Raw genomic sequence first — 72089 nt, 5'->3', positions numbered from 1 at the left:
GGAAACACCTCAAAGCTTTGTTCTCCTCATGGTAAGTCTTTTCACATTTTCATTAAAGCAAGCATCGCCAGATAACACTGATAGCAAACAAGAAGCATACAGTGAGAAGCAACATGTAGATGTTGACACTGATATCCATGAATGTGAAGAGACATTGAGATCCTCACCTGCTGTTAAACCAATAAATCTGGATGATTATAGTTTATCAAAGACAGACTTTACACTTAAATTTCATGGTATGAAGAAAGCTGACACCTTTTTTGGGAGCTATAGCTATAGTAAGAAGCATACAGCTATAAGTAACAGCACTAGAAATAATTCGCAGGCAACATCATACAACTCAACAATGCAGAAAGGAACATATTCACCTCATTCTGCAGGTGCTGTCCAGTCGCTGCTTACAACATAAAGCATGAGAGCATCAGCAGCAATACTTTATCTGAGGTCCCTGTTCTTAGAACTACAAAAATAGATATGGAGGATTTGATTTCAAGATTGAATCAAGAAATAGCAGTTAAAGATTATCTTACAAAAAAGGTATAAGTGTGAATATGATTTTTTAATTTAAAAATGTATATATATTTATGGAACTTTGATGTTTATATAATAGGTGAATGATTTGGAGGAGGAGCTTGAAACTACAAAAGTGACAAGTAATGAAAATCTTCATCAAGCAATTTTAATGGAAAGAGAAAGAGTTACTCAAATGCAGTGGGATATGGAAGAACTTAGAAGGAAATCACTAGAAATGGAGTTTAAATTGAAGTCTCAATCTCAACAGGTTTTATTATTATTATTATTATTCCATTTTGTTTTTTTATTAAACTAAGTTTACAACAATTATTAACAAGTTAAAGATTTTTCAGGATGAAAACGTGGAAATAGAAGAAAAAGACGAGTTACTTAAGGAATTGGAAGATACCAAAAGTAAACTTGACCAATTGTCAAAGAAACATCAAGAATTAGAAATTAAATCAAAAGCAAATGTGAAAATTCTTGTGAAAGAGGTTAAATCACTTAGGAGCTCACAAGCTGAATTGAAACAACAACTTAATCAATCAGTTATCGAGAAATCAGAGGCAGAGGTAATTTTTATTTTTGGAATAGAAGAGTAAAATGGCGATTTTAATTTTTTTGAAATTTGTGGTTAACAGAAACTAGTGCAACAAGAAAAGGAAAGAATGGAAGTTGGTAGAATGAAGTTGCTTCATGAAGTTGCTCCCGTAACTTTCACTTTTTTTCTTCTTCCGATCTGCCTCGTCATCTCCTGAATCATAAATAAATAATTAAAAATGCAAATTTTTAAAATAAAAATATAAAACATAACGAAGTTATTAGCTGATACCATCCATGAGCATTCTGCATAACTCAGCAGCTTCATCTTCATTTTCCACATCAGCTTGAGCTTGTGAAGGCATGCGTCTCATTTTAAGGCCTTTAACACGAGCCACCAAATTATTAGAATCATAATTATTATTATCCTCTTCATCTTCATCACATTCTTCAGCATCTAGAAGGTTCTCAAGATCCCCTGCAAATGAACCCCTCTGGTGATTGATTACATAAATATAAACACAAACTGTTAATATATCGCTATTATGGGTAATAAAAAAGTAAAGTAAAGAGTAAAATTTCACCTGAAAATCACAAAATAGCTTTTCCTTTGAGAGATAAAACAATCTCCTCAGCATCTACATGAAGCTTGCTCTCTTTCCCTCCCAAGCGTTTCAATAAAATTTTCATTGACCCTTTTGTAAGCAGCTTTCCTTGTTCTTTAAGTGCCACCAAATTTTCATGAGGATACCATAAAGCTTTTAGCCTATGAAAATAGGCTATATCTTTACTGCAAATACAGTAAAAGAAAAATGAGTTTACAACAGAGTAAAAGAAAAATGACACTGGAGATTTTGTGGTTACTTGCTAAGTTTGGCTTTCATTGTCAGTAGCTTGAGAGCAGGTATGGAATGCAAGAATTTAACACCATGTGATGTGTGTTTCTTAGAATGTGATTTCAACTGTTGGGAAGATTTCCTGTTGGAATAAAATTTGACATTAGCTATATTAAATCTCCCCCGTCCATAACCATGTAATAGCTCCAATGAATCTGGTGCTGGCTCAGCAGACCGAGTTGTGATCATGGCTCCAACATGAAGCTAAAGACCATCTCCATGTTTGTTATCCAATATTTCAAAAAGCATTTGTTCATCTTGAAGATCAAGAAGTAATTTCGGCTTTGTAACAGATTGATTTGGGTCCCACACTATTCGATCCATCCAAGATCCATCAAGAACATCTTTATTGCGTAAAGTGAGTTTGTTGAATCGTTTAATGATGTCACTTTCAACTGTTGTATCTTTATTAGCATCATCTGTTTCCAATCGTGATTCTAATCTCAAAAGTTGGGGATGGTATATGGTTTCTTCAGATGAACTGTATGATTTTGGAGATTTTCTTCAACCTCTGTCCATTGGAGACATGAGAATGAAAGAAGGAAAGAAATTACAGTGATTTTGAAAGAAATTTGAATTCAAGAAAAAACCCTTTTTTATTTTATTTTTTAATAGACAAAAAAGCATATAGACAGAATTCTCATTTGCAAGTTCTGGATTGCTTGCAAGATCTCTCACATGCGACAAATTCAGGGTTAATACAAGCGGACTAATTGAGACAAAAAGTTGGACCCAAAATAGTATACATGTGCATGTGTGTGGTGCTGTGTGCGACTGTGAACAACTATCATAACGAGATTAAGAAGCAGAAAAGTAGGGGAGATAGATGTCTCACATGAGCAATAAAAAAAAACGAGAACAAGGGAGATGGAACGGAGCGTACCTGAGATGCTTAGAGAGTAGAATTGGGGATCAAGGAACGAGGAGGAAATCATGATTAATATCCGTATCGCTTTTCCAGTTAGGGTTTTACAGAGGAGAATACGAGAAGAATCAAAATCGAAATCAGAGGTATGAATAAAGAAGAAATAAGACCCTGGATCTTTTCTTTGACATTCTCGATGGTGTCGTTGCTCTCATCAAAATTAAAGAGGGCTAAATACAAAGTTGGAGATAGAGATCATATGAACTCCAAACTGACAACGGAGGGTGTTAAATATATAACAAAAAATAGAGGATGGCGGTGGGAGACACTCGGAAGGGTCGAAGAATCAGCAGATGGCGGAAGGTGAACGGAGGTTTGAGAATCGAGAGAGAAGAAAGAACGAAAGAAAGAAAGGGGGTTTTAGGCGGGGATGAGCTATGGTTTTCAGCCGGTGGAAACCAAGCGGGCTTTTTAATTTTTGGATTTCATTTCCCCCTCGGATAAAGCGTGCGTTTCATTAAAAAATTATAAAACGACATGGTTAGACGACACACATTTTATTTAAGGTGCCCTCCGTGTTTTTTTATTTTTTTTAATAGACACTAATTTAAGGGCACGCAAAAATGCGTGTCTTATATGCTTCATATTTTGGAAAACTAACATCAATTTTTAAGGCACTCACAGATGTGTGTCTTCTATCAGCGCGTGTCATTGATTGCGCGTCGGAAAATGTTGTTTTTCTAGTAGTGCTCCCTACAACGGTTGGACTCAAACAAGAGTTGTGAAATAAGGCTAAACCTAACCTTATGAAATTATTTAGTCCTCGTAATATGTAACTTAGCGTATTCATTTAATATTTAGTTAAAGATAGCTAGAACTCCTAAAAGCACAAAGCGAGCAACATCTGAGCATTGAGTAAACAAAACCAAGCATATCTTGATCAGGCCATCATATTACTGACTAATCAGTACTAGCATGCAGTTTAATAAGCTCATACAGTAGGCATACAAGGCATCCTTCCTATATCCTTAGCCGTAATCTAGCATGCAGTACTAATAATCATATCATATCATAACAAACATGTATCGGTAATTTGGGAGAACTTACTTGAGCTCGGCGGATTGCATGCACCACACCCTTTTCTCTTTTCAAAATCTATTTTATAAAAGTGGTTTTATTTTGAAATTTTTTATACCAAGTCCCCAGTTTGAGTTCAGACACACCCGAGAGTGTGCCCGAATCCCTCAAACCAAGTCTCTGATACCAATTTGAAACATCCTAAAAATCATGACCAAAAATTTCATTTTTAATTATTAAATAAACCATAGTTATTAAAATTATTCCATGCAAAAACATAAGTCATAGTAGCAAATCAAAATATCATATCAAAATATCAGAGTGAACATCCCATGCTAAACATCATGGTGTGTGCAATGCAGTCATCCCGAGCTCTTCCCTTTGCTACCGGAAGTACCTAAAACCAAAATTCGAAACTGTAAGCACGAAGCTTAGTGAATTTCCCCCAAAATACCACATAACATACACATAATCATGCTACTAGGAGATACGGACCATGCCCACACTCAAGGAGATACGGGCCCCGCCCACACTCAACTAACTAGGAGATACGAGCCTCGCCCACACTCCAAGAATTATAAGATATGGGCCTCGCCCACACTCAACTATCTATGAGATACGAGCCTCGCCCACACTCAAGTAATAATGAGATACATGCCTCACAAACACTCAGCTAATAATGAGATACGGGCCTTGCCGACACTCAACTAATAATGAGATACGAGCCTCACCCACACTCAGCTAACTAAGCACACATACAAGTATCACACAGATAACAAGTATAATCAAAATCTACCAATCCATTTCATATTCATACTCAAGCAATGCTAAGATACGGGCCCTGCCCATACTTAGCTACTAATCAACACGCATAACATATACAGGCCAACATTGGTGCCTTCGACTCATTCAATCCAAGGGGAAACCCACCTTAAATGTCGAATGATAGCTGAAACGTCTCTTCCCGGAATTAGCTCTACTCACTCCCTAAACCAAAACAACCCCTTAAATACCATTCCATACTCATAACCCTTAAGGGTCGACTCTGGTCAAGTCAAAGTCAAAGTCAACGCTCCGAGTTGACTTAACTCGTCGAGTTCCCATGAATCATAGAATCGTGAAATCGCGATCCAACTCGTCGAGTTTTCCTCCAACTCGCCTAGTTCCTCTTTCTTAATAGAAACGAGACTTTCCCAATATAACTCGTCGAGTTTCCTTGTGGACTCATTGAGTTCCTTCAACAGAATCGAGAACATTCCAAACCAACTCGTCGAGTTCCTTTATGGACTCGTCGAGTTCATCTGTCTATCAACCCTTCTTAATGCATTAAGCCCTTATTCATCAGATCTACACCCTAAACTCCATATCCAAACTGGAAATACTCCAAAAAGGGTAAACTTTCCAACTTTACCCATTAAGGTCCTCTCCTAACACATAAAACTCAAACCCCAAGTCAAAATGGATTAGATCCAACTCCAAAAGCCATCAAAACTTCAAGATAGACCATGAGTTCATAGATCTGGACTTAAGGGACAAAATGATCACATAAAGTTTTAATCTTTATCCACATGCATGGCCATAAAAGCTTCAAAAGACCAAAATGATGGTCTAAAGGTTGCATGGGGCTTCCATGGCCATAAAGTTGGCACCTTTTTGCCATGAAACCCCTTAAGACCCTAGATCTGAAGTATTCCCCACTTGGGACGTCCAAATCCAAAGAATCATGTCATTTTGACCAAAACTAGCAAAATAACCCCAAAAAGGAGATCTGAGCAACTACAAGGAAAGGTTTAAGCTTTATACCAGCACAATGTCGTGGATGAGGCAATGATTCTGGTTCTATAAGCTCCTTCTTGTGTCTATAAGCTCTTCCTTGTTCCAATAGCTTCAAATACACACCAAAACACTCAAAAATAGCTCACAAACACTCAAATGGCTTGAGGGTTTTCGAGATTTAGGGTTTAGGACTTGGAGGCGGGAAATGAGTCCAACATGAAAGGTTTAAGACATTTAAATAGGGTGCAAACCTCGGAAATTAGGGTTTCATATCCGCTAGCCTACTCATCGAGTTGAGGCTTCCTAACTCGTCAAGTAGATTACTTAAATTACTCGGACCTTATGATCTCTACTCGACGATTTTAGGGCTCCCAATCCATCGAGTTGCTCTATTATATGGAGTAACTTCAAATAAAATACATACCAGGAACCAGGCGTTACACACCAAGATCAAAATTAAGTAAAGGAGGCTACGGTTTTTGAATGGGGATATGGAGGCTGAAGGAGATGACCTCAAATGGGAGTTAAGGTGCTTAAATACAGGAGAAACCCTAACAGTATATGGGCTTGGGCTGCTATAGCTGCCACGCCGTGGTAGCCTTCAAAAACACGTGTTTCATTACATTTCATGCTACGTCATGGGCATCCATGCCCTACGTCGTGGATGAGGGGTTTCTCCAAAAACCTTATTTTGATTCCTTAAGTCTCATCCAACCTTCTTCGGGAAATGGGTTTTACAACTCTCCCCGACTTAAATTGGATTTCTCCCTCGAAATTAGTTCTTGAAGTTTCCTTTCAAGTACCCTCTAAACCCCTTGTGTGTCATTCAAATCCGACTCCTTTGACATGAGTTGAGATCATTTTGTCACACCCCAAAACCGGAACGACGGAAACGCTCTGGGGTGGATGACGTCATGTCAAGTATCACAACACATGCATTATAGTAATCAAAGTACAACAAAACATTGCATTAATAGTAATAGTTATACATTGTTTTCATTACATTACATCAAAGTAATACAGGCAAATGTAATAAGAACAGCATGGTACTAAGCTATCTTCATCAACAGCTCTGGGGATGTACCCGTCTAATGCTAACCTGATAATACAAGTTATTTGAAAAGCGAGTATCAACATTTTTACAAATGCTGGTGAGTTCATAAGTAATTAGTGACATTTTATTCAAATAACTTTATAATGTAGTAGTTTAAGAGTTCACAGTGAATTAGAGTTCTTTCCAGAAAATCCAATATTTTCTTTAATAAAAGCAGCCTTCTACCAAGACTGGACGGAGTTATGTGGTAAAAAGTAGTTTTCCCTTAATCGTTATCATTATCAAAATACTAAATTTGATTATTAAAGGAAGCAAGAGAAGTCAGGGAAATAACATATGCCTCAGCAGTGAGGACCGCTGACTAAGGCAAAGGAATCATAGACTCCAGGAGAGTATCGAACGAACGACACGCCTGGTTCCATCTAACAAATGGAGACACAGACCCCAAAATGTACCAAATGAAAGGTACAGCTGGTAAGGTCTAAAACAGTGAATATAGATCGCAGACAGTATCAAATGGAAGATACATCTTGCAAGGTCAAAACAGAGAATACAGACCGCGGACATTATCAAATGAAAGATACATCTTGCAAAGTCAAAACAGTGAATACAAACCGCCGACAGTATCAAATGAAAGATACATCTTGCAAGGTCAAAACAGTGTGACTCTGAAAATGAGTTACCAGCATACAGTGTAAATTGTCAGTGAAATACCGTTACCTTAAGGCAATGAATTATAAGGCAACATGGGATACTCGTAACCATACTAACCGACACTAGAGTACCTGACGCCCAACAAGCATCTATAAATTATGACATTTGTCACCCCTTGGCTTGGTGGGCCGTGGACTGTAGCTAGCAGTCAGGGTGCGGGGGTGTCAATCCTGTATAGATCTATACACACAATGTCCGCTCTCCCTACAGGAGACTCTGGTTACCAACTAGATGAAGGAGAAGGCTGTGTCCCGAAGATGCATCCCAAATAGTGGGTAGTGTGTTTTCCCATATAAGTGTTGAACTAGAGGTAGAGACTCATAACTGAACTGACTAGAGTAAACCTATATGTCTATGCTCCTATACATAACATACAACAAATTAATCAAACAACCTTCGGACGGCCATCCGATCCCACCAGACCACATCTCAACGAAGAAAAGGAAATAGGGCGGACAAACCTTCCTAAGTCCTTCAATCATTATTTATATGCACCTATACAAGTACATAAATACATCTAACTACGATTGAGTGTGTAACAAGTGGAAACGCATCGTGATGTATAACTGGGTCGCCGTGTGTAAACGTACAGTGTGGAATAACCGAATCGTGATGTATAACGTACAGTGTGAGCGAATAGTGTGGAATAACTAAATCATACAGTGTGAGCGAATAGTGTGGAATAATCGAATCGTGAAGTTTAAGTGTATCACGAAGTGGAATCGACAACCGATGAAGTAGAAGCGTCTAACACGTATAAGTGACTACAAGTATAAGCGAAATAGAGGCGATAACAGGCATAAGCGTATCAGGAAGTGAAAGCGTTATCAAGTAGGAGTTTACAATAAGTGAAAGCAAAGCAGCGGTAACTAACAAGTATAAGTATACGACGTGAAAGAGAAATTTGACGAAAACCTTGGAAAACCTTTATACTTAGGAAAATCGCATTTTGGTATTCTTTGGTAAAATAAGTTTGAAAACCTGTAGAAATCTTTGGAACCTTTATAAACAAGTTTGAAATGACTTTAGATACAACAGTACAAGTAAGAGTTTTGAAATAATTGAAAACCTTTTTGAAAACCATTATAGTATCCTACTCAGTAAAATAGTGTACAGTGTGGTAAAATCTCGTGCATGCGGGTTATCAATCACATGTGATTGATATGATAACTAGCATGTTTAACTTGTATTCCCCCCCCCCCTATAAAACATGTAAAAACATTAAAAGGTTCATTCAGGGGTATGAACTCACCTGGTGTAAGTAGGTCCGACGGAGGTGCCGGTTGGGTGTGCGGTGTCACGTAAAGACTCGAACACACTCAATGACCTATTTAACATATGATAACATATTTTCACATACAATTAGTATATGTAATACCAATTAAACAAGTATACGCACTATAAGGAGCGGAAAACACTTTAGTTAAGTGTTTGGGGTGTCCCGGGTAACATTTAATGGCTCAAATGGCTTAGGAATGGAGTTTACTCTCCGAGAGTAAACTCCCAAAGCTTAGTTTATGGCCCAGGGACATCTCACCATGAGTTTACGGCCGTAAACTCATGGTGAGGGGTTCTAGTGTGTTTTAAGGCTTCTAACTTGTTAGTGGAATTTTTCTAAGTCCAAATCAAACAGGCATGAGTGAGTTTAAGGTCTTTAAGGGCTTCATTAGGTAGTTTACGGCCCATGAACCATCCCTAAGGGAGTTCATGGCCGTGAACTCTCATTCTTTGAGTTTATTGAAGTTTCAAGCCCCTAATATCCTTCTAGTAATTTATAATGAAGTGTGAGGCCATTTGGGGGAATTAAAACTATCATTTGGGCATCTTTGGGGGTGTTTACGGCCTTGGTACATGCCTGGGTCGTAAACTCGTTTTACCCCTTTATTTCATTGTGTTTAATTGATCTAAACCCGAAATAGCAAGCCCCTAATTCATGTATTAAGCGTAAGGATGGTTTGGGAGTGTGTTTGGGGCATTTTGACAAGGTTTAGAGGTGTTTACGGCCTAAGCATGTGCTTGGGACGTAAACTCTCTTTTATACCCTAAAATCCTATGTTTTGATGATTAAACACTCCTAGACAAATTCCTTAATTGGTTCCTAGGCTCAATGGGACAAGTTCGGGTCATTTTGGCCACATTTAAGGGGTTTACGGCCCTAGAGTTTTCCTGGGCCGTAAAGTCCTCTTTGACAGCTTATATGGTCAAATTTTGGGGATATAGTCACAAGTCATAATGTTTAGAACAAGCTAGGGTAAGTGGACTTACGATTTGGAAGCGTTTGGTTGCGGATTTGGGTCAAAAACGAGTCTAGAGAGAGAGGGTGGAAAAGGCTCAAATGGAGTTTACTCCCCCTTATATATGGGTGGGAGTTGGAGCTCAGTGATATTCTACCAGATACTGTCATTTAATGGGGCTTTTGGTCGCACCCGATTTAGTGCTCGTAATAATAAAAACTAACTTTTCCAACTAAATGGAAATGTGTATTATGAGTTTTTATTTCTCTTTTCACGACTTGACGACATAAATAAATAAAATATTTATTAATTGGTGACCTCTAATTAATGGAACTTTTATACAATGGAATATTCCGTTAACGGTAACGGGGTAATGTAACAGAATAACTTTGGGTTGTCACATCATCCCCCCGTCAGAGGGAACTTCGTCCCGAAATTCAGGTCTAGGCAAGGTAATTGGTATGAATGACCGAGTAGAGGCAGGAGGGTACTTCCTATTCGGTTTGTCCTTGCACTCCCAAGTGAACTCTGGCCTATGTTTGTCGTTCCAACAAACCTTCACCTAAGGAACGCGGATTCCGTCTCGTGTAGTTAGTGGGTTTCGGTTGGTGTATCTTCGAGATTAGGGTTTTCAATGGTTTCTATCAAGATGAGTGGGGTACAAAGAGTGACGTTGGGTAATCGCATATCAAGTCTAAGATGTGGATCGATCGGGTGTGAAACTTGTGGGATATCTTGAAAGTAGTAGTGGTCTGACGAGGGTTGGACCAAATTTCTATAAGGTTTCTCGGATGGTCCTAAGCTCTGAGAAGGGTAGAGCTTTTCAGTACTTAGAACATAATGTAGTTCTATGGCAAGATCATCACTGGCGTGATCGCCATTCCAAAGTTCCTAACGTTCTCACTCGTACTGGGTGTGTAGTCCTTTAGGTTGGTTCTTAGGAAGCTCGAGTGGTCTTTGGTTTCGTCTTTCCTGTCAACTTGCTGCTAGAGACTTTCTAGATCGTCGAGTGGGTTGCATGACTATGGTTATCTGTTCTCTATAGAGTGTCTATCTCAAGCTGGTGCAAAATGAACCTGCACTAAAGAATCTTGAGATACGGAAACCCTTAAGGTCAGGGAGATAAGGTTTCACTAGCTGAGTGTTGGACTACCTCAGGAGGTGGTTCTACTATCTCTGCATGAGATGGCATTCGTGGAACACCTGATAGTCCAATGAATCTCTAAGGCTTCGGTTTATTCTAGTGCGGAAAGCGCATACTCCTGCATAACCCCTCGACTAACACCAAGGCTGTTGTCAAGTCTATAATCTCCTCGGGATCTGGGTCATGAGGCTTAACGCCACTACTATCGCACTTTGATCAAGTATTCTTGGCTGTGAAGGTTATCTTGTGGTTCTTGGTATCCTAGTGTTCACTTCGGAGAATATAATCTATCGTCCGCAAGGCGACGATGACTTCCTCCATGCGAGAGGGCGGAGGATCCTAGGCACCACTTGTCTGTAACAGGGTGGACGAAGTGCCTGAGTAGTGCGAGCATCTACTGCAACTACTCTTCCGAAGGTTCTGAGTCTTCTTGGTCTAGGTCCAATCTAGTGAGTATAGGTTCCCATCACTCGGAACTTTAATTTTTTTTTCATCCACTCTTCTTAGAGTTTACTTTATCGCAGCTCTCGAATTTCCAGGATATTCGTCGCGATGCTTAATTCGGGGGATCAAGCGTGAATGGATGGTCGTAGTCAATGTCCTTGACTCTTACGACTCAGGTTTCTTTATCAACCGAGGGTGTTAGCTACTAGGTTGGCTCAAGCGGAATGACAACAACTTCAGATTTGTGATCATTATAGTAGCTCAATCCGTAGGGTTCTCTTGACTCTAGCTCCCGTTCCATGGGATAGGATGAAGGGTCTTTCTAGGGAATCTACTAGGTATGCTTCGGGTGGTTATCGTCTTCTGGAATGCATGCAGTGCCTTTCGCTTCGGTTCTCATCTGTCTAAGGAGGGTTGGTTAACAGCGCGCGGTACCCCTCTCCTGGATACTTCGGAAGGTTTGAGATATGAGGGACGACTGACAGATCGCATTAGGTTTGATTAATTGTTTTATGTTTAGGTTCATAAGAACCTTTTATTTTCCGAAAGGGCTACGGAGAAAGTTCTTTTTACACAGCACTAGGGATGAACACATGGTTGAACGAAGTCAAACCATGATTGATAGAGTCGTCGAAGTTGGCACACTCTGACATGATATAAAGTGAGGGTCGATAGAGTCATGCGCCGAACAGGCACACAAGTTCTAGGCGTCTCTGATTTCGTCTTGTGTATCACTGCCGCGGATATTTAGACCGATAGAGTCGACGCGGAACTATAGAGAGTCCTAAGTGTTTCCGAATAAAGTACCTTTCTATGAATGGATTCTTACGAGGCATTTCTATAATCGCCTAACATATACTAATCATGTATAATTAAGGTGGGGAGGACTGTTGACTGAGTGACTCCACCCTAAATTCACAACCAAACGAGGAACAGAAAATGAGGCGGCATTCACTCACTCTAGGTCTATCCATCTTGATTATACATGGCCGTAACGTATATGTTTTGCCATTATAGTTTTACCTGATGAATTTTTATATTTTATAACAGTGCTGCGACTTTCGCCTTAATGGGGAAGAAAATTACATTTGAATTATCCTTTTATTGTTTTCAGTTTAGTTATCCGAGATCAAGAGACGTACCAAAATCTACTAGGTTCCTTGATGCTTCTCCCCAAGCATTAGAGTTAGACTCCTCCTGTGTCTTTGTCCTTCCCTTCGGTTGGGCAGTCCTTCTTGAAGTGTCCCATTTCACCACATAGGTGGCAAACTGTACGGGTCGCCATATTGGTGGTTGATGTAATGAACTCAACCGGGGTCCTGCAGATGCGGGCAATATGCCCCAACATGTGGCACCTAGCACAATAGAGTTCCCGGCATATACCATGATGATGGTAGCTACACTTGATGCAGTGGGGAAGGCTTCCTAGGTATGGTCTTTTTGAAGTAGGGATGGAAGGGTTGGTAGGGAATTTGACTATCTCAGCTCGTTGCCCTTCGGAAGGTCCTTGAGCCGAGGTACTTCCCTCCTCAACCTTGATCTTTCTCTTCCGTGGATTTGAGTGAGGTTCTTGGGTGGCTGGGTATGCAGAGGTTGGTTGTTGCTATCCACTACTAGGATTGGAAATCCCGATAGGGCCCTTGCTAACGTTGGCGTTGTTAGCATTCAGGTGAGCCATGACAGCTGTTACGGCTACCGAGACTGCAGCTTGAAACGTAGCTTCATCGAATAGGAGAGTAGGTTTCTTGCCTGTGGACTGATTACGCTTCTTCGGAGGCATGGTTTTCCTACACGGAAAGGAACGCATGAAAATGAGAGACGATGGCTAAACCCTGGACATATCTGTCCTAACTATATTAGGCATAAATTTATCCCGTGCCTCGGGTACTGGTTGTCTGAGTGTCGACCTACATCCCTATGATGTAGTCCTGGTAATCAAGGTAAGAGTGTGAGTATCGGAAAAAGACCATAAGATGGGAGTCGTTCCTACTAAATTACCCTTACACTGGGAAAGGTTTCATTCTCCGTCCTGGAAAGATTTGAGAACAGTTCGGAACGAACACCGCGGAAAGAGAGGCTCATGAAGACTTATGGCTAAACAACCTCTACAGAGGTGTGGGGATCCGCTCTAATCGTGTGACTGGCAACGAGAAACGACGATTTACCTAACACGTAGCGTGAGTAGTGTAACCACTAACTCACTAAATTGTATTATTTTAAGGGTTTATTAGTGTGACGAACACGAGGAGAAGACAACTCTCGGGTTCCATGCACTGGCTCCCTCTGTGTCTGCCTCGTATCTTTGACTGAAGTCGGCGTTGGTTTCCTTCGGGTAGTTATCTAGGGTTCTCTCCTCGTATGGACATATTGAATTTCTACTCCGCCTTCTTTCTGACTCTGACTATGGGTGTCATCACTTCATGATGGATGACTGGAATCTCGGAAGTTTAGGCGAATTTCTTCACCGGTGTCCCTAAAAGATATAGGCACTTGGTGAATTTAATAGTCTCGACCTAGTTCATTCGTTTCCGAGCTGGAAATCTTCTCAATGAACTTCTTCGGGGTCGGAATCAACTCTTCTGCCGAGTACTGAAGTGGGTAGGGTTTTCTACAGGGTTCGTGCGAGAATGGAAATGTCTAAAGAATTCTAAGAGATTATTAACATTTCGCTGAGTGATCCATACCGAGTCCTGCTACGATTACATAGGGTATACAAATCATATATAGCTTAGATCCGATAGGCCTTCGAATATGTGATACTACTCTAGAACCACATCCCAATGAGGAAAAGGAAATAGGGTGAAACCACACATTTTTAGCCTATGGGATCCTTATTATATATAACCTTGTAAGTATACTCTCTGTAGTTGTAGGTATATCAATAAGGATCTTTTAGTTCTTCACACAAGGTTATCTATGTATCCTAAAATACCCCTATGGTAATTAATTTCTTGTTTGTTTTCTTATCTTCTGAATATGATTATGGGATTTATGCGAGTCTTTTAGTGTTCCAAAATACTCCTATAGTATTTTTTAAATTTATGTTTGGCTCTAGCATTCCTAGTTGGTACGTTTCAGACCTGTTGCAACACCACTATCACTCCCAAGCACACATTCATCGCATCTCGAATAAATGTAGTTGATCAGGTTACATTTATTCCAGCGTACGATTACATAACTGCCCAGGTTTGACTGTAGTGCTCAACATCCGAAGACTTTTATTATTGTTCTTCTTGTGATACTGATGTTAATGTGTTTAGATTATGGATGTTATTATACTTTGGTAAAATATGGTTATATTTTAAAGTATAATTCTTGGTCAGAGTGTTTTATCCCTTTTGTATTTATAGGCTGTATATCTTTTATGAATTGATATACTTAGCTCACTATAAACAATGCTCGGATACCAATCTGTCACACCCCAAAACCGGAACGGCGGAAACGTTCTGGGGTGGATGACGTCATGTCAAGTATCACAACACATGCATCATAGTAATCAAAGTACAACAAAACATTGCATTAATAGTAATAGTTATACATTGTTTTCATTACATTACATCAAAGTAATACAGGCAAATGTAATAAGAACAACATGGTACTAAGCTATCTTCATCAACAGCTCCGGGGATGTACCCGTCTAATGCTAACCTAATAATACAAGTTATTTGAAAAGCGAGTATCAACATTTTTACAAATGCTGGTGAGTTCATAAGTAATTAGTGACATTTTATTCAAATAACTTTATAATGTAGTAGTTTAAGAGTTCACAGTGTATTAGAGTTCTTTCCAGAAAATCCTATATTTTCTTTAATAAAAGCAGCCTTCTACCAAGACTGGACGGAGTTATGTGGTAAAAAGTAGTTTTCCATTAATCGCTATCATTATCAAAATACTAAATTTGATTATTAAAGGAAGCAAGAGAAGTCAGGAAAATAACATATGCCTCAACAGTGAGGACTGCTGACTAAGGCAAAGGAATCATAGACTCCAGGAGAGTATCGAATGAACGACACGCCTGGTTCCGTCTAACAAATGGAGACATAGACCCCAGAAGGTACTAAATGAAAGGTACAGCTGGTAGGGTCTAAAACAGTGAATACAGACCGCAGACAGTATCAAATGAAAGATACATCTTGCAAGGTCAAAACAGAGAATACAGACCGCGGACATTATCAAATGAAAGATACATCTTGCAAAGTCAAAACAGTGAATACAAACCGCCGACAGTATCAAATGAAAGATACATCTTGCAAGGTCAAAACAGTGTGACTCTGAAAATGAGTTACCAGCATACAGTGTTAATTGTCGGTGAAATACCGTTACCTTAAGGTCATGAATTATAAGGCAACCTGGGATACTCGTAACCATACTAACCGACACTAGAGTACCTGACACCCTACAAGCATTTATAAATTATGACATTTGTCACCCCTTGGCTTGGTGGGCCGTGGACTGTAGCTAGCAGTCAGGGTGCGGGGGTGTCAATCCCGTATAGATCTATACATACAATGTCCGCTCTCCCTACAGGAGACTCTGGTTACCAACCAGACAAGGGAGAAGGCCGTGTCCCGAAGATGCATCCCAAATAGTCGGTAGTGTGTTTTCCCATATAAGTGTTGAACTAGAGGTAGAGACTCATAACTGAACTGACTAGAGTAAACCTATATGTCTATGCTCGTATACATAACATACAACAAATGAATCAAACGACCTTCGGGCGGCCATCCGATCCCACCAGACCACATCTTAACGAAGAAAAGGAAATAGGGCTGACAAACCTTCCTAAGTCCTTCAATCATTATTTATATGCACCTATACAAGTACAGACATACATCTAACTATGATTTAGTATGTAACAAGTGGAAACGCATCGTGATGTATAACTGGGTCGCCGTGTGTAAACGTACAGTGTGGAATAACCGATTCGTGATGTATAACGTACAGTGTGAGCGAATAGTGTGGAATAACTAAATCATACAGTGTGAGCAAATAGTGTGGAATAATCGAATCGTGAAGTATAAGTGTATCACGAAGTGGAATCGACAACTGATGAAGTAGAAGCGTCTAACAAGTATAAGTGACTACAAGTATAAGCGAAATAGAGGCGATAACAGGTATAAGCGTATCAGTAAGTGAAAGCGTTATCAAGTAGGAGTTTACAATAATTGAAAGCAAAGCAGCGGTAACTAACAAGTATAAGTATACGACGTGAAAGAGAAATTTGACGAAAACCTTGGAAAACCTTTATACTTAGGGAAATCGCATTTTGGTATTCTTTGGTAAAATAAGTTTGAAAACCTGTAGAAATATTTGGAACCTTTATAAACAAGTTTGAAATGATTTTAGATACAACAGTACAAGTAAGAGTTTTGAAACAATTGAAAACCTTTTTGAAAACCATTATAGTATCCTACTCGGTAAAACGGTGTACAGTGTGGTAAAATCTCATGCATGCGGGTTATCAATCACATGTGATTGATATGATAATTGGCATGTTTAACTTGTATTCCCCCTATAAAACATGTAAGAACATTAAAAGGTCATTCAGGGGTATGAACTCACCTGGTGTAAGTAGGTCCGACGGAGGTACCGGTTGGGTGTTCGGTGTCACGTAAAGACTCGAACACACTCAATGACCTATTTAACATATGATAACATATGTTCACATACAATTAGTATATGTAATACTAATTAAACAACTATACGCACTCTAAGAAGCGGAAAACACTTTAGTTAAGTGTTTGGGGTGTCCCGGGTAACATTTAAGGGCTCAAATGGCTTAGGAATGCAGTTTACTCTCCGAGAGTAAACTCCCAAAGCTTAGTTTACGGCACAGGGACATCTCACCATGAATTTATGGCCGTAAACTCATGGTGAGGGGTTCTAGTGTGTTTTAAGGCTTCTAACTTGTTAGTGGAATTTTTATAAGTCCAAATCAAAAAGGCATGAGTGAGTTTAAGGTCTTTAAGGGCTTCATTAGGGATTTTACGGCCCATGAACCATCCCTAAGGGAGTTCATGGCCGTGAACTCTCATTCTTTGAGTTTATTGAAGTTTCAAGTCCCTAATATCCTTCTAGTAATTTATAATGAAGTGTGAGGCCATTTGGGAGAATTAAAACTATCATTTGGTCATGTTTGGGGGTGTTTACGGCCTTGTTACATGCCTGGGCCGTAAACTCATTTTACCTCTTCATTTCATTGTGTTTAATTGATCTAAACCCGAAATAGCAAGCCCCTAATTCATGTATTAAGCCTAAGGGTGGTTTGAGAGTGTGTTTGGGGCATTTTGACAAGGTTTAGAGGTGTTTACGGCCTAAGCATGTGCTTGGGCCGTAAACTCTCTTTTATGCCCTAAAATCCTATGTTTTGATGATTAAACACTCCTAGACAAATTCCTTAATTGGTTCCTAGGCTCAATGGGACAAGTTCGGGTCATTTTGGCCACATTTAAGGGGTTTACGGCCTTAGAGTGTTCCTGGGCCGTAAACTCCTCTTTGAAAGCTTATATGGTTGAGTTTTGGGGTATAATCACAAGTCATAATGTTTAGAACAAGCTAGGGTAAGTGGACTTACGATTTGGAAGCGTTTAGTTGCGGATTCGGGTCAAAAACGAGTCTAGAGAGAGAGTATAGAGAGAGAGGGTGGAAAAGGCTCAAATGGAGTTTACTCACCCTTATATATGGGTGGGAGTTGGAGCTCAGTGATATTCTACCAGATACTGTCGTTTATTGGGGCTTTTGGTCGCACCCGATTTAGTGGTCATAATAATAAAAACTAACTTTTCCAACTAAATGGAAATGTGTATTATGAGTTTTTATTTCTCTTTTCACGACTTGACGACATAAATAAATGAAATATTTATTTAATTGGTGACCTCTAATTAACAGAACTTTTATACAGTGGAATATTCCATTAACGGTAACGGGGTAATGTAACGGAATAACTTTGGGTTGCACACATTTGGATACCGAAAACTGTAAACATCGACAAGACAGGTTCCATGCCCAAGCTATTGAGCTAATTGGAGCAGAGACTCAAGCAGTCTAATTCATAACTACCACAACATCCTTTGATCTCCTGACACCTCTACAGACTTAAAGAGAAACAAGCAACCTTACGGAAAACCATTCCACACATGAAGAATTCCATTTTTAGCCCATGACTTGCAGATCCCAAAATCATACACAACCTCCAAGCAACTGAGCTACCCATTTGTCACCCATGCTAAACCAAAACTCAAAGGCCCAACCCGACCAATTTCTCCTGGCCTTACACTGCTTATCTAAAATCCAAAATAGGAACTACATTCTACACCATAGATAGCTTACTCACACATCGACACATCAGTGAGAAATCCTTGCAAAACCCAACATACAAGGCTAAACCATCCTTTCTATCAATTATGTTGACCGAAATCCACATATTTGATTGGTCCTAGATCTTCTCATCCAAAGGTCGTTATACTAATATCGCATATAAATGCACCAACACAACAAAAACCAAGTGGTCACATACTAATCTAAACCATATTCCTACTCGTTCTAACATCTTTGCTAAACTATCCACTGACAACATTCAGTCTTACCCGCGACCCACTAACTAACAAAAACACTCAGGCTTACCCCCAATCCACTACCAAAAACAGCACTCGTGCATACCCCGATCTACTAACCAACAATAGCACTCGACCTTACTCCCGATCCACTAACTGGAAATAGCACTCGGGCTTACCCCCGATCTACTAACCAACAACAACACTCGGGCTTACACCCAATCCACTAAACAACAACAACACTCGGTCTTACCCCCAATTCACTATCCATCAATAGCACTCGGTCTTCCCCCCCCCCCCCCCCCGATCCATTAACCGAAAAGAACACTCAGGCTTACCCCCGATCCAGTATCCATCAATAGCACTCGGGCTTATCCCCCGATCTACTCACCAATAACAACACTCGCAACCTAACATGACACACATTGATCCTAACAAGACTTAACTGACCCTACTATGCCTCTAAGACATGACTCAGACTTCCAATCCCCAATGAAACAAGAACAGACAAGAAAGCCCTCATCACATCCCTCAACCTGGGCTCCTAACACCATAGAGTTTAAATCACAAGGATGACCTACAAATTTATATCACAACTAAAACTAATATGACTCAAAGGGAAATCCAACAGCCAATGATGAACTTGATGCAAAATCAGAAGATTCTGCAGTTGCACGGAAGTCTTGAACTTGGAGAAATCTGACTGAGAACTGAACCTTGGCATAAGGTCTTCCTGTTGCAAGGTTCCACTCTCCCCTACTTGAAATATGTTAAAATCTGAAAACTTCAGAATCCTTTGATACCCAGACCAACTTGAACTCTACTACTTGATCCCAACCACTGATATCCAGATACATAGGAGAATCTGAATCTACACAACATTCACAAATTCCAACATGAATGCAACCGAATACAATGATAATTAATCCATTCATAATAAGAATTCAATTAAAAACTGAGCTAAATAAGATAATTCCATTCAATTAATCATCCAAGATTACAACTGAGCTTCGAAACATAAACAAAAATTACAGATGAACACCAACACTACGACAATAGACTAAATATAAGAACTGATAACTTAAACCTCGTTCTCTAGCGATCCGTCCATCCCATGATGACCGTCGGGAAGCTACAAAGCTAGGGGTGTAGGGTTAAGCACCTCACCAAAAACGAGAAATATACAACGAGCTCTGATGTAACCCTCCTGGCTGCAATAGAAGCAAAATCGCATACTCTTCCTGCAATCTCTACCAAAATGGCACTCTTCGCCACACCTGCAACATATAAAAGATCGACACCTCCCTTCATGAAACTTCTTACACTTGCCACACTCGGAACTGCCCCCCTCAGTTGATCCTGAACTTGGGTTAGCGGGTTGAACCGCTTGTCCGTTGGCTGATACTGTCCTAAAGTTACTCTCTCCTCCTTCCACTAGACCTCCAACTCAATCTCTCTCCTCCAGACACTTGAGTGTAACTCGGCCAAGTTCTGACACGGCTGGGGTGATACAAACTCTTGAATCTCCATCTTGAGCATACTCAAGTATTGCGACATTTACACCTGCTCTTAAGCAGCATACTCTGGGTTGAAAAATGCTCTCTCCATAAACTACCTGGTGATCTTTGTCACCAACTCTGTTGTCTGTTTGAGCGATAGGTACTCATGTTCCAGTTGCTCTCTTTCCATAAGAGGAACATATACTCATCGTAAAACATATCTAAAAACTGCTCCCAAGTCACCACAACTCTCTCTGCCTGTGAAAAGTCCTACATCACAAACTCCCACCAATCCTTCGCACCCCAACGAAGAAGATTAAGCGTAAACTTCACCTTCTGGTTCTCAGGACACAAACATGTGAAGAAGCATCCCTCCACATCATAAATCCATCTCAAACCGATAATCGGGTCCATGTCGCCTCTAAACTCCAAAGGATTCGTATAACTGAACTCTTGGTACTGCATCGCCCCACCTGTTTGAGATTCTGCAATGGCGATTCTTGGGTTTTCTACACATCAAGTACACTTTAAACTAGGTAGCGGAAAAATCAAAACATCGATATACCTAAGCGTAAGTGCAACCTATGGATCTATGATTTCATGCTAATTACATCTACCCTAGAAAACATAAAAGAAAAAAGGAAAACATACATCTTATGTATTCCTTGATCTCCATGCTTGAGATCTTGATCCTACACGAAGTTGCTTGGATGAGAGGACCCACACAAAAATCCTTCTAATGGTATCACACCCAATGACACCAAAGAGTGGAATAAAAAGAACTATGAGAAGGGTCAATTTCACAAACCCTAAGAGGGTAATAAATCTTCTCTAAGAGGGGGAGGAAAAAGAGTTGGCAAAACTTCAAGCCAATGTGCAAGGAGGAATGAAATCCCTAAGGCCCTATTTATAGCCTTGGATGCCTCCCTATGTTTTGTACTCATTCCCATGTGGAATGGGAGCACAACCACGAAATTCCACTCCTTTCCCATGTGGGATGGAGTGGTTTTCATCCAACCCTACTCCCATAAGGATTCTGGAACATTCCTGATTAACCAACTATTGATTAATGAATATGCAACCCTTTAATTAATTAAATTGTTATTTAATTCCCAAAATATATTTCTAGTTAGTTTCCAATTCCTTATTAACCATAATAATTAATGAACCAATTTCTCCTTAATTTATTCTACTCAATTTGGGTTTTGAGGTCAACCCAAAAGGACCCTGCTATTATTAGAAATATTATAGTAGTTAATGACCTTGAGCACTCTTCCAACAGTGTCTCACTTGGACAAGTCATCAACTATACGAGGACCAATACTTCTATAATAATCATTAGAGAGTTAGACATCCAATACAACTACCGAACTATTGATCTAATCAAGATTCAACCCTTAGCCAAGTGATCAACTATTCCTTTTTTCTATGATATATGTATGAATTCGAGACATGGATAATGGCCAATATCATAATTCAATATTATGTTTCACGATATAGATTTTTGATGAATGCATTTGACTACTAAATTGAACACGTCAATTCCGGTCAGGGCTCGGCCAAGCACTTTAGATGTCAGCACCAAATCATTGAGGGGCCCATAGATATCGCTTCTCCTATTAAGACAGGAGGAACGAGTAAACTTCGACTACATAGTTTTTGTCTACTTCATCATGTCATACATGGACATACCCTTTATAACTACCGGTTATATATAGCATTGGAGTAGACGAATGCATACCATAATCATAAAGCAAAACCCCACATGTATCTAGGTTTGAAGAATTGAAGATATTATCGTCTTAGAATTACTCATAACTGAATCCATGAAGTAATCTCTAAGCGTGGGTTGGTACAATACTTAAATCTCTATTAAATACATATGAGTGTTAGTGTAATCTCTATGCTATGCCCAATCATTATTGACCATCCACTAATACTCATGACAGTCTTGAATCACTACTTACTTCCAAGAGTATGACTGACTCTGGACGTTTGAGTAAATTAATACTCAGGAAGTGGGTTCTAAACATGCAAAATGGGAACACAGTGTTAAGCTAATTGAAATGACTGAACTCCATCATATATTAAGATCTCCACTTAATAATAGCTAAATCAAATTAGTACTTATACTGCTTTAGTTCTCAATTTTAAAACAAACTAAACTAAGAATTTTTAAGCCAATTCATTTGCAAATTTAACTCCTCTCAACTTTTTCTGACTGTAAGACTTGGTCAATGACATTGGCTTATGGAATGCATCGACAAGATTAACTTTTGATATGACTTATTGACTATGATATCTTTACATTTCACTAACTATCAAATGTGTTGGTACTTACTGAGTATGTTTCATGTGAGTTTGTGTGACTTGGGATCCATACTCGAGGTAAGTTCACCCTTATAGTCACAAGAAACTTCAAAAGGACCATCAATGATTGAATTTCAACAAAGATGTCACTAATGAAATCTTTTAGTCACATTGACTTCTTTGCAATCTAACCAACTGCACTATAATCTAAGTGTATAAAATCAACTATAGTTTATTACTTGGTACTCTTACAAGCTAATATCTCGCCATTCAATAAAAGCACAAATTCAGTCCACGAACAGAATTATCTTTATCAGCAAGGAACTCAATATCAATGTAACTTTACAATGATCTTTTCCATACCATCAAGATCATTCCCTTTGCCCTCGTAGGATACATATGAATGTTCTTGATCTTGATTCGTTGATTCTTTCCAAATTGATCTAATCTAACTTGTCATGCTGAAGGCATACGAGTCATTAGATTTAGTACATGTCATGGAATATATGATCGATCCCATAGAAGAAGCATGTAGGAAATGACTCATAACCTCTAGTAGAACTAGGACATTAGCATTGCTTAATGTCATGCCATATTTCATTAACCACAAACCTTTCCAAGTTCTGCATGTCGATTTTCCTCAATATTCCATGCACTTTGACTTAATCCAACGAATCACTTTGATCTATGTACGTGTTCTGTATCTCCCATGTATATCATAGCAAAACAATTCCCATACCTAGCCATGATTTTACACTTGCTAAGTAAGAGCATAGTTTCCTATGAATCGCACATTATCTATGTACTAAACAAAGGTAACAACAATGCTCCCATTAGCATTGACATACATATGGTTTATCTATGTTTCTCGAAATTCAGGTCTCTTGAATTTTCTTATGAAACAAAGATTCAAATTACTCCTACTAGCGTTGATATATATATATATATATATATATATATATATATATATATATATATATATATATATATATATATATATGTGGCTTATCTTTATTTCTTGAAATTCACACTCTTTGAACTTTCTCACTGAAATAATGATCCCACTTGCTAGATGCTTATTTCAGTCCATAAATGAACTTATTAAGCTTACACATCCTTCACAACCTATCTTGGTTTGATTATGTGTCCGTTCCTATCCATGCTTGTATCTTCTTGAAGATCCATTTACACCTAATCATTAAGTCCAAGAGCTTGATCTACCACATTTCAACATACATGGACTGAATCTCGCTTTCCTAGTCTTCCTTCCATGTTTTAGCCTTTAGGTCCTACCGTAGCTTCTGATAGTTGGTATACTTTGATTGCTACATACCAGTGACTCATTTACCTCATTAATATAAATTCTTATATAACAAGGTGTATGACGTCCGCTATCATAAGGAAATTTTTTGGAAATATGTCAGTTTCCTTCATAACCCTTTCAATTCCAAATTGAATGCTAGGTACAACTTTAGGCTCTTCGTTGGTTGACTCTTGAATCTTATCAAGATCAATGTGGCTCCCACTAGCCCTTATGGAAATCAGCTCCCTCTCTTGGAAGACTTCCCTTCAATCAACATACACTTTGTTCTCATAAGGATTGTTAACCAACTATCCAAAATGATTGATGGGTTCTCCAACAAGATAACACATCTATATTCCAAGTCCTAGTTTATTGAACGCTTCACGACGAGTGTAAGCATCATAATCATAGACTTCCATATGTGGTAATGAGGATTGAATCCTACTTCACATATCATAGAGTGTTTTATGATCCTTACTAGTTGGTACAAGACCAAAGGACTTCTCATAACACTATTCATGGTACAATCCATGAATTGTTAATAAACATAGTGCGACTCATCAAGTACAAAATCAATTAATGATTTGTTTCTCTATCTAACCAACACTTCCTATTGGTAGTGTTCTGGATGGAGATAGATCGTGAAACTCTTTCACAATTACTTAGATGATCGAAAATCTTTTGTACTGAGATGCTCACTATAAGTGTCTCATCCTATTACCCAGTTGATTCTTAACTTCACTTTATGAGAGCTCTAAACACCTTAAAGGTTCCAGAATCATGTTCGTATGAATTTGTTCTCACCATGTATTGTGGTTAATCTGAACGGTCCATTAGTGTGAACTAATTCCAACATATACTCACATCACCTAGTGATGTATTAATCATCTATATTGATCAATAAGATTTGCATTTATCATAAGACTCGAAGTCAAAAGATATCCAAAATCCGATCCAAATGGATACTTGGTAATGCGCTTCTCAAATATGTATCCAAAAAAATGATTCCACAAATACATTTCACCTAAACCTTTGGATGTATTCGAATAAGTCCTTATTATGGTCAATCCGAACGATCCATTAGTTGAACTAATTTCAACAGATATTTGCACCACAATAATACACCTCATTCAAATATTTGAATCAACTTTGAACTATTGCTACTATACCAGTTTCATAGATTTAATGACTTTCTTTTAACATGTTAGCATGCTCTACACTTAAATAAGTCAGAAATATCTCACAAATCATAGTATAAATAATTTCAATTATAATACCATAAAATAAACATTTGAAAAAAAATATCTTTTGATCTTATGAATGTTGCAAGGGCTTGGCATTCATGGTCAAATTATCTTCTCCATGTTTCAGTCTTCTTACTTCATTTTAGTCACCGCACATTCTTGCAAATGTCAGTACTTAATCCATAGAAAAATACTCAAGGTTTAGACGTAATGTTATGATGGCATTATAAATCCATATATTTGATTGAACACTAAACATGGGAGAACTAGTAATCTTTTCATCCTATGGAAAGTAGCAGGGGATCGTGATCCATGATCAAAATTAACTTCTTCATATTTCGGTCCTTTCACCTCAAACATATATGTATGCTTTCTAAGTCCTTTCTTGTTATGGAAACGAATAGCTATCAGAATATGTCTCTGAATAAGCCTTCCTTTGTCCTTTGAATTTGGGCCTAGATTAGGTATACCAACACCAATCGCCTTTTAAATCATGGGCAATTGTCTTTCTTGTTCTTGACACTTCTATTCATGATAGTAAATTTGTGAGAGTGGCTTGAAGTTTGAGTTTATATGATTGGTCATGTTAGTTCCAAAGGAAACATCAACATGCTACACAACACTCTTTATGGGGATTCCAAGTTGTTCATGTAAAAATCAGAATGAACTGATTATATGTACATGTCAACTAGTCGAATAACCCTAGTCAACTCCTAACTCAAGGAAATTCCATTTTACTTCAATATGCCATTTTACAACGTAGATTTGACAATTGCTCTTTCTAGTATATTAGAATGCAATATCCGGAGTAACCTAGGAAGAGCTTTATCAAAGACATGATCTTTCCTTTCGTTTATGAGAACTATTCCCAAACTACGAATCAATCATCCTCATAGCTAATCCTTTGAGGTTTTGAAGCAGTAGATTTTAGTGGACAAGGTTATAGACATCATTCAATATCAAATTGCATTATAGTATGTTTTAATTATCCTTAGAAAATAATCACCCTAAACAAAATTATTTTAGAAGGCTAGGATCCATATTTGGCTCCATGATGTGTAAAGGGATGCTATAAACATGCCATAAAGTTATTTAGGTAGGCAAAGCCCTTTGCTAATTTCGATCACTACGAAATTCCTAGATCTTTGAGATTCATTGACTATCAATGACATGTTAATCTCAGATTATGTTCATCTCAAATTCAATGACGGGGTCGCCGCGGATCACTGAACAGATGATGAATTAACCATACAAAATCGCATGGTCCTCGACTCAAGTTACACTTGAGATTCATGAGTTCCACATCATTCTCTACCTCTACTCTTAAATTTACGTGTCGGTTAACCATGCGAGCTCCATCAACAAGCTATAAAGAGAACGTACAACTTTTATGCTTAACATAAGATTCACATTAAATAGATTGTGAATTAACCATGAAAAATTGCATGGTCCCCGACTCAAGTTACGCCTGAGATTCGCGAGTTCCATATCATTCTCAACTATATTCCATATTGACGTGCTGGTTAACCACACGAGCTCCACCAACAGAATATAAAGAGAATGTGAAATTTTCATGGATAATATGAGACTTACATTATATTAATAAAACGGGAATTTGTTTTATACTTGTATTTATAATACTTTTAGATTGACCATTATTACTATCAAAGCCTTTCGGTAACACCATTCTCAAAATACAATAGGGCTGTGAGGGTGGTAAGTGCGAAGAATATTAAAAATCAAACTCATTAGGAATCATACAGACCTTCTTAAACCCTACACCAGAATGGGTGAGCCTATTCATGGTAAAACTGATAATGTCCATATCTAAGCACACGAGGGCGCATCTTGTAACTTTATTATACATATAATAGATACAATTCTAATATATAAAAATATAAGGGGTAAAAAACGTTTTAAATCTAGTTGTCTATTATTAATTCTAATTAATTGCAAGGACGCAACGTAAAAATTAATAAATCATGAGGGATTAATATTCAAATTTATATATTATAAATAATATTAAATATTTAAATTCACTATTTAAATAATAAATAACTATTCAAATTCAAATAATCATATTTAAATAATGTTTATCAATTTTCCAGATTTAAAACATTTTAAATTTGGTAATTATCCATATTTGATAAAACTTCTAATTTGAAAAATGGAAGAAAATCGAAACCCTAATTCCGCCGCGCTCACGTCTTGAACCCTATGCTCTCACGTTGTGAGCAACGATTAGGTTTTAACACTTACGAGTTTTTCAATTATTCTTCTTTCATTCAATTTCAAACAAGTATTTTCAGAAAATATGGACCTAGGGTGAATGTAACCATGAACCAATGGCTCTGATACCACTATTGGGTTTTCTAGGCATCAAATACACTCCCACTAGCCCTTTTGGAAATCAACTCCCTCTCTTGGAAGACTGCCCTTCGAGTAACATACACTTCGTTCTTAGAAGAATTGTTGAACAATTATCCGAAATGCTTGATGGGTTCTCCAACGATACAACACATCTCTATTATAAGTTCTAGATCGTCGAGTGCTTCACAACGAGCGTAAGCCTCATAATCGTAGTCTTTCATATGTACAAGCAAGGTGTACAACTCACTTCACATAGTATAAAGTGGTTCAATAACCTCCTTAGTTGGTACAAGACCAAAAGACTTATTGTAACACTATTCATGATAGAATCTATGAATTGTAAGTATGCATAATGCGACTCATCTAGTACAAATTCAATGAATGATTTGTTTCTCTATCAGTGGTAGTCTTCTGGGTGGAGATATATTGTGAGACTCTTTCACAAATTTTTAGATGATTGATAAATTTTGGACTGGGATGCTCACTATGAGTGTCTCATCCTATTGCCAGTTGATTCCTAACTTCGTTTTATGAGAGCTCTAAACACCTAAAAGGTTCCAGATCCACACTCATATGAAGTGGGTCTTACCATGTATCGTGGTTAATCTGAAAGGTCCATTAGTGCAAACTAATTCCAACATATATTCTTATCACCCAGTGATGTATTCATCATCTATCATGATAAACAAGATTTACATTTATCATAAGACTCGAGGTCAAATGATATCCAAAATCTGATCCAAATGGATACTTGGTAATGCATCTCTTATTTATGTATCCAAGACTATGATTTCACAAATACATTTCACCCAAACCTTTTGGATGTATTTGAATCAGTATGTATTGTGGTCAATCTGAACGATCCATTAGGTAAACTAAATTCAACATATATTTGCACCATAATAATACACCTTATTCAAATATTCGAATCAATTTTGAACTATTACTACTATACTAGCTTCATAGATTTCATGACTTTCTTTTAACATGTTAGAATGCTATACATTTAAATAAGTCAGGACTATCTCATGAATCATAGTATAAACAATTTCAATTATAATACGATAGACTAAACATTTGGGAAAATAGTTGTCTTTTGATCCCATGAATAGTAGCAAGGGCTTGGCATTCATGATCAAATTATATTCTCCATGTTTCAATTTTCTTACTTCATTTTAGTCATTCCACATTCTTGCAAATGTTAGTACTTAATCCTTAGTAAAATACTCAAGGTTTAGAAGTAATGTTCTCATGGCATTATAAATCCATATATTAGATTGAACACCAAACATAGGAGAACTAGTAATATTTTTATCCTATGGAAAGTAGCAAGGGATCGTGATCCATAGTCAAATTTAACTTCTTCATGTTTCAGTCCTTTCACCTCAAATATATATTTTGGGCATGTATGCTTTCTAAGAGTCCTTTCTTGTTATGAAAACGAATAGCTATCAGAACATTTCTCAGAATAAGCCTTCATTTGTCCTTGGCATTTGGGCCTAGATTAGGTATACCAACACTAATCGCCTTTTAATCCATGGACAATTGGCTTTCTTCTTCTTAACACTTCTATTCATGATAGTAAAAATATGAGAGTGGTTTGAAGTTTAAGTTTCTATGATTGGCCATATCAAAATCAGAATGAACTGATTATATGTACATGTCAACTAGTTGACTAACCATAATCAACTCCTAACTCAAGGAAATTCCATTTTACTTCAATATTTCAGTTTACAACGTACACTTGATGATTGCTCTTTCTAATAGATTAGAATGCAATGTTTGGAGTAAGTTGGGAAAAGCTTTATCAAAGGCATGATCTTTCCTTTCGTTTATGAGAACTATTCCTAAACTACAAATTTAGACAAGATTGATCATGCTAATAACTAATCATTTCAAGGGTTTTATAGCATTAGATTTTAGTGGATAAGGTTATAGACATCATTCAATATCATTTCCATAAAAGTTTGTTTTACTCATCCTTAGAAAATAATTACCCTTAACAAAATTATTTATGAAGGATAAGATCCATATTTGGATGCATAATGTATAAAGGGATGCCATAAACACGCCATAAAGTTCTTTAGGTAGGCAAAGCCTTTTGCCAATTTCGATCACCACGAAATTCCTAGATCTTTGCGATTCTTTGACTATCAATGGCATGTTAATCTTGGATTATGTTCATCTCAAATTCAATGACAGGTTCGCCGTAAATCATTGAACAGATGGTGAATCAACCATACAAAATAGTGTGGTCCCCGACTTAAGTTATGCTTGAGATTCACGAGTTCCACATCATTCTCTACCTATACTCTCAAATTGACATGTCAGTTAACCACACGAGCTCCATCAACAATTTATACAGAGAATGTGCAACTTTTATGGATTACATAAGATTCCCATTAAATAGATTGTGAATTAACAACGCAAAATCGTATGGTCCCTGACTCAAGTTACACTTGAGATTCGTGAGTTCCATACCATTCTCAACTATACCCTAGATTGATGTGTCGGTTAACCACACGAGCTCCACCAACATAATATAAAGAAAATATGCAATTTTCATGGATAATATGAGACTCACATTCTATTAGTAAAACGAGATTTTATTTTATACTTGTATTTGCAATACTTTTAGATTGACCATTATCACTATCAAACCTTTTCGGTAACTCCATTCTCAAAATGCAATAGCGTGGTAAACATGAAACATATTAAAAACTGATGTGTGTGAAATGCACTTGTTTTATCCCTACTTTTAATTAATAAATTGAACACACAAAGGCAGTGAACCTGTCTTTTAGTGGTATAGATTAGTAAGTAAGGTATCGAACTCAGGGAACGGAAAATTAAACTAATAGCTAATTTTAACTAAAACAAATAATAAAAGTAATGGGTTTTTCTCTAGTTTTGCAAGACTAGAAACTTAGACACACTAAATTAACTAATTAACTAAAGCAACAACTGTTCACCAAATTTGATAAAGATGTTTCCATTTAGGTTCAACCAATTCACTCCTATGGTTATTTAAGTTTATGGTAGATTAATTGCTATTGGTTACCAATTATAATAGTTAGGTTCATGTTCATTACTCCTAACCCTTAGACAATTAACTAATTTAAGCGTTGATTAAGTGTTTAAACTAATTAATTCCCTAGATTAATTATTTGGATTAAATAAGATTTGTAATGGTCAATTAAGTTATTAATTCAATTAACCTCTTGTTGATGGTTTCTCAAACAAGCTCACACATTAATCTTCCTATTTTCTTATTAATCTTAGTTTCATAATCATTAATTCTAAGCATATGGTTTAGTATTCACATAAACATATGAGGTTAACAATTAAGAGATGTTCATGCAACCTAATTGCCTTCCAATTAACAGAAAATAGTAGTGATTAATACACAAGGTTCTTTAACAAACTTAATTTAATAAATCACCAATAGACAATTAAGCAAAAATCAATAATTAAACCATAGGAGTTCCTTGGTATTCCCCAAACAGAAACAAAAACGAATTTAGTTCATAATTGCAGTAGAAACAAACATATAAACAAAGTTTTCTAAAGAAAACATATTCAATTCCTAGATCTAAGTGGTAGAATTAACCTAATTGCTTGAATTCTTCAAAAGATTGAAGCTTAGGGTTCCTTAGCGTCTTCTAGGGCTCTTAGTCGCAGTTAAACCTTCAAAAATCGCCAGAAGTGTAGTCCCATTAGATAAGGATTCGTCTTTTATAGATATCCCAAAATAGGGTGTACTCGGCGAGTAGCAGAACCAACTTGTCGAGTAGGTCCATAGTTATCCGTCTTGAATCAGCAGTCGTATTTATCTTCTGGAACATCCTCGTGTACTCGCCGAGTAGAGTCGATCTACTCGGCGAGTAGATGACCTTTTTCACTCTTTGATCTTCAATTGCTTCCCTTTTCTCCCTTTTACTTCCAAGCATATCTTTTGGACTGAAAACAAAATTCACAATATTTTAAGTACCTTTTGTCCATATTATTCACATAATTAATTAAAAATACTAAGAATATATGCTAAATAATTAACTAATTATGCACATATCAAAATACCCCACACTTGACTTTTGCTTGCCCCCAAGCAAAACTAAATTTTAAACATATTAGAATCACATATAATAACTCCAATCCAACCCAGCCATTATGCCAAGACCGCAACGCATGCATTTGTGTCTAAAATTTCCTAAAAACCCCCCATACTTCAAATACTCACAATCCTGATAAACATTCGTCCACTCACCCCGAACTATGCTCATTTTATGCAACCTTCCGAATCCATCCTCAGAAAATCTCTTTACCCTCAAGGTATTTTTAATTGAGCAACCCAAGCATACATATTCTAGAATTACAACGTTTCGATACCACTATGGAGCTTTTTGAATTCTTCACTTCTTTGACATTTGATCTTTGATATCTTTGAATTCACCACCTTGTATTGATTGATTTTTGTTATCTTCCACTCTTTGGATTTCTTGGAATTTTGATCTTTAGATCTTTACTTCATTTGCTCCAAAATTCTTATAACTTTTCTAGTAATTCTTTTTTTTATCTTTTTTTTTTCATGTATTTCTCAATTTTTTCACTCAAATCCCTACATGCTTAAGCAGGGGCGCTCAATCTCAACCTTTATTGGCTAAATGATAAAAAAATTTCCTGGATACATTTCAGGTTTAGGCTGCTAAACATATTGCATCCCTCAGGCTGAGCAAGGTTGTGTTTTTGTCTCATGATTTCACTGAAATAAGGAAGCCACAAATGCACTTGAACGTATATGGGCTCAACTAAACATTTGAGTTTTCATGCAATTATTAACACAATTCTAACATGGAATCCTAATTTTTTTTACCAAAATTTTCTAAATTAAGACCTAAACGTTTTTGGTATGCAACAATTTTTAAAAATTAGCCTAAATTAAGATTCTAAGTATTCTAAGATGTGACTAACCCCCTACCCCACACTTATTTTATGCAATGCCCTCATTGCATATTATACCAACTAAAAATGCAAATAAAGAGAAAGTTGGAACAAACTCCCCTGGGGTAGCAGTCGCTAGGTTGACACTCTCCTCGTCAGCTCCTTCTTCTATTGACTTTAGCCATGGGAACAGCTCATCCATGGCACGGGTGTCATACGTCTCGTGTGGTTGATAGCTCGAAAACTCCATGGAACAGGGTTGTTGGAAAATCTTCAGTAGTAATTCATAAAGAGTGTATGAATGTTGCAGTAAAAATAGCCAGAGTAATTCAGAAACTCCTCAAGCAGCAGGCTACTCGGCGAGTAGGCTCGAAGACTCGGCGAGTAGAACTTGATGGGAACCCAGATCTTGTAAAATCATATGTACTCGCCGAGTAGTGTTAGTGCACTCGGCTAGTAGGGTGTGTATTTCCAGATCTCTTCTAATTACTGTATATCCCGACATTGGTGTTGAAATGGAAATATAAATGTACTCTCACTCGAATTTCCTAAGCAGCAACACTCCATAAGACTCTTGACTCGTACGGACTCAATCCTAGGGACAAGACTCCATAATTACTCAAAAAGTATCTCATTCCTCTCTTGACCCTTCCTAATTAGCATGCTTCCTATCTTCAATACCTGAAAAGAAAACTAACAGTGACACTAATATTTCAACCACCATAACAAAATCCAAAATGTCAACAATTGTCTTAGAACAAAACATCATAAATAAAAACAAAGCAAAGTCTTTAATCTTCCTCTTCCATTCCAGCTCCTCCTGCTCCACTTCCTCCCTCTCCATCCCTTCTTCGCATCCTCTCATCCCAATCCATGATATAAGGGTAGCCGGGTCTAGGTCTCGGGGCAATGTGCATCTGTTGGAAAAGATACTCGAAAGATTGATTAGTGTAGTTAACCCCTCGCCCAATATCATCCAAGTAGTGTCGGTACTCTACTTAGTTCCAAACATCATTATCCTCCACCGGGATGACCGGTGGATCTTCCCACACCCGTTCGCTCCTTGGCCGAACCCGCCTTCCCGGCTCCTCGGGGACCGCCGGCTCATCTTCATTCAGAATAGTAAAGGAATCACCAAAATTTTCAACTATCCGCGCCCTCCTATAAAGTGCAGTGTTGAATGGAGGAGGGTGGATAACCGTTAGTGCTTGAGCTTGCGGCAGATCCAAGATCCCAAATGATTTGGCAAGTCGGGTAATAAACATGCCCCCATTTATCTTCAAATTTATCTTTTCCTTGACCGCCCCTTCCGCAAGAAACTTGGCAATGCAGTAAGGAAGGTTGTAGAAAACGTCTGGAGTGATGATACTCCACAAGTAGAAGATGTCAAGGGTAGGAACTTTGTCCCCGTCCTTCCGCATGTTTATCGTGCTTGCTATGAACCGGTGAATGAGTCGGTGGATCGGAGAACGGATGTGACCTTCTTGCGTAGTGGAAGGAATGTAGACTCGGTTGGCAATTGTACTCCACCATGTAGATGCCACCACCTCCTCGGGAAGTTCTTTGTAGGTATTTTCCAAAAAGGCTTCAAAATAATCCGTCATCGCCATGTCTTGGTCATAAATACCCAACCGCCAAGAGAACTCAACCATGCTGCATTGTCGCAGCTCCCCACCCAAAGAGAACGAGATCATGTTAGGATTGTAAAACTCACTACCACCTCGGAATGAGATGGTAGCAAAGAATTCCCAGCACAACTCCGCGTATACCGGCTCTTGGATTTTGAACAACTGTAACCAACCATCACAAGTGATGTTGGCATATCCCAAATTACAATCTTTCACCAAGTATGGGGTGAGTTCTTCTTCCAAGCCAACATTGCCCATCCATCCCCAATCCACTGCATTTGGAAGGTGGATTTCCTTCTGTCGAAGTGCCTCCAATCTGTTTAGAGCTCGTGTTTTGGATGATTTGGAGGTGATTTTTTGAAAAGCTAACCATGGCATATCACCATGGCTTCCCCCACGTGAAGATTGGCCTCTTCTTGCCATGCTACCTGCATACACATATCAAGAACACAGCAACAAACAACACCCAGTAATTAAAACAAAAAAATATGTGATCTGACTGTGACCTACTTGCCGAGTACACGGACCTACTCGGCAAGTAGTATGAACTCCTTGACAGATCGAGATCGGATCTGTGTAATCTGTGCAATAGTCCAAATTGTTCATAGGGTTTTGTTGTAAACACTTATCTAACCATAGATCTTGAAGAAATTACTCCTAACAACATCTAATTCATGACTAAATCAAAACCCTAGAATTTGGGAAAAACTCCCCAAATCCGAAATCACATCAAATCTGGGCAGATCTGTGATAAAAATTGAACCTTTCATGAAATTAAAGGGTAAAGATGTTACCTTGTTGCTTGAATGAAGAGAAACAAGTAGAAAATTGGAGAGATCTTGAAAAGTGCTTTGAGAGGCGGCTGAGAGAAAGTACTCGGCGAGTAATGGGATGAAATGGTGAATAATAACGTTTTTTACAGATTTTATTTCACTAGATTTGAACCGGCTACTCACCGAGTAGAATGGGTCTACTTGCCGAGTAGACGCGCTTATTATCGACTTTTGACTGAAAACGGGCACTTACTCGCCGAGTAGAGTCGATCTACTCGCCGAGTAGATGTCACAGGTTGAAAAAAATTTGTATTTTGGAAAAATTAATGTATCAATCCATTTGTTTAGCCCATCCACCCCACACTCTAAGCATAGCTTGTCCTCAAGCATTTGTAGACATAAAATAAATGAAGAAGAATGAAAAAAACAAAATGAAAAATAAAGAAAAGGAAAGAAAATGCAAACTCGAGACTCGGGTTGCCTCCCGAGAAGCGCTTCTTTTGATGGAGTCATTAGCTAGACTCCGCCCCGTCTACGTATTTGCAATCCCGCTTAGTAGCAACTCCTCCAATCCTTCATTCCGGGGGACACCTTCTTCATATTTCTTTACTCTATGACCATTGACTTTCAATGGCGTGCCATCGCTTGATATCAACTCTATAGCCCCGTGTGGAAACACCGTCTTGACCAAAAAGGGACCATCCCACCTTGATTTGAGTTTGCCCGAGAAAAGTTTTAATCGGGAATTGAAAAACAATACTTTTTGGCCTTCATGAATGTCTTTACTTTTGATTCTTTTATCATGCCATTTCTTGGTCTTTTCTTTATAGAGCCAAGAACTAGAATAGACATCATTTCTTAGCTCTTCAAGGTCATTCATTTGCATCAACTGGTTGCTCTTTAATTCTTCTATATCGAAGTTGCACCTCTTTAAAGCCCAATATGCCTTATGCTCGATCTTGACCGGTAAATGGCATTGCTTTCCATAAACTAACCTATATGGTGTAGTACCAATAGGTGTTTTGAAAGCTGTACGAAATGCCCATAGCGCGTCATCCAATTTATCCGACCATTCCTTGCGGTTGCTTCCCACCGATTTCTCTAAAATACGCTTCAAGGCTCGATTGGTCACTTCGGTTTGTCCACTAGTTTGTGGATGGTATGACGTGGAGAACTTATGGGTAACCCCATATTTATTTAGCACTTTTTCCAATTGATCATTGGCAAAATGTGTGCCTCGGTCACTGATTAAAGCCTTCGGAACACCAAACCGTGAGAATAGCTTCTTCAAGAATCGTACCACTACCCTTCCGTCATTTGTTGGTAAAGCTTGCGCCTCCGCCCATTTTGAGACATAATCGACCGCCACTAGTATGTACTTGTTTCCTTTGGATATGGGAAAAGGTCCCATGAAGTCAATGCCCCATACGTCGAACACCTCGCACACTTGGATGCTATGTTGTGGCATTTCATTTCGAGATGAAATGTTTCCCACTCTTTGACAAGCATCACATTCTTTGACAAATTGGGCGGCATCTTTAAAGATTGTAGGCCAATAGAACCCAATGTCAAAGATCTTCTTTGCAGTGTAGTGTGCTCCATGATGTCCTCCCGTGGGCCCGCTATGGCAATGTTCTAATATTCTTCGGCTTTCCTTCCCGAACACACATCTTCGTATGATTCCATCCGCACAGCTTCGGAAGAGGTATGGGTCGTCCCAAAAGTAATATTTGATCTCCGTAAAGAATTTCTTCTTTTGTTGACTACTATAATTCTTCGGGATGTAATTTGTAGCTAAATAATTAGCTATGTCTGCGAACCATGGCTCCTCTCCCACTGACACCATAATGTATTCATCCGGAAAGTCGTCTCCATCCTTATCTTCTTGCAATTGCGGGTTCTCGAGCCTAGATAAATGATCAGCCGCTACATTCTCCATTCCTTTCTTGTCTCGTATTTCTATGTCGAATTCTTGAAGAAGCAGCACCCATCGTATCAGTCTTGGCTTAGCATCCTGTTTGGAAAACAAATACTTGATAGATGAGTGGTCAGTAAAAACAATGGTTTTAGATAAAACCAAGTAAGGGCGAAATTTGTCAAAAGCATAAACCACAGCTAACAATTCTTTTTCAGTAGTAGTGTAATTCTCTTGGGCGGGGTTTAAGGTCTTGCTAGCATAGTAGATGGGTTGAAAGTGCTTATCAACCCGTTGACCAAGGACCGCTCCTAATGCATAGTCACTAGCATCACACATGATCTCAAAGGGTAAGTTCCAATTTGGTGCAATAATGATCGGGGCATTAGTTAATTTTTCCTTTAGAAATTCAAATGCCTCTAAACACTCTTTAGTAAAATTAAAGGGTGCATCTTTAAGTAATAATTGTGTTAGAGGTTTAGTGATTTTGGAAAAATCCTTTATAAAACGCCGGTAAAAACCTGCGTGTCCTAAAAAACTCCTAATGCCCTTCACATTAGTTGGTGGGGGTAATTTGGCAATGGTGTCTATCTTTGCCCGATACACCTCAATTCCCTTTTTGGAGACTTTGTGTCCCAAAACTATACCCTCCTTGACCATGAAGTGACATTTTTCCCAATTTAGGACCAAGTCGGTTTTCTCACACCTAGCAAGCATTGAGTCAAGATTTGTTAGACAGTCATGGAAAGAAGATCCGAATACAGAAAAGTCATCCATAAAGACCTCCATGAATTTTTCCACCATATCATGGAATATGGCGGTCATACACCTTTGAAATGTCGCAGGTGCATTGCATAGTCCAAAAGGCATGCGTCTATAGGCGAAAGTCCCACTTGGGCATGTGAATGTGGTCTTTTCTTGGTCCATTGGGTCTATGGGTATTTGAAAATACCCTGAAAACCCATCTAGCAAGCAATAATAGCTATGGCCCGATAGTCTCTCTAACATTTGATCTATAAAAGGTAGGGGGAAATGGTCTTTACAAGTGGCATCGTTTAGCTTTCGATAGTCGATGCACACTCGCCAATCGGTTACCGTTCGCATCGGAATTAACTCGTTCTTTTCGTTGGTGATGACCGTCATTCCTCCTTTCTTGGGCACCACTTGGACCGGACTCACCCATGGACTATCGGAAATGGAGTAGATGATCCCTGCATCTAAGAGTTTGACCACCTCCTTTTTGACTACTTCTTGCATGTTCGGGTTCAATCTTCTTTGGTGTTGCACCACCGGCCTTGCTCCTTCTTCTAGATTGATTTTGTGAGAGCAATATGATAGGCTTATTCCCTTGATGTCGGAGATGCTCCATGCGATGGCTCATTTCCGTTTCTTCAACACGTGTACAAGTTCCTCCTTTTCCGTCTTGGATAGATCCGAGGCTATGATTACAGGCTTCTAATTTCCTTCTTCTAGAAAGACATACTCCAGATGGTCAGGTAACGTTTTAAGCTCTGTTTGGTTGTTCTTAGTGACGGACTCGCCGAGTGTAGGTGTGGTACTCGGCGAGTTTGCAGCTGCATTCACGACTTCTGTCTTCTCATCAGATGTACTCGGCGAGTAGATCGGCCCTACTCGGCGAGTAGGGCTGTCAGATTGCTTCATTATTTCTTCATACTCCGCTTCTTCCAACAGTCTTTCAATCTCTAATAAATCCTTTTATGGATCAAATGCTTCATCTAAAGCTGCAAACTTGCTAGAATCTTCAGGTATGTCTTCCTCCAATAGTTCGTCGAGCATGTCGATTGAGAACGTCGTGTCGTCACTACTCCTATAGTACTTCATAGCTTGGTCTACCCCGAATGTTACTGAATCGTCCCCAACTTGCAAGGTGAGCTTAGAATCTCTCATGTCTACGATAGCGCTAGCTGTGTTGAGGCAAGGCCTTCTAAGTATAATTGGCACTTGCGGATCCGCCTCCATGTCTAGAATGATGAAATCAGCCGGGAAGACAAATTTGTCCACTTTCACTAGCAAATCTTCACATATGCCTCTTGGGAAGGTGACTGTCTTGTTTGCCAAATGAATTGCCATGCGAATTGGCCTTGGCTCCAGGAGGTCTAGCTTCTTAAAGAATGAGTATGGCATAAGATTCACACTTGCTCCAGAATCAGCTAATGCATGAATTGCAGCCAAGTTGCCAAATTGGCAAGGTAAAGTTAAGCTCCCCGGATCACCCTTCTTCTTTGGTAGCTTGTTTAGCATTGCGGCGGAGCAGTTCTCATTAAGCACCACCTTCTGTACTTCCTCCATCTTTCTTCTATTGGTGAGGAGCTCCTTAAGGAACTTTGCATACTTGGGCATTTGCATGACGGCTTCAATGAAAGGAATGTTGATTTGAAGAGTTTTAATGTGGTCTAGAAACTTCTGATATTCCTCTTCCTGCTTCTCTTTCTTGGCTCGGGCTGGGTATGGCATTGGAGGCTGGTAAGGCTTTACGGGAGGCTGTTCATTCGTTTTTGATGGGGTACTCGCCGAGTCCATCGGCCCTACTCGGCGAGTAGGATTCTCAGATTGTGATTCTTGGTTTTCTGCTTGTTCTTCCACTCCTTCCTTCTGTGAGTCCCTGGTTGCTTCAGTTCGAATGGGGGCCAGAGGAGTGATGATCTTCCCACTTCTTGTTGTGACAATGTTTATTTGCGCGCCTCGTGGGTTGTTTTTGGTTTTGCTAGGAAGTTCACCCGGTGACCTTTGGTTAAGTTGTTGAGCAAGTTGCCCAAGCTATGTTTCTATATTATGGATGGATGCTTGCTGGTTCCTGAGCATGGTTCTTGTTTCTTGGATAGCAGCATCATGGTCACTATGCCTTTTTTCGGAAGCAACCACAAATTTAGTAAGCATATCTTCCAAGCTTGGCTTCCTTTCTTGCACCGGCTCCTCCTTTTGATAAAATCCTCTCCCTTTTTGTCTATGCTTCTCCTCCTTGGCCTTCTTGTACTCTTCGTAAGGAAGCCACTCTTTCTTTTGTTTGCACCAGTCCTCATCATATCGGTCTCCGCTCGAATAACACGCTTGCGCCTTCATGTTGCCATTCTCATCCAAATCGCAATCTCTAGTGAGGTGAGGTCCATTTCAGTTTTCACAACCCACCCGAATAGCATGGATAGTTTGATCCATTTTGTCCATTCTCCTATCCATGGTTTTTATCATAGCCATGACCGCGGATAAGTCTTCAGTAGCAGCATAAGCGGCTCCCCTCGTGACATCATGCCTAGGGTTGTGGTATTCTCTAGAGTGTTTAGAGAATTCTTCAATCAATTCTTTAATCACCGGGGGTGGCTTCTTTGTAAGTAGGCCTTGCAAGTCTAGTAACTTCCGGGTTGTGACATTGACTCCATCATAGAAGATGGAAACTTCTTGCTGGCTGTTTAGATCATGGTGTGGGCAGTTTCTTAGCAGACTTTTGTACCTCTCCCATGCTTCATATAGCGACTGTCCAGCTTGTTGTTCAAAGTTTGCAATGGCCTTCTTCAGTGTGGCTATCTTGGAAGGTGGGAAAAAGTGAACAATGAATTCTTCCTTCATCTTGGCCCAAGTAGTGACTGATCCGGGGGGAAGTGACTTGAGCCAGTCTTTAGCAGCACCCTTGAAGGTTACCGGAAGCATATGAAGTAGTTGAGTTTCGCGGGTTACATTTGGAATATTAAAGTAATCAACTACATCATTGATTTCATCCAAATGTTTGTAGGCATCTTCATGATCTTTCCCATAGAAAGGTATTTCCTAGAGTGAAGCTAGGATATGACCTTTTAGCTCGAAGGTAGCAGTCGCGGGAATTGCGGGTTGCACAAGTCCCGGGCCATTGTCGTCGCGCATCCTCTTCTTCCATTCTCCCATGGGGATTTCATCAATGTTAGCCATTGTGAAGGCTAACTCTTCCTCCGACTCAGTTTCTTGCTCGTACGTTGCCTCCTCTTCTTCCTCGGTCTCGTACCCAATATCTTCTTGAATTGGTTCCTCAATTATCAAAGAAGCGCTAGAAGCTCCTGATTTACTGCTCTTCTTTTTCCCAAAAACGGTCTTCAAGTTGGAAAATGGTGATTTCTTTGGTGTGCTTGAACTCTCCACATCCTTTCCTTTGTTTCTTTTCAATGCGGATTCGGGATCTTCAAACGAGGGTACCAGTGGTGTGTTTGATCCTCTGGTCATGAAAGTCCTGCAATCAATAGAATAAAAAGCGTAAAAAGAACAACAAGATTGTACTAAAAAAAAAAATTTCTGCTAACTAAACTGCTACTCGCCGAGTAGGTGCGATTGCACTCGGCGAGTATCAGTGGTATTTTGAAAAAAATTCTAAATTTAATACTAAACTAAAACAGATACTAAAACCTAATTACTAATTACTAATTTGCAATAAATGAACTTTATGCAAGTAAACTCACACAAAGGATCGAAAAAATTAGGAATTAGCTTAATTATTTGGAACCGTTCCCCGGCAACGGCACCAAAAACTTGATGTGTGTGAAATGCACTTGTTTTATCCCTACTTTTAATTAATAAATTGAACACACAAAGGCAGTGAACCTGTCTTTTAGTGGTATAGATTAGTAAGTAAGGTATCGAACTCAGGGAACGGAAAATTTAACTAATAGCTAATTTTAACTAAAACAAATAATAAAAGTAAATGGTTTTTCTCTAGTTTTGCAAGACTAGAAACTTAGACACACTAAATTAACTAATTAACTAAAGCAACAACTATTCACCAAATTTGATAAAGATGTTTCCATTTAGGTTCAACCAATTCACTCCTATGGTTATTTAAGTTTATGGTAGATTAATTGCTATTGGTTACCAATTATAATAGTTAGGTTCATGTTCATTACTCCTAACCCTTAGACAATTAACTAATTTAAACGTTGATCAAGTGTTTAAACTAATTAATTCCCTAGATTAATTATTTGGATTAAATAAGATTTGTAATGGTCAATTAAGTTATTAATTCAATTAACCTCTTGTTGATGGTTTCTCAAACAAGCTCACACATTAATCTTCCTATTTTCTTATTAATCTTAGTTTCATAATCATTACTTCTAAGCATATGGTTTAGTATTCACATAAACATATGAGGTTAACAATTAAGAGATGTTCATGCAACCTAATTGCCTTCCAATTAACAGAAAATAGTAGTGATTAATACATAAGGTTCTTTAACAAACTTAATTTAATAAATCACCAATAGACAATTAAGCAAAAATCAATAATTAAACCATAGGAGTTCCTTGGTATTCTCCAAACAGAATCAAAAACGAATTTAGTTCATAATTGCAGTAGAAACAAACATATAAACAAAGTTTTCTAAAGCAAACATATTCAATTCCTAAATCTAAGTGGTAGAATTAACCTAATTGCTTGAATTCTTCAAAAGATTGAAGCTTAGGGTTCCTTAGCGTCTTCTAGGGCTCTTAGTCGCAGTTAAACCTTCAAAAATCGCCAGGAGTGTAGTCCCATTAGATAAGGATTCGTCTTTTATAGATATCCCAAAACAGGGTGTACTCGGCGAGTAGCAGAACCAACTCGCCGAGTAGGTCCATAGTTATCCGCCTTGAATCAGCAGTCGTATCTATCTTCTGGAACATCCTCGTGTACTCGGCGAGTAGATGACCTTTTTCACTCTTTGATCTTCAATTGCTTCCTTTTTCTCCCTTTTACTTCCAAGCATATCTTTTGGACTGAAAACAAAATTTACAACATTTTAAGTACCTTTTGTCCACATTATTCACATAATTAATTAAAAATACTGAGAATATATGCTAAATAATTAACTAATTATGCACATATCAAAAACCGACATCATTAGGAATCATAGAGACCTCCTTAAACTTCTACATCAAAATGGGTGAGCCTAGTCATAGTAAGACTGACAATGTCAATATTTAAACATGCGAGGACACATGTTGTAACTTTCTTATACATATAATAGATACACTTCTAATATATATATATATATATATATATATATATATATATATATATATATATATATATATATATATATATATATATATATATATATATATAATGGTAAATTTAAAACTCTTTAAATTTAGTTGTCTATTGTTAATTCTAATTAATTGCGAGGACATAATATAATAATTAATAAACCAGAAGGGGTTAATATTCAAATTTATAAATCTCTATTATAAATAATATTAAATATTTAAATTCACTATTTAAATAAATAAATATTCAAATTCAAATAATCATATTTAAATAATATTTATCAATTTTACAGATTTAAAACATTTTAAATTTCGTATTTTTCCATATTTGATAAAAATTCTAATTTGAAAAATGGAAGAAAAATTGAAACCCTAATTTTGCCGCGCTCACGTCGTGAGCTCTATGCTCTCACGTTGTGTGCAACGATTAGGTTTTAACACTTACGAATTTTTCAATTAATCTTCTTTCATTAATTTCAAACAAGTATTTTCAGAACATATGGACTTAGGGTGAATGTAATCATGAACCAATGGCTCTGATACCGATGTTGGGTTTTCTACACATTAAATACACTATAAACTAGGCATCAGAAAAAATAAAACTACGATACACCTAGGTGTACATGAAACCTATGGATTTATGGTTTCATGCTAATTACATCTACCCTATAAAACAAAACCATAAGGAAGAAAAACATACCTCGTATGTATCCCTTAATCTCCATGCTTGAAATCTTGATCCTCAATGAAGCTGTTTGGATGAGAGGACAAACCAGAATCCCTCTAATGGTATCACACCCAATGACACCAAATAGTGGAATAAAAATAACTAGGAGAATGGTCAATTTCACAAACCCAAAGAGGGTTTGAAATCGTCCCTGAGAGGGGGGGGGGGGGGGGAGAAGGGTTTGTGAAACTTCAAGCCAAGGTGCAAGGAAGAATGAAATCCCTAAGGCACTATTTATAGCCTTGGATCCCTTCCTAGGTTTTGTACTCCTTCCCATGTGGGATGAAGTACCTAGAACGAATTTCACTCTTTTTCCCATGTGAGATGGAGTGATTTTCATACAACCCTAATTCCATAAGGGTTCTGGAACATTCCTGATTAACCAACTATCGATTAATAAATATTCAACCCTTTAATTAATTAATCTGTTAATTAATTCCCAAAATATATTCCAAATAGTTTCTAATTAATTATTAACCATAATAATTAATAAACAAATTTCTCATTTATTTATTCTACTCAATTTGGATCTTGAGGGCAACCCAAAAGGACCCTGTTAGTATTAGAAATATCACCGATAGTTAATGACTTTGGACACTCTTTCCAACAAATATATCAAACAAAAAACATCATATATCATTATAGATTCGTGTACACTGAATATCTTAAAAAAACAAGAAAAATATTTATCGTAATTCGTAAACAATGATGATTGGAGGATGATATTCTAGAACCCAAAATAGAGTTCATTAGTTTGTGTGCACACTAAAATAACAATCATTCTTCTTGTAAATGCTAAACGATGATCATAAAGCCAAGAACACCAAAACTTCAAACCCAAACTTGGGTTGTTTTCCAGTACCAAACAGAAGCAATGATCCTCGAGTATCTAGTACTAATCCAATTAATTCAGATATACAAAATCTTGGTCCATACGTTGTAAGGCCATTATTGAAAATTTAAGGCGATTTGATTATTAAATCTATGAGAAAAAAAACACTGCAAGTGGGTCTTCAAAACCAAGAATGACATTTGTTATTTGTTTTGCTTTGTATATCTTCTTTAGGTGGCGTGTAAATGAGAGAACCAAGATGGAGGGGTATTTATATCATTCTCTTACCTGACAACTTAATAGTTATTTAAAATTCAAATAATATGATAAATATAAATTAAGAAATGGTAATTATTAAACCATATGATTAGATACATATCAAGTCCCTCGATTTTTTATTTCTAAATAAGTCATCTTACTATTGGTGATTTAATAAAGTAGTCTCTTAATTATTGTTCTTGTTTTTTTGAAACTTAGATTGTACTTTGTGTATAACCCAATATGTCAATGTATCATTAACAATGCTAATAACTTGTTAAGACAACAAAGACATTCCAACAAAATCTCATTTATGCATATTAAGTCCCTTGAATTTTTATTTCTAAATAAGTCATCTTACTATTGATAAATTAATAAGTAGTATTTATTGTTCTTGTTTTTTTTGAAACTTGGATTGTACTCTGTGTATAACACAATATGTCAATTTATCATCAACAATGCCTATAACTTGTTATGACAACATATACATTCCAACAAAATCTCATTTACGCATGGTACACCAACTATATAGTATCACTGAAAATGGTTTATATCTTCAATTTACCATCATGATCAAGTCAACATAGTGTATGAAATCCATGACAAGTACTAAAAATCAAAACTAGAAGATATAAAATAGTCCTATAAGTAAGTGATAAAATATTTCATTATTCTTAATATCCATATGAATACTAGACATGAAATGATGTCAATCTCAAAGTGTTCAATATTATGTTTCTCGATAGAGATTTGTGGCAACCACAAAACCAAATTGCACAACTGATCTAACATCACAAAGTTTAATAATAGCCATGCATTTAGTGTTAATGTCGAGTAATCATGTGGCCCATTGATATATCTCTTACCTCGAGGTAAAAAATATCCAATAAGCTACTACATAGACCTCACCCATTCATCATGTCATACATGCACATTCATACATGGCTTCCAGTTACGAACAACGTTAGAGAATGTTAAAACATATCAGACTATAAGTTGAGAATCTTATGCATCTTCGCTTTTAGGACATAAGATATTATCGTATTAGAATTACATGTGACATGATCCATACATAATCTCAAAGTGCGATTCATTAGTTGTATCTTTATGCTATATCAATCTTTATGGATAATTAGTTAACCCCTTACAATATTCTTAATTCACTACTTCATCGTTGAACTACTTATTACAGAAGTTTTGAATCAACTAGTTTACATGGAAGTAAATAAACATACGAATGGAACATAAAAACGTACTAATGAAAATATATGCTCATGACATACACTAAAATCTCAATATAATAATCATTACATAAGATTAGATATTACCTGAGCCTAGTTATTACTCATATATTTAATAAGAAAACGAATCCTAACTGTCAGGGGCGGAGCTTTATTAACCCCTGATTTTTTTTTTGTTAGAAGTAACCCCTATATATTACTTTTATACATATTAGACCTAAAAATATAAAAGTTTAGCTATGACCCCCTGATCACTGATTTCCGTACATATTATATTTCTGCTCCCCTCCCCCAAATAGAATGCTGAAGCTCCGCCCCTGCTAACCATGAAAGAGAATCATCTTTATCACTTTGGAAACTAACATTAATGTAATCCTTTAAATTAAGCTTTTCACCTCCACCAAAACAAGAACATTTCTTTTGTTATTACCAAACACTTAGAGATTTTCTTGATCTCCACCTAATGATTTTCACCAAGACTAGCTTGATATCTACTTGTCATACTTAATGCACACATTACATCATGTCTCATACATACAATGACATACATGATCAATCACACAACTGAAGTATATGAGGCTAGACACATCTTATTTATCTACTTAGTGAAACTACGATACCGAGCTATGCTCAATGTCAGTGGAATTGGGACACATCTTATCTAGCTCAATGGAACTATAACATCTTATCCGGATCTCATTTTTTGAGCCACGGTCTTGAATCTCTTAAAGACTTTATCTATATGTGTAGTCTAGCTCAATGGATCTTCTAGATTGATATTTATAGATCTTGTAACCATATAATGAAAACCAAAGGTATTTCAAAAAAATTAATTTATGAACTTTATTCGAAATTTACATTACATCTTCATAATATATCATTTTAACAAAACCTTTTTCTTAGCAAGCAAATTCAAAAAAATCAATTTCAAAAACCATATTAATATGTTGATATTTCCATAATAGGTAGTTACAATATAAGATTATTTATTATTATTATTATTATTATTATTATTATTATTATTATTATTAGTGTGGTTAATCAGAAAGGAATTGAAGATTTTTTTGTAACTAACATAAAACCAGACTAGTTTTTTTCTATAATCGGTTCAATCAAAACTGAACCATTAGTTTGATATAGGGTTTAGAAAAACTACAAGTTTTTTTTATACATAGTTTCCGTATTTTGTAACCAAAAGATTTTTAACCAAAAATAATCAATTTTTTAAAATACAACCAAATCATATATGTGGGCCGCAACCCGACCCAGTTTGAATGTTTGAGCGTCGTCAAACAACTTTGTGTAGGAGACTAGGAGCTACTTGTTCAGCAAGAATCGCACGAATTCATACAAACGGATAGTTATCTACAAAATCCGTTCTAATTTGATACGCTAAGGTTTTTTTAATCCGATGGAGCTGAATCTTGAAGAAGGCAAGCACCTCTACGATGAATGCTCAACGTTAATCCTGGTTTGTTCTATTCGTTTCCCGCCTAGGGTTTAACACTGTGTATTTGCTTGTTATTGTTGTTCATTGTAACTTAAAAACCATAGAAGTTGAGGTTGCGTGTTATCCAATTTATGGCGTTAATTATCATTTTGGTGGATTGACTAATTTAGCCAGCGTTATCGATTGGAAATGTGGGGCAATTGGCGGTGGATCTTTTGATAGCTTCGACGAAAGCTGAGCGAATTGGTTACCTCGATGATCCAAACGTTCTTCCTTGTGTAGGAAATGATGCTTATACCCCTACTCCTCAAGGCGACCTTGCTCTCCCTCTTGAAGGTTGTAGTTCATTTTTTTTTTATCTGTTCATCTTTGCATCGCTTCACATGTTTGACAAGATGTTATTCAATAGTGTGCTTACTCTCTAATCATAAGTTTTACTTCTGCTGTGAAGCTTACGAGTCACCTTCTAATGCATTGACCCTAATCCAACAAAGATCACCAGTTGTTAAGGTAAGCTTTGCATCTTTATGCCATTGCGTTGTTTATATAAACTGTGTGTGTGTGTTTATCCGTATAAGAAATTACTTTGTGGTTTTCATGAATGTACACACTTAGGTTTCAGTGAAGTGTGATATCTTATCATCTTCCTCTTTAGCCTATGTCTACACAACTTGTATTGAATAATGATTTTGATTTGCTGAAATAATTGTGTCCTGATTGGCTATCTAAACAGGGGATGATGGTTGAGTTTGCTAAAAATCTTGCTGATTTTGCTGTTGCTTGTGGAAAGAAGCATATTGTAATCCTCTCTAGCTTAGACTTTGGCAGATGGCAGACAATTGATATGTCAAGGTATTAAATGATTCAGTGTTTTAGCATATAATTTAGTTACCCTAAGTGTAAGAAGAGCAAAACTTGGGTTCTATTTAATGACATTGTGACTATTTCAGTGGTTTGCAGATTTATTACCTCTCTAATGCGAAAGTAGATGGAGCAGATGATGACTGTGAAAAACTAGGGTTTAAAAGAATGAAGGAATATGATCCTACTCAAAAACTATGGAAGTATCTCAATGATTTAGCTGAAGGTAATGCTACTGAAGATGATATTTCATCTCTTGAAGATGATCTTGGAGAAGAAGACTACTATCCAAGTCTTCCTTTTGCTGCAATGTTTTCTTGTTTCAAAGTAATCCTCAAATACCATTTTGTTAATCAATCAGTTCAAATCATGATTAAAAAAGGGTAATTTAATTTACAATTTTTTTTTTTTAATATTGTTTAGGCCAAAGGTTTGAAGGTGACCTGCTTGTTATGTTATTGCTCTGAAGGAGATAACATTCCTGATGCGTTTCATTTAGCAGAGGCAGCATGTAATCTTGTGGGACAGAGTCCTGAATCCTTTAAAGGTGATTTTTTTTATAATTATTTTAATTATTTTTTAATATTACATTTATTCACTTCTTGATATACATCAAAAAGTTGGTTCACATACTGTTTTTGGAAGGATCATTGGAATCTGTCAAAGGAATTGGAATTAAGGAATCATAATCTGTCACAGATTTGTTAGCAGGAAATGAAATGGAATTCAATTATAAAAATTTAGAGATTTTTTTTTTCTATATTTACGTAGTTTTTGTTTATTGTAAATATATACTTGTTTTTTTTTTTAACTAGGGTTACTTTTCAAAATGTTTTCAATGTGCCAACAAATGCATTTTATTTTTTTAAAAGGATAACCAACTCATGTAACCAATTTTACGCTTCTGGCCTAGATTTTAACTTTTGTTGTGAATTTGGTCCGAACATTAAGTTATATTACGAATTCATCCCAAATTTGATTTTTCTACAACTTTTTAAAGACTTTTTTAGAATTTTTATAACTTTTTTAAAACATTTAAAAATACTTCTGTTAAAGATAAATTGTATGAAAGTGAAAAAGAAGTTCAAAAAAATGTAAAAGAAGCTTAGAACATTGTATTAAAAACTTGTAAAAAAAGTTTATAAACTTCTAGTTAAAATGTACAAAACAGTTATAATATTTTTTTGAAACATTTACAAAATACTTTTGGTTAAAAACAGTTGTATTAAAAATGTATGAGAGTAGAAAAATTCAAAAAGTTATAACCCAAGTTTAAAAAGTTGTATTAAAATTTGTAAACCACTTCGTAATGCATGGATGAGTTCTAAAAAAGTTTTTAAACAGTTGTAGAAAAATAAAATTTGCAACTTAAACTAAGAAAAAGAAAATCAAAGAAAAGTTTGTAATTTGTAAAGTTTTCTGAAAAGGTCTTAAAAAACTTATAGAAAAATAAATTTGTAAATAAAATTGAATTTGGTATGAATTCATAATAAAATATAATATTCGGACCAAATTTGTAACAAAATTTAAAATCTGGGCCAAAAGTGTAAAATTGCAAAGAGGTGACTTATTCAACCTGAGTTATCCGGTAAACATACTGAAAACATGAAGACATTTTGAAAAGTTTCTTTCAACAATCCAGTGTTAACCCTTTTAACTATTTCAATTCCAATTCTGTTAACAAAACATGCTTTATTTGATGCACTGATATGTTGTTGTTGTTGTTGTTGTTGTTGTTAAGGAAATGAAGGTGGCAGATGGGTGATTCCATTTTCATGGCAGAGTGTTTATGGGCCACCTCCAGATATGTCGCTCTTCTAGTAACCATGAACTTTGCTCATGTTATTATCTTAGTTGTAAGTAGGACCCAAATATTTTGTTTTTTATTTTATGCTGTGACCATGTGATTATGATTTTTCTTGTTTAATGAATAGCGAATACAAAAATGGAAGAGATCATGTCAAATGACCCAATATTAAGTTTGCCTATGATTATTAAATATTCAGATTCAGATTTAAAAAAAAAAAATTTGAAATGCTAATATCTTAATTATGATGATATTGACGAGTAGAGATTTCTCATTGTAAGAATGATTCTTATTTGAGTGTTTAGTTTCTAAAACTAACAATGGTTAAAATAAGTTGCATTGAACCTTATTCATTCTACAACCTAGGCCAGACTATGGATAACATCAATCTAAGAACTTGATTTTGCAAAACGGCTTAGAAATTGTGACAGAAAAGTAAGAAGAGGAACATGGGGATGACGACGAATTCTATCCCCCTTTTGCAAATACGTTATGTTGAGTTTCTTGAATTTTTACAAATTCATCAATCTGAACAGAAGCCTCAACAAGATTATAACTCTTGTAGATCTTGTATTTTGTTAGAATTGGTATCAGACCCATATTTGTTAAAGATGAATGATATATTGATTTATTGCATGTGGTGGTTCATGTAATTGTGTTAAATTATGAAATTTACTAATTTAGGGGCCAAATGATCCGATAAGAATATGTTATGTTCAACAATACTAGAATAAAGTTATTGAAATATATGATTGAATGATTTAACATACAAATGTTGCTCTAGTTTCACATGAACTGTTTTCTTCACGTAATCTAGCAAAATAAATGTTTTATAATCGTTTCTTTCGTTTCTGTTTCAAATCTCTCTACCTAATAAAAACCTCCTTAAGGTGCCACATGTCCCTCTAATAACTCATAACAATCCACGTGTCATTTCCTCATCTTTTCTCAGAAACTAATTCCTGCCTAAAACATTATTAACGGAAGTCTAAGGAGTTTAAGTCAAAAGTCAATACATTCAAATACAATCAAACTCAATTTTAAATTTCGTTCAAATCAAATAACTATCCCATAAAATTAGGAATATCCCTTGATTACGATATATCAACTACCATAATTTTGATATTGATTGTCGCAAAATTTAAGCAATCGTAATATTACCCAAATTTAAACCTCTATATTGCAGTTTTTATGAGATCGCAATTACACCTTCTACCGATTGCATCTTTTACCGATTTCCCAAATCAACTTCAATCGTTGGGTTTTATTAGTTTACTTTGTGATTTGTGATTCGTGTGCTGCTCCTTATGATCCGATTAGGTTTTAGTTATGACGTTGATTATTGTGAGGTAAGTCATCCATACTGTATTTTGATTTTAAGTTTCAATTTTGTGTTTTCTAGCTTGAGGTTGGTATATGAAATTGCTTATTTGAATGTATGTTTGTCTATGCGTCATTATTTTCTTTTAATTTTATGTGGATTTCATGTGTAAAACCTAGATGCTACTAATAAAGAACTTTTTTTATTAATAAAAAATATTTTTTCCTCCGATTGTAGACCGTGTATGTAGATCTGGGGCGATTGATCTCATTTGCTTCGACTATATGTTGACTGTTACTCCATGTGTTGAGATTGAAGTAAGCGATTGTTCCTTTTTTTTTACTTAATAATTGATGTGTGGGTACTGCTGCGTGTGTTAGTCACATACTTAAATTATGAAAATCATAATTATATACATATTTATTTCTTCATTTCAAATGAAGTTTTAGAAATCTAATAGTTCGTTGGTTGTTGTATATGCTTTTATATTAAAGATATTTGTTGGAAATGTGCTCAAATGGTAGCAGCAATCTGTTCAAATGTGCTGGTATGTTTCAATTTGTAACTTTAATAGATAAAAACATAATGATGTAAGGATTATAATGTTATTTACCATTTAAGCATCCATTTTTCTTCAATACAACGAAATTTTTAAATCCAATATTATTTTAGTATAAATGTACATACAGGTTTTTTTTATTATAACGCGGATAAAGAGAAATAACATAACAAAATATGCAAATTAACTATTATCATATAATAGTAATTTTTTTTGTTGAACTTTATTTTATGTAGCTGTAAAAACAATCACACATATTTCCAAAATATACAATATATAAAAATAAAATAATAAATATATTTTAATAATTTACAATATTAAAAAGTTATGTGAATATGTTCCAAACAACAATACTCAAGTTGTACGACCAAGAAGAAAATTACAAGTAATAGCAACCAACTTTTGATTACTACACATGTTAATATCAACTTACTTATTTCTGTCTTTTTTAATTTAGGAATGGTATAATCTGTGAATTAACCATTGATGTGATTTTTTTGACCGTTTGTGTAATAAACTAAAGGGAACATAAGCAAATCATATTTATTGATTACACGTATTAGCAACCTACTTTCAAAGTATCATGTTATTATGAGTAAACATTAACTATGCTTCCTAAAATTTCAATAAAACCAGCTTATTTATTTATTTATTTATTTATTTGCTATTTTCAGCTTCCTTATATAGCAACATACCACATATTTTAGTTTTTAGTTGTTTTAGATCTAGGGACCATTCGTGTAATTTTTTTTACATTGATGATCTTTTTAATACTCTTTTTTCACCATTGCTATATCAGTAAAAAGCAACGTACTGCCATTTCATATATTTTATAAAATAATGACCATTTACATAATTCATTGAATAAAGACTATTCATTATAAAAAAAAAGACCATATTCATAAGCTCCGCTAAATAGGGACCATTTTTGTAACTGTTATATAGCAGGGACCATTACTCGTGAATGATAAACTTAAATGCAATAAATAACAATCTACTTTAAATATATGATGCTATTAGAAGGAAAATGGAATATGTTTAGTAAAATAACTCCAAGACGTTAAAAATGCTCAAAATGACCATTTTATATGTACACCAAAATCGAAAAAGAATTGAACCATTACGAGTAATAAAAAGAATCTTTTAAATAATGTCATTTTTGCCATTTGTTTTAAGATGTGCATGTCAATGTATGTATGTGGATGTGTGTTTCTGTTCATGTGTGTGTTTGTATGTTATTGTGGCTGTCGGGCAGGGGGTATGATATTATAACTTATTTTTACTTTTGATTAAAATGCAAGTTATAAATATAAGGGGATGGTGTAATCTTATTGCTTATTTGCTACTATTGATTAACATGGAGGTTAATAGCAACTTTCTTTCTTTCTTTTTGAATTGATGAAGGATATAATTGATAAATTGATCATTCGTGTATTTTTGACATGAACTATTTGTGTAATATACTAACTTTGTTTTTCATTTAATGATATTTTTTCTTTTTTTGGATAGATCTTATTAATATACTTTTTATTTTTCATTATTATTCTTCTTATCTATTTAATTTATTAAAATTCAACTAAACTTTTTTTTATATTTATTAAGAGTAAAGGTTGCACTAAAAGTGACTCTAATAAGAGAACAAGATTTATTATAGGATGATTTCATTTTGAAAATGTGTGCCATCAACTTATGGACCCTTCGTTCTATAACAAAGACAAAGACTGAATGTTTTTTCATTGAATTGATTTTTTATATTTATTATGTTTTTTTTTTACTCTATTCAGATTTATATTGTGTTATACAAAGTCAAATTTTATAAAATATCTACAAATACAAAACATCAATTGGATATTCAGAATACATATCTTTATAATTAATAAATATTTTATTATCATTGATTAATAATTAGCTTATGATTTATTTATAATTTTTTTTCCCTTTCATATCCGTGGTGTCCACGGGTTATAACCTAGTCACTTAAAATTAAAGCTTAAATAACTGATATCATGCATATGCATCCAAATAATATCGCGTATATACATCCAATTGATATATTAAATATTATTTTTAATAAACTCGTGTAATACATGAGTTTCGTACCTAATGATTTCAATAAAATATACTTGTAATTTGCGAGTATAATTTTCGATTTAAATTTAGTTTTAATTATTGTTACACTTAATTAATTAAAAGAATTATTTGTCATTTCTTAATTTTGGTCATAATTATTTCTTTTTAAAAGCCCAAACAATGGTTTTAAAGGTAATATACCTTTTTAAATTTATACAAACTTTAGTTAAATATAACTTTTAATTATCCAATCAATTTAAAACTATTTCTTTAAATCATTTTTTAATTATTTAATTTTTTTAGTTTAATATCATATATAAATTAAAACTTAGATATATTACGATTGGAAATTAAAGATTTAACATTAAAATTAAATTAATAAAAAAATTTGATGCATTAAGAAAATCAAATTATTATGGTTGAACATAAGTAGTTATCTTGAACAAATGAGAATATTAATTTCTTTTGTAAAATACTTGATATATGTCTAACATTATACAAAATACAATAAGTAGTTAAAATATTGATAAATATATGTTATTAAAAAGAATTATATCATTTTTATTATTTTAAAATAATTTTTATGTTATTTTTTTTTATAAAGCATTGTAAATTTGTAAGTATATTAAGTATAAGATAGAACATGTATATATATATATATATATATATATATATATATATATATATATATATATATATATATATAGGGTAAAGTGAATATACCTAACAACCTTATATAAGCTTAGGTACCTAACCACATTATACTACATTGTTTTGCATTATATTTCCATTGCAATCGTCTAAGGTTCTTAAACTTCAACCTTTAACTTGATTTACTTCCAAGATTTTCAGACATTCACCATTGTATTCCTCTTACACCATTTGATTTGTAACGGTAGTATATAAAGCCCACTAGGGGGTCTCCGATAGAAAGACGTCATTTGAAGGAAGATAATGGTGAAAGTCCAAAGATTTTGGAAGCAGTCAAGTTATGGGGTTGAGTTTTAAGAACTTTGGGTGATTACAATGCAAATATGATACAAAATTACGTAGTATGATGTGGTTAGGTACATAAGCTTATATAAGGTTGTTAGGTATATTCACTTTACCCATATATGTGTGTATATATATATATATATATATATATATATATATATATATATATATATATATATATATATATTGATGGGTTTTGGTCATAAGACATCCTATGTGCTCATACAAACCCTAATGTTTGGATCTAGGTTTCTCTATTGTACATGCTTTGAATCCAAGACTATAAACCCTAATTCTAGCATACAAGTAATCATATTAATATGTAATTAGGTTTAAGATCATACCTTGATTGTTATTTAGCAATAACAATCCCAATTCCTCCTTGAATTGACTTTGGAAGGCTTAGAGTCACAAGTGTCACTCCTCTAATGGTTCACAAACACCATAAGCAAGAGGATGAAGAGGAGAGAGGTTGGAATTCATCCTTAAGACTTCTTGGGAAGGGATACACGAATTAATGAGCCAAGGGGTGTTTATATAGGTGTAGAGATAGGGTTTCAGTCATTATCCTTATCTAGTTGCTTATCCACAAAGCAACCCATAAGATAATCCTTGAATCCTTATCATAGTCGAATTCTAAGGCCTTATCACATCAAATTCGTTCACCATATATTTAAGATAATCCTTACCTTATTTTGTAACTATCACATAATTACAAATCAGCCCCTCTAGTTTAATTAATTACACTTGATCACAAAATTAATTCCTAATTAATTATTGACCAATATTAATTAAACAAATATGATTTCTCCTTTAATATATTATTCTTATAACATATTAATAAATCATAATATCCTCTCTCTCTCTTTATTTATATCTCCAATCAAGTTGCTTTGGTGAAGGCAACCCAAAAGGACCATGCACCATCGGGTCAAGTACATACCAAAATAGTTATGGACTTAGACACTAATCCAACAGTCTCCCACTTGGATAAGTCTAACAACTATTCTGCGTACGACTTCGGATCCCGATCTGCAATCGTAGCTTTCCAAAGCCGCTGTTAACTCTGATCATATCATATACGCGCGTCCTTAGATAAGGGATCATATATTCCTCCATTCTAGATATCATATGAGATATGATTTCAAACCATTCTCTTTGTACTATATCTCGATTTACGATTTATGACGACAGATTAATTGAACAAATCAAATTAGCCCTAGCCCGGCCGAGCATATACGTTTGTCATCACTAAACCATCGAGGGGCCCCTAAAGATATCGCTTTTATTCTTTGAATAAAAGGAACGGATAAACTTTGATACAATGCTTGCTTGCACTCACTAACCAAACCACACAAAACAATATGTTTTATAACACCAAGTTACTAGTGCGTTTACATATTATCAATGTGCAACCGATTAGCAAGATACAACTCACACATCTCAGTTTCAAGAATATAAGATGTTATCGTCTCACCAATCACTCGTAATACAATTCATGGAGTGATCCAAGTGAGCGTGGGTTTAATCCAATGCTCAAATCATATTCGTAAGCACTCATGAACGTTGCAGCAAACATTTGCTTATGTCTAATACTTTTCTAGACAATCCACACACCAATTCATGACAGTCTTCATTCATATCTACTTCCAACATATGAGCGACTGTGGCCCGTTTGAATAATTCGATTATTCTTAATAAACTCAATTATTCTGGAAGTCAAAACATGCAAGGTGAAACACAAGAATAATACTAATCCCATATGGCCTCAAACCTTTGAGTATAAATGAAACTCCTTTTATTTATCACCATACCGATTACTCATTATTTGTCATTTCGGGTAATCAACTTCTTACTTGAATTATTACACTTGTCCCATGCTCCTAGCATGCACACAATGTTTACCTATGGTTCTTACTTTGTGAAATAGATCACATTAGACACATTTCCAATCATTCTCATTTCACAACTCCAAATCCTTTTTCATAAGTGAAAGAATATCAAAATTCTTGCTACTTATAGAATATGCTAGATTCTAACATTCTATGCAATGATTCTTTCGTAATGTCACTGCAGCAAAGTCACAAAGACTATTGCTAATGATGTTACAAAATCTTCTATCGGAGATTGTTACAAGACAATTCCTTAGATATGATGTCTCTCACTCAAAGTACATTCCTTTGAACATCCTTTTGCATAAAAGTTTCTAATCTAGTCATAGATTTTCAATATTTACTTCCCAATATAGATACATTTCCATACTTTCCATATGACAACTCATTTCTTAATAGAATCTTTTCTGTTCATCATAATGTCAATATGGTCCATTAATACCATGCTTCCAACTACTCACAAGCAACCAATCCTCGTCGAACTTTGGATTGTTCTTTGATAGTTGTTTAATTATTTTAGTCAAAACCGATTCTAGTACATTTTCCCTCTAAATGTGCTAGACATTTGGAAAATTTTAGAATGGTCAAACATTAAAGCATTTGCAATCGATCGTATACCCGAAGCGTATGGGACACGATGCACAATGTTTTATTTGCTATGTTCTCAAAATTCGAATTGTGAAGAGGAATGCCATAATCATAATCGAAATTTTAAGAACACACTATGTACCTTTGACTAAATCTATTAACGTTTCACAACCTAATCCTTTAGATTTGAAATGAAGCATAATATTCTCTCCTTAATTATAGCAAAACAACTTTACAACCCTTACGACTTTGCAAGGTATAACTCTTGTTTTTCTATAATTAATATTGCCAACTTGCAATACTTTCCTTAATAATCATACAATCATAACTTTTATGCTCCCACTATCTTGATGATTACTATAAAACATAACACTTATGCTCCCACTAGCTTCGACATGTATTCATAAACATCTTAACTTTCAGAAAGACAATACCTATTGAATTTCTTAAGTTCATGTTTCTAATACTTAGTGCTTTGATAATCTTTTATCAAGGCTTCTTGAACTTATACACCTTTGCCTTGGATACTTCATATGTGTGTCTTAACAATTAAGACTAATTGCCAAAACTCACAATTCAAATTATGGAAAGGGATACCGTAACCATGATCGAATTCGAGAATGCAATTTTACAATCACTATGTTCTTAAAATATTTCTTAGTGAAAGCATTTCCTCATAATCATTTTCATCAAGGAGGAAATCTTATGACACTTAGATTTAAATGGTGTATATGTTCCTATCCATGTGAATTTGTTAAAAACAAAGTTTATGAAAAATTCAAACTCATATGGACCAAACTTTCTTAATCTTGATTTCTTGCCTTATGGTAGCACAACTGCCCACCACGTCTTCCAAGTAGTTAAGCAGCTCACCTTTTCCTATCAATGTACCTTTCATTGATTAAGGTGCCTTGCCTTTTATGCATTCAAAATGAGAATTCATAGGACTCACATGCATAATTAACTTAATTGGAGCAGCACATAAACAAAATTATGTCAACACGATACGTTGTAAACCTTAACTCGTGTGCTAGTGATGATCGATAAGGTTTATTTGATTTGTTCTTGAAACCTTTCCAGACCATTAAGACTCCCACTCACTTCTTGACATATAAGATTCTTTTGTCAATAAACATTTCTTGACAAACAAATATTCAAGAGTTAGTGTAGTTTTTATCAAAACACATCATAAATCGGTCCTAGTCGGTCTTTGTCTTATTCAAGACATCACAACTTTCCACATTTGATGAATGTTATAAACCTTTAATACTTTTCACTCATTGTCACAATCTTAACTTTAAGACTTGTTATTGGAACGAAGTATGATAGACTTCTTGATTTAACCATTTCTTCAATCCTTGATTCCTCTTCTTAAACATACAATTGTACTAAGACTCACTTAGAGGATCAATTGAGATATGGTTCTTAATCATTAAGACCTATCATAAAGCATAAAAGTTACTCTCCCTTCTTCTTAGAATGGAGAAACTCTTATCTTTCTATCTACTTGATTCTTCTTATTCGTTCTACTATTGATCTAAACCCTTTAATCAATTCAGAATTACACTTAATCTTGTAAGTATATTCATATTTACCAAACCTTTAGTAAATCATGACGAATATCTATGTTACTCTTATGGTGAACTTGATTAACACACAACTTTGTGTACTCGATCTCCTAGTCCTTCACTTGACACTTTGTCAACGAATTTGTCTAATTTCCAAATATGAAATTTCTCATTCATCATGCAACCAAGTTGTGTGATTCCAAATTTCAGTCCAATTGAAATTTGGGCGATGAGAAACTCTCCCTATTTGGTAAATTCTCGACATTTCCATAAATAACATAACTAAGAATCATATCCATTCGTTGTAGAAATATGCAAACATCAATTTTCAAAATGATTTCATTGCAAGGAAGTAAACAAATAAATAAGTCAAACAAAATTTCTTTTTATTTATAAAGCAGCGGAAAAACATTTGTCCTCACAATGCAAAATCTATTAAAAACTATGTAAAAGGAAAATTTCTAACAACTCTATCATAACTATCTAAGCTTAAAATCCGATCTTCAAGTCCATGCGATCAAGATCCATCTCTTGTGATTAGATTCATCTTGCTCTCTTATCAAGCTTCCTTTCTTTTCACCGATCCTTCAAAACATTCAAATGCAATCTTATCACATCATGTATTAAGAATCAATGAATAGGAACTTAACGGAGTTAGATAGTTGATTTTACCTGAAGCGTAGTCATACTTTTGCCTCTCCCATATCTTAGATCTCTTAGGTAAATAGGGTAACTTCGTCTCCAATGCCCCTTCTCTTGGCAATAAAAGCAAATTGACTCTTTTGGAAAAACACATGGAACTACTTCAGACATCGCCTTTCTCTTATGATCAAACTTTTCGATCATTGCATGTCTTTCATTGCCATTATCTATATCCATAGAGGTCTTGAAGGCAGATTCGCCAATCAACTTTGCTTTTCTATTGCGCCAAACCATTGCTGATTCAGCAGCAATAAGCATATAGGTGAGATCAATAAGGGTCACGTCGTGGTTCATCATATAGTACTCTCTTACGAACTCACTATACGAGTTAGGAAGTGACCGAAGAATTCAATCAACAGCCATCTCTTCATCAACAACGGATCCCATCATTCTTAACCTATCAATGTGTGACTTCATCCCTAAGATGTGTGCACACACCGACTTTCCTTCTTTATGTTTACTTGCCAAAAGGGCTTGAGTGATCTTGAACTTTTCAAGCCTTTGAACTTGTGGGTTAGGGAGAATAATTGGAGGAGGAGGAGGAAGTGAAGCATGATCTCTTGTTCCTCGATCGAATCGTGGAATATCATCTTCATGTGGAATGCTTGTTCCACGGGATTTGGGAAGACCATAGTTGTCGAACTTTGACATCTACAAAATGGGAGAAAAATGAATTCAAGTTAGTTGATAGATTGAGTCCTTAGTAAATCACTTAAATGAAATACTAAGGCTAGGACCCAACACAATATTCTACAACTCGGAAGAGGGATGCCGTAACCCTAATTGCAGAATATTTGAAGGTAAGTGAATGACGATTCACTAATTTCCACCACGAAAAACGAAAAAGAAATTTAAGTTTTAAATCTATGAAAACTCCTAGATCCTTTGAGATTCATTGAACTTTCAATGGCATGTTTAAATCTCGATATGCCCCTCTTGTTTGTGACTGGGATGCCGAGGATCACAAAGCGGGTGTGAATAACCATGCAAACTTACATGGTGCCCTCACATGTTACAATCACCTATTCGATGTGCTGGTAAACCACACACGCTCCACCGAACTATGACAAACATTGAGTCACCCTTTGCTACCTTTGCTTAGAACCATTTAGTGTGCCGGTTAACCACACACGCTCCACTAACGTCTTCGCAAGGGCACAAAGTGTAATTTCATGGAATTGCATCAATTCACTTTTCCTAAGTAACTAAGATTGGGAATTTTGAAAAACATTTAGTTACTTTAGTAATTCATTATACTTATAATGGAAGGTTTCGTCCTATCCTACCCGTTCGGCTAACGACCCTCCACTAGTCAAGAGTGCGGTGGGTAAGAGTGGATGCCCATTCAATCGCCATTTTATAGGCAATTTCCTTAAACACCCCTTATAGACCAGCTTCGTGAATGAGGCCTACTAACGGTAAGACTGACTTTTACTCATACATATATATAATGTTAGACTTTTAATGTTATATATAGTATAGGGTGCATTTTACACTTTTAAAATACTATGTGGTTAACTTTAACAATTACACTTTTAATTCAATTAAATGGTTAACCTAAAATTTTATGGATTTATTAAATCTCTTTTAATTATACTCCTTAATTAATTAATTAATAAAACCATAAGGGTGTATTTGAACTTTTCAAAACATTACTAGGGTTTTAGAATTTAACATTCCTAATTAACTCTTAATCAACTTTTAAATTCCAAAACTTGAGGGAAAGTTTTGAAACATTTCAAAAACATTAGGGTTTCAATTATTTAAATTTCAAAACAACAAAACCTTTGGGTTCAAATTTAAACTATAAAACCTAAAGGGTAAAATATGAAACTTGTAGCACCTGGTTTCCGGTATGTGAATTTTATTTGAGCATTGCCCTATTTTAGCCTTGGACTCGGCGAGTCATAAGGTCCGACTCGCCGAGTAGGGACGAGACTCAGGACACGTTTTAAGTGGGCGACTCGGCGAGTCACCGCTGCTGGATGAAACCCTAAGTTTCAAGGGTTTGCACCCTATTTAAACCTTCATTCCGCCCCAACTCGTCCCCATTCACCCCCAGAACTCCCCCAACATCGTTTTCCCTTATTTCCTTAAGAGATTGAAGTGTTCTTGGTGTGTTCTTGAAGGTTTGGAGGAGAAAGAGGAGTAGATCAAGAAGAGGAGAAGGAGATCAGCCATCTTTGTGTCATTTCAACATTTTCCTTGAGGTATATCTCGTTTTCCCCTTGTTTCTATGCTTAGGATTTCATTTGGGACACTCTTGAGCAATTCTTCAAGCTTGTTTGTGCTTAATGATTCGTAATAAGTGGATTAACCTTTAGATCTAAGCAAGATTGAGCTCCAGGAGCTCAGATCTGTGAGCTTTATGGCCCCATGTGGCTTGTTCATCCTAGATCTACCCTTTTGAGGCATTTTGCACCCTAAAATCCACATTGGTGAATATCCACACGTAAAGTTGGAAACTTTACGTGTGATTTGTGTCCTAGAAGTCCAGATCTATGAATGGCATGGACTGAAATCGAGTAAATCTGTGTATTTGGTAGGTGCATGGAGACGACTCGGCGAGTCGTATAGGTGACTCGGCGAGTCTGGTCGCGAGTCACCGATTTGGTCCCTTCATGATGTGTCGAGCTGAGTCGTGAGTCACAGGGGGTGACTCGGTGAGTTGGGAGCTGAACTCATCCATGTTAGGACTCGGCGAGTCAATGCCCTGACTCGGCGAGTCCAAGGCAATCTTCATAGATCAAGAGCAGACTCGGCGAGTTGTTCATACAACTCGGCGAGTCTTAGCATAAAGTGTTCTTCGGATGAAGATGAACTCGACGAGTTGTTCATACAACTCGGCGAGTAGGATGAAGGAGTTGAATGACAGTTAGAAGGTGAACTCGTCGAGTCATAGCCCGACTCGACGAGTAGAACCAGGGACCCAGGACAATAGTTTGCTAGGGACTCGGCGAGTGGAGATCCACTCGGCGAGTCGGGTCAACTGAAAGTTGACTCTAGCTTTGGCTTAGAGCTAGACTGGGGGTAAAATGGTCATTTTACCTAAAGGACAGTTAGCAGTGTTTGATTGAGTATGTTGTGGGAATTGCAGCCGGAGGACTCCCGGAGCAGCAGCAGTCAGTTAGTTCCCGATCAGTTCAGCAGCTACTTTGAGGTGAGTTACCTTCCAGTAGTGGTGGGTCTAAGGCCACAATGCCGGCCCACCAGTAGGAGACGAATGATAGATGATTGTCTTTGTGAAATCATCTAGGTTTGCTATTACCTGTTATGTTATATGCTATCATGATACGTTATATGCAGTAGTAGTAGAGTTCGGTTGTTAGGACCGCTGGGTAGTCAGACACCCCAGAATTATCTGACTGTATGTGATGGTATGCTTGTATGTTGGTCTATTATGTTATGCGATAGAGGTAGCGGGAGGGGACCAGTCCCCGAGGATCGGTTGTTAGGACCGATGGGTAGTCAGCACCCCAGAATGGCTTGACATGGGTAGTCAGCACCCCAGAATGGCTTGACACGGGTAAGACGGCACCCCAGAATGGCCGTATGGGTAGGTCGGCACCCCAGAATGGCCGTACCGGGTAGTCAGGCACCCCAGAATAGCCTGGCGGTGCGTATGTTATGTGTTTGTATGGTATGTGGTACGTTGGGGGAACTCACTAAGCTTTGTGCTTACGTTTACAGTTTTGTTTTCAGGTACCTCTGCACCGAAGGGGAAGGAGCCGGTGCGGTAGCGGCACGTCATACACACACTCTTCGGTTTCCGCATTTACGAGATTTACTGGGATTGTACTCTGATGTTTTGATGGGATGTATGGTTTGACCTTTTTGAACATGGTTGCGATGTGTTATGGTGTGATCAAACAATGTTTTTATTTATTAATGCTTTCTAAAGTAATATTTTAAAATGAAATTTTCGGACGTAAAATTGGGTCGTTACAAAACTTTTCATAACAACAAGGATCAAATAACAAATAATCTAAACTAACATTTAATTACATAATTATCCATATTTGATTTGTTTAATGATTTCTTGCATAACAATTTATCAATTTACTCAAAATAATTAATCAATTATCTTATAAGGAAACAATTATCTTATTAATTGATACATATCTTCATTTAGATCAAAAATATAGTGAAATATATCATATAATCGGATTAATATTGATCTAACATGATAAGGTAACTATCCATATTCAAAAACAGCAAGAAATCCCGAGATAAGCATTATCTGACGAGTTGACTCGTCGAGTCAAGCCTGGACTCGTCGAGTCACCCTGGACTCGGCGAGTTCAACTATGGACTCGGCGAGTCCAGCCTCCAAAACCTCAAAAATCGAATTTCTTAGGTATACAATGCATCAATACAATTGAAACCATCCTAGGCTCTGATACCACTGATGGGTTTTGGTCATAAGACATCGTATGTGCTCATACAAACCCTAATGCTTGGATCTAGGTTTCTCTATTGTACATGCTTTGAATCCAATACTATAAACCCTAATTCTAGCATACAAGTAATCATATTAATATGTAATTAGGTTTAAGATCATACCTTGATTGTTATGTAGCAATAACAATCCCAATTCCTCCTTGAATTGACTTTGGAAGGCTTAGAGTCACAAGTGTCACTCCTCTAATGGTTCACAAACACCATAAGCAAGAGGATGAAGAGGAGAGAGGTTGGAATTCGTCCTTAAGACTTCTTGGGAAGGGATACACGAATTAATGAGCCAAGGGGTGTTTATATAGGTGTAGAGATAGGGTTTCAGTCATTATCCTTATCTAGTTGCTTATCTACAAAGCAACCCATAAGATAATCCTTGAATCCTTATCATAGTCGAATTCTAAGGCATTATCACCTCAAATTCGTTAACCATATATTTAAGATAATCCTTACCTTATTTTGTAACTATCACATAATTACAAATCAGCCCCTCTAGTTTAATTAATTACACTTGATCACAAAATTAATTCCTAATTAATTATTGACCAATATTAAGTAAACAAATATGATTTCTCCTTTAATATATTATTCTTATAACATATTAATAAATCATAATATCCTCTCTCTCTTTATTTATATCTCCAATCAAGTTGCTTTGGTGAAGGCAACCCAAAAGGACCATGCACCATCGGGTCAAGTACATACCAAAATAGTTATGGACTTAGACACTAATCCAACATATATATATATATATATATATATATATATATATATATATATATATATATATATATATATATATATATATATATATATACTAGTCATCTACCCGCGCAAAGCAGTGGTCGGCAAATAATTTGATCTCTTTAGAGTTAAAACCATTTTGCGTTTACTTCGAGAACTGAATATTAAATGACATCTATTTTTCAAGAGCATTACTATACCATATTAAGGGGTGTTTGCTAAGCTTTTTTAAAACAACTTATTAGGTTCCACATCAATATAAATTAAAAAATATTTGGATTAAAATAACTTATTACGGTGGGGAACCTCTAATACGTTATTTTTTCATAAGTTACCCTACACTTACTTATTAACTTATAAGCTAATAAACTAATAAGCAATAAGCTTTTTTACCAAACACCCCCTAAATGGTTATTACTTCCATTTATACATACCCAAACCACTTGTACTGTTTATCGTCATCTTTTTTTTCGTTTTCCTTAATTCATTTATTAATTTAATATCCTACTAAGTAAAATGCTAAAATATATAAATAATAGTTTAGAAAAATAAACATTTAGAATATCAAGTGTTGTGATTCAAAAGTCGATAAATAGGCCTTTGAGAATGCCAAAATACTCTGGTGTCAACTTGTTCATTGTGATTTTAAACCAAGTTTGGTCACAAATTAAAACATTATCAACGATGGTATGTAATTCAAGGATTCATATTGATTTAGGTTCTCGAAACCTTAAAATATTGAACAAAATCTATATAGAACCTTATAATAAGGATAATAATCACCGTAATCAGGAAGTCCATGTGATGAAACTTGATATTATAAAGACCAATGATAAAAAATGTTTCATTTTTAGACTAAACAAGATGAAAAATATACAAACTACCTTAATCATGTCAAAACTTGTGTTTAACTGTTCTTTATTGCAAAATTAAGATGCCAAAATATACAAACTAATGATAATACAATGCTCTAACTGACCCTCTTGGTTGAGTTTTTTGAACCTGCAAAGTCAACACATTAAAGAAACATAGTAAAAATCTTTTTAGGAACAAACCTGATATAATAAAGCCTTCACCCAATATATTTATAAGATAAAAATACAAAAAGTTAAAAATGATGAAATCAATTACAAGTAAGGATTAGAATAAAAACCTGTTAAGAAAGAGTCATCTGCAGGAGGGATATTTGAATCAACATGTATTTTCTGATGATTTCAAATTTTGAATTATCCGAAATTCAGGGAATGAGATAGAATTTGTTGAGAAATATAAGGATTCAAAACACAGGTTAAAATTTAATATTATTTTATTGATGACTACTTGTACTATTAGCTTAATGATTTGAACGTTTTAAAAAAATAATATTATTATATTCAATCTATTTTTAGAAATAATGAGATTTCTTTTATAAGATAGTAAAGATATAACATATCATTTTAATAGTATTTATCCCGATCACAATAGCAACTTATGCTACTTTATATTTGAAATTATTAGGTAATTTAGATTTATTGCAAGAGATTAGCATGTTTAATTACATGACAAATCGTATATCTAATATCATATATTATATTAAAGTGGACAAGATGGTAATGACTTACTTTCGTATTGGCGGTACCGGCAGGAACATCGTTCCACCTACGACATGTTGTAGTTCGAAGGAGCTGATGTTCCTTCTCTCTTTTCTCTCTTTTTTTTTTCTCATACTAGTTTGTACCTTGTGATTGTATATTAATATTAGATTGTGTGGGTTGAGAGAGTTTCATTTTAGTGTCTTTAAGGTTGGAAGGGTAGAAAATAAGATTAGAGAGAGAAAGTGATACAACGCTCATGTGTCATTAGGGATAAAAGATCAGAGAGAGAAAGTGATGTAATATTTATGTGTCATTAGCGATAAGAAGATATAGAGGGTTCCATTCCCAACGACCACCATCCTATATAATTTTGAAATCATGTTTATGATAATAAAATTATAAATATTTTGAAAATATAAACTATTAGGACCGGGTAATCAAGATCGGGTATGTGATCGGATGAATATAATATTAATATAATAACCAATCCAAACCTATATATTTTTTTTTTCTAGAAAATATCTCATATATAGTGTGATATATATATATATATATATATATATATATATATATATATATATATATATATATATATATATGAGTTATTTCATTATATTTTAGTCTAAACACATACTTTTGGTACTTGTTTGTATAAATTTCATATTTCAGCAGGAATATATATTTTTGAAGAAAATGGACTAAAATGAACAAAACTGAAAGTTAGAAAGTGAATTTCGCAAATAAGACTAGAAAAGCCTCAAAAGCGTGTTTGAAGACAGTGAACAAGGCGTGGTAAACTCTGTCCACACCGTGGCATCTAGAAGATTCTTGATTAAAGAAGATTACATTGCCGAATATGATTAGGAAATTTATGCCCACAATGTGGCAAGCATTTGGCCATGACGTGGTGGATAATTTGTGGCAAGTTTCTCTTCTATATAAAGGATGAACTGAAAGGCCAAGAGGAGGAATTTTTTTAGAGAGCATACTTCTTGAGAAACCCTGGAAGACCCGATTCCAACCAAGGGAAAGAGATAAGAACGGTGACTAGAAATAAATCTCCTCAAGCATTCGGTTTGCATGGTACTTAGTTTAATTAACTATTTCATTAGTTGTTTTTCTATTGCAATCTTGTGCTAATACCCTTAGCTTTCGTTTAGTTTAGATGAAACTTAATTTACTATGAGTTAATATTAGATCTAAGGATTATTAATGTTGGTTCTTTTACTTGTGTTTGCGAGATCAATCCTTACATGTTAATTTTTCTATCTCTATTACCTTGCCCTCATATTTTGTGTAGTTTACGGCAATTGATTGCATGAATTTGTATTCCTAATTGTTTATGACTATTAAATTACTAGAGCTAGATATCGACAATATCCTAGTATAGGTAATAAAGTTAGTTGCTTAATTATGTTAAAGAGAATTATTTGACCATAATAATTGCTTCTTTGTCCGAATTGACCATAGGAAGACAAACCTATATCTAGTCAATTATAGTCCAATTATTCAATAAAATCAATTAGGTATCCTTAGTCTATATAACCATTGTGTCTAAGTGTCATAAACTGAAGTAAGCTAATTAGTCTGACCATGACAATTAGTAATTATCAAATTGGTAACCAACAGAAGTAATTCATAGTCGAAATTACTCATAGGAAAGAAAGGGGATTCGAAGCTAAACAAAAGTGTCTTAATTCTTCTAGTTAAAATTCATTTTTAGTTGTTTTGTAGTTAATAGTTAATTAAGTTTTTATGAATTTGAAAAATCATATAAGAATATCCTTTCATTAGTTTTTACTTTAATAATTATATTCAATTTTAGCTATTTTAATTTCCAAATTAACTATGTTCCCTATGTTCGATCTCGTACTTACTTTAATTTGTGCTTTCAAAAGTGTATACATATAAAAAAACACAATCAAGTTTTTGGTGTCGTTGCAAGAGAGTAGTTGTTTAACTAGAGTTTTAATTGCTATCAGTTAATCAATCATTTTTGTGGAGTCAAATACATAGAGTTAATTTTTCTCTTTAGGTTGGTTTTCTATGACGGTAGTGATCACAACGTGGAGATTCACTTTTCACGACGTGGTAACTAGCAGTGCAGTTTTCGATTTATTTAGTTTTTATTCAATTTAGATGTTTTTTTTGTTTTGTTTTAGTAGCACATGACCAAGGATCCACCTTTTCAAGTGTGCCATAACTTGATGATCTAGAATATGCTTTTCACAAGAAAAAGGACAAAAAGGTCAATGAAACTAGTAGCAAATTTCAATTAGAGAAGGTAGAAAGTTCCAATAAAATTCCAGACAAGAAGGGAGAAGGATACGAACTAGAAACAAATAGTGATTCAGAAGGAGACAAGAAAAGCAAGAGTGGCGAGCTTGGAAACACAGTGGGAGACATAACAACAATGACGATGGAGGAGTACAAGAGGAGTATAAGGGATGACGTTGGTCCAAGCATTGTGACACCCGGAATTCTAGCCATGGTGAACTTTGAATTTAAGAGATATATCCTCAACATACTAAAGGATATATCATTCTTTGGAAAGAATCATGAAGATGCGTACAAGCACATTAAAGAGGTTTTGGAAATAACAAATTATTTCAATATGCCAAACGTTTCTAAAGATGCAGTTATGTTGAGAATGCTTCCAATCACACTAAAAGACGTGACAAAGGATTGGTTGGGGTCAGTAGCACCAGGAGTCATCACTACATGGGATAGGATGAAGGAAGAGTTCATTCAACAATTTAGCCCTCCTTCAAAGATTGTTGGATTAAAGAAAAATATCGTGAATTTCTCATAGAATGATGGGAAATCATTGTATGAAGCATGGGAAAGATGTAACACCCGATTCAAGGTACTTTTTATTTTGACCCTTGGTATGTAAATACTTTGCAAAATTGGTCACTAGGGAACAGTTTTGCCAATTTCGGAATCCTTGGAGTACGCGGGGCCATATTTAAACAACTTAATGATCCATGATCCTCTCATTTCTCAGCCTCATTGCCCTTTGAGTCATATTTTGAAACCTTACCCCCTCTTGAAGATATTTGACCCTCTTGTGTGTGTTTATAGTGTGTGTTGGTGAGATATGAGGAAGAAGAGCTTTGAAAAAGGAGCCTTGATCAAAGGAGAACTTGTAGATCTAGATTTTACACATCATTTCCAGCTTCATTAAGGTATAAATCTTGGAACTTACTCCTTGTATGCTTAGATCTAGTCTTTATGAGGTTTTGGTCTGTTTTTAGTCCTATGAGGAGTTCTAGTGGGTTTCTTCCACTCTAAAAGTTAGGAGTTGCCTCTCTTGATATTTATGAGGTCCTTAGTTCATAAAGTTAGCACCTGGATGGTTGTGGATCAACCATGCATGTGTTTAGGTCCATTTGGTGAAAGTAGAATGGTAAAGTAAGGTTTAGGTTCTTTTTGAGCCATGCAAAGGCTCCAAGTTCATAACTCTATGGATTAAGACGTTCCTTTAGACTTGGATCTAGAATTTGGATGTGGGAATGCAAGTAGTAAGCACTTTCGGAAAAAGTGCTTAATAGGCGCGTACGCTGGGCGTACGCAAGAGTACGCTGCACGTACGTGCCCATATCCGCGATCATGCATTGTTGCCTAGTATGTAGAGCATACGCCTGGTACGTGTAGCATACCAGGCCTGGTCTTGGGCTTCTTTGTCTTGGATCTTATTTTGGACTCGGACTCCCTTTAGGCTTTAGGCCATAGATGGATTTTGGGCCTTGTATCTGTTGGGTCATAGTTGGACCTTAAGTTTATGGGTTGGGCCATTATTGGGCCTTGGACCACTATAGGGTTATTGGGCTAAGCTAGTTGGCCCCAATAAGTGTCTTTTAATCTTGAGGCTGAGGGTGTTGGGTCGGGGACCCCGTTTATGAATTTGACATAATTATTAATTAGGGTATTGTTTGATTGATTAGCGCGGGGATTTTTTAGATCAGCAGTCTAAACATTTATCTGATTTTCAGCAATCTGAGGTGATTCTCCTCACAATGTTTAGCGGGTTGAAGGCACTAATGCCGGTCCATGATTTATTATGATTTGGATGCTAGTTGTCTGTGTGACTCTTATATGTGTACTATGTGATATGTATACCGACAGGCGGGGCCTGATAAGAGTATTGTCTATTATTTGTCTTAGTGATTCTTGCATGTGTTATGTGTCTGTATGAATGTTTGGCGGGGCACGATGCCAGGCGGGTGCTGATGAATGTAATGAGGCGGTGCCTATCTTATGTTATTGACAGATCTGTTCCGAGCGGGGCTCGATGCTGGGCGGGTCCCAATGGTTGTTGGGCATGGCCTATTGTATGTTTGATATGTATGGTATGAGGTATTTGGGGAACTCACTAAGCTTTGTGCTTATGGTTTTCATTTTATGTTTCAGGTACTTCTGGATCAAAAGGGACGGTTTGGGATGATCGCATTGCACACACCGCGTTGTTCCACATTTTGTTGATTTGATGTACTTGGATGATTATTGACATACTCGATTTTCATTTATTGTTTTATGAACATGTTTTGGATGATGGTTTTCTTATTATTAAAATGAAATTTTTTGGTCTTAAACTTTGGGACGTTAGTTGGTATCAGAGCCTTGGTTTGAGGGATTCAAGCATGCTCTCGGGTGTGTCTGAACTCAAACTAAGGATTTGGCAATTTTTCATAAAAAGAATTTTCTAACAAAAGAAAGGGGCGTGGTGCATGAAATCGACTGAGCTTAAGTAAGTTTTCCAAAATACTCATACATATTTTATGATATACATTGAATTGTGAATATAGGAATCACATGCTATATTAGGGCTACAGATCTTCTCAAGATTGCATGATAGAATGCTAGAATAGATGCCTTTTGTATGCCTTCTCTATGAGCTTGTAGAATTGCATTCTATTACTGATAAATCAATGATAGGATGGCCTAATTAGGTTATGCTTGTTTCCGATTACTTGATGCTCGAATGCTCCTTGCTTTGTGCTTTTAGGAGTTCCCATTAACTTCAACTAACTAGTAAGAATATATGCTAAGTTACATATTATTGAGACTAGATAATTTTAGAAGGTTAGGTTTTAACTCTATTATACAACTCTTATCTTAGTCCAACCATTGTAAAGTGAGACCTTTCATTCAAAGAATTATCTAGTGTCAGTGATATGTAATTGTATTCGTGAGCTAGTTAGAGGGTGTTAGGGGGAGTTCTTTATTAAGCTGATGACATATAGTAGTGTAGGGGTTGCCCTATGAAAACTTGGGAAGAGATTTGGTGCTGGGAGCATTGGCTTGTTAAGGGTTGTATGTATAGATAAGGGAGTAACTTGGAGGATTCGGGGCGATCTTTGAAGAAAGTACGAATAGATGTGGAAGGTAGTATGGGTCCGTACTACTAGAAGCAGAGGATTCGACTCGAGTCAAGGAAAGCCACGATGATAACAGGAAGCTTGTAGAGTGCGTGATTCCTCGATGTTTATATATCTATGTATTCTGATGGTTTGAATGGTCTATTTTCAGTATGGTGGTCACTCAAGGAGGATCTGGTAGTAGTTCTGGTGCTCGTGAGGGTTCAGGTTTGGGCTCTGGAGCCGGACATTTGGATGATTAGATGTAGGAGTTCATTTCATCAGAGATTAGCCACAT

At 36.0% G+C, this 72089-nt stretch overlaps 1 protein-coding gene, 1 long non-coding RNA gene and 1 other non-coding gene across 5 annotated transcripts; all 3 read left to right on the top strand.

Moving 5' to 3' along the window:
* Positions 1-40217: 40217 nt before the first annotated feature.
* On the top strand, positions 40218-40324 carry LOC144999227 (small nucleolar RNA R71). The gene has a single exon (XR_013660745.1). It is a non-coding gene; the product is annotated as a small nucleolar RNA R71 (small nucleolar RNA).
* Positions 40325-47125: 6801 nt separating this feature from the next.
* LOC145047269 (clast3-like protein) lies at positions 47126-50143 on the top strand. 2 transcript variants are annotated; one of them, XM_078995522.1, is made up of 7 exons: positions 47126-47315; positions 47465-47630; positions 47746-47804; positions 48028-48146; positions 48245-48482; positions 48579-48702; positions 49906-50143. In XM_078995522.1, the coding sequence occupies exons 1-7, from the start codon at positions 47256-47258 to the stop codon at positions 49974-49976; spliced, it is 837 nt and encodes a 278-aa protein (XP_078851648.1). In that variant the 5' UTR covers positions 47126-47255; the 3' UTR covers positions 49977-50143. The 2 variants fall into 2 exon arrangements, with proteins under 2 accessions (XP_078851648.1, XP_078851647.1); XM_078995521.1 differs by having other exon boundaries at positions 47128-47315; positions 49897-50143.
* A 986-nt stretch (positions 50144-51129) lies between these two features.
* LOC144998112 (uncharacterized) lies at positions 51130-63592 on the top strand. Of its 2 annotated transcripts, XR_013660128.1 has the most exons (5): positions 51130-51311; positions 51521-51600; positions 61788-61868; positions 62756-62818; positions 63361-63592. It is a non-coding gene; the product is annotated as an uncharacterized LOC144998112 (long non-coding RNA). The 2 variants fall into 2 exon arrangements; XR_013660129.1 differs by lacking the exons at positions 61788-61868; positions 62756-62818.
* The last annotated feature ends 8497 nt before the right edge of the window (positions 63593-72089 follow it).

The sequence above is a fragment of the Lactuca saligna genome, chromosome 5 (genome assembly GCF_052625555.1).
Source record: "Lactuca saligna cultivar CGN05327 chromosome 5, ASM5262555v1, whole genome shotgun sequence".
In the NCBI taxonomy this organism is placed as follows: Eukaryota; Viridiplantae; Streptophyta; class Magnoliopsida; order Asterales; family Asteraceae; genus Lactuca; species Lactuca saligna.
Note: the sequence above shows the minus strand (reverse complement) of the source record. Positions and strands in the feature narration are given on the sequence as shown.

Excerpts from the sequence above, each read along its gene's own strand:
- LOC145047269 (XM_078995521.1), top strand. The coding sequence starts at position 47,256 with ATGGAGCTGAATCTTGAAGAAGGCAAGCACCTCTACGATGAATGCTCA. Across the intron at positions 47,631-47,745 it reads CCTTGCTCTCCCTCTTGAAG|CTTACGAGTCACCTTCTAAT; the intron begins GTTGTAGTTCAT and ends TCTGCTGTGAAG. Across the intron at positions 47,805-48,027 it reads AAAGATCACCAGTTGTTAAG|GGGATGATGGTTGAGTTTGC; the intron begins GTAAGCTTTGCA and ends CTATCTAAACAG.